Source organism: Jaculus jaculus, chromosome 5, assembly GCF_020740685.1.
Source record: "Jaculus jaculus isolate mJacJac1 chromosome 5, mJacJac1.mat.Y.cur, whole genome shotgun sequence".
Classification (NCBI taxonomy): Eukaryota; Metazoa; Chordata; class Mammalia; order Rodentia; family Dipodidae; genus Jaculus; species Jaculus jaculus.
The window spans coordinates 50,078,530-50,141,184 of record NC_059106.1 but is presented as its reverse complement, the minus strand read 5'-3'; the positions used below and the strand labels follow the sequence as shown (position 1 = coordinate 50,141,184).

At 47.7% G+C, this 62,655-nt stretch overlaps 2 protein-coding genes across 5 annotated transcripts; one reads left to right on the top strand and one right to left on the bottom strand.

Moving 5' to 3' along the window:
• The first annotated feature begins 5,002 nt into the window (after positions 1-5,002).
• On the top strand, positions 5,003-32,718 carry Spata21 (spermatogenesis associated 21). The gene is made up of 13 exons (XM_012948546.2): positions 5,003-5,110; positions 9,421-9,599; positions 14,460-14,646; positions 16,798-16,940; positions 17,283-17,331; positions 21,921-22,351; positions 23,419-23,498; positions 24,513-24,650; positions 26,377-26,448; positions 26,571-26,688; positions 30,929-31,104; positions 32,043-32,205; positions 32,661-32,718. Exons 1-13 carry the CDS (start codon positions 5,003-5,005, stop codon positions 32,716-32,718), a joined length of 1,902 nt encoding a protein of 633 aa, XP_012804000.2.
• Positions 32,719-33,266: 548 nt separating this feature from the next.
• On the bottom strand, positions 33,267-59,775 carry Szrd1 (SUZ RNA binding domain containing 1). Of its 4 annotated transcripts, none has more exons than XM_045150412.1 (4): positions 59,693-59,775; positions 40,188-40,237; positions 38,312-38,566; positions 33,267-36,216 (listed from the first exon to the last, which is right to left on the bottom strand). In XM_045150412.1, exons 1-4 carry the CDS (start codon positions 59,741-59,743, stop codon positions 36,114-36,116), a joined length of 459 nt encoding a protein of 152 aa, XP_045006347.1. In that variant the 5' UTR covers positions 59,744-59,775; the 3' UTR covers positions 33,267-36,113. The 4 variants fall into 4 exon arrangements, with proteins under 4 accessions (XP_045006347.1, XP_012804001.2, XP_045006348.1 ...); XM_012948547.2 differs by having other exon boundaries at positions 38,312-38,563; XM_045150413.1 differs by lacking the exon at positions 40,188-40,237 and having other exon boundaries at positions 59,693-59,763.
• Positions 59,776-62,655: the final 2,880 nt, after the last annotated feature.

The following is a 62,655-nucleotide window of genomic DNA, read 5'->3' as shown; positions in this document are numbered from 1 at the left end:
CCACCCGCTTCTTGAACTTGGGTGCACGCTTGTCCATGTCCTCGCGGGTCCGCTGCGACGAGCTTGGTGAGCTCAGTCAGGCTCTCGCTCACGCTCTCGGTCACCTTGGGGCCCGGGACATGGCCCACAGCCATGGGGCAGCGCAGAGCCAGGGCTGCTGCTCAGCTAGAGCGGCTGAGGCCAAAGCTGTTTTTTATTAATTTTTGTTTTGTTTTGTTTTTCGAGGTAGGGTCTCACTCTGGCCCAGGCTGACCTGGAATTCACTATGGAGTCTCAGGCTGGCCTCGAACTCACAGCGATCCACCTTACCTCTGCACTCGAGTGCTGGGATTAAAGGCGTGCGCCACCACGCCCAGCTATTTTTATTATTATTATTATTAATTTTTGTTTTATCTAAAAGGGATCATTCTCATCTTGGTAGACCAGAGCACCTTGGGGGTGGGGAACCAAGCCCCGAGTTGGGAGCAGCAGGTAAATTACAGCTACTCAGTGTCACTGATGCCAGCAGATGCTGCGGCCCTGAGTGCACTGAGAGCGGCTGCAGGAGCTCAGGGAGAAGGAGGAGCAGCCGGTGGAGTTTGGTGGGAAAAGGAGGAGGGAGCATGTCCCGAGGCCAGCAAGCCCAGCCGAGAGTCGCTCCCCAGGGCTCAGTAGGTCAGAGAGACAGACAGAGTCCCTAGGTGTTGAGAGTGCATTCTCAAGACCTGGGGAGCCCGCAAACGGGCGAGGGGTGCCTACAAGAGGAGAGCAGTCATCCCATGGTGAGGGACAGTTACCGAGGGGAGCAGGCAAGGGAACATTTAGAGAAGAGAAAGAGGGGGCTCTGGGCATGGTGGGTGGCTCACACCTTTAATCCCAGAACTTGGGAGGCAGAGGTAGGAGGATCACTGTGAGTTCGAGGGCACCCTGAGATTACATAGTCAAGTCCAGGTCAGTCTAGGCTAGAGCTAAACACTACCTTGAAAAACCAAAAACAGAGAGAATACCCCTGAGAGCAAGCCAGTCTGTGAGAGACAGGGCAGGGTAGAAGATGAGGGAAGGAGAAGTGAAGCCGAATGGTGGTGACGGAGGAAGCCTGCACCTGGCACATGGTCCAAGGCTGTCAGAGGGTCAGTGGCAGCTCCATGGCCTGGTCAGGAGAAAAGGAGGTCTGGCAGCCTAAGAGGGTAACCAAGTCACAGCACCAGATGTAAGGTTTGTCAACGACCATGTACAACCACTCTGAGGCAGGGAAAAAGCTGTTTATTGGGCCCCAGCTGCAGGGCTGTCTCACAGGAGGAAAGAGAGAGACCAGCGCATGTGACTCTGGATAGTTAGGGTCTTTATCGTTTTTCTTTTTGGGAGGAAGATACAGAAGACAAAATACTGAGGAATTCAGGGAAGAGCAAGGACCAAGCTGAGGAGGTAATCACACAGAGAATGGATAACATCTGAAGAGGAGCTAGGATGAACGGTCAGGAAAACTGGCTGAGGGCATTGTTAGGTAAAGAGTTAGGCAATGCAAGCTGGGCATAGTGGTGCACACCTTTAAATCCCAGCACTGGGGAAGCAGAGGTAGGTGGATTGTTGTGAGGTCGAGGCCACCCTGAGACTACATAGTGAATTCCAGGTCAGCCTGGGCTAGAGTGAAGCCCTACTTCAAAACACCAAAAAAAAAAAAAAAAGTTTAGGCAATTTAACATCAATCAGGTTGCTGTCATTCCTCTCCTTCACCTCAATGCCATCCTGGGACACTTATCCTACCTAACACCTGAAAGATTAGGATCAGCCTCTACTGGGCTTAGAACAGAGCACTTGTGTGTGACACGGCAGTGTAGTCAGGCTACAAGAGAGAGGGAAGGAAAGCCCTAATGAAAGCTTAATAAAGGTTATGTCCAGGGTAGAATGTGTGGATGTTTTGGCAAGCTACAAAATGCCATCGGAAATCTTGAAGTCCCTAAGACAGATGTCCCCAATTTCCTGTGTCTAAACTGTGTCTACAAACATGGAGTTCTCATCTACAGCAGCAGCTGTGACATTCATGGGGTCCCTTTGAAATGCACACTAGTTTTATTTTTGTCTTGTTTGTTTATATATTGTTTTTAAAAATCACAAATTCTTTTTTAAAATTCTTATTTATTTGAGTGTGTGTAGTGGGTGGCAGGGAGCGGGGAGGGTGAACCAGGGTCTCTTGTTAGTTCAAGCAGAACACCTGACACTTATGCCACCTTTTTTAATTTATTTAATTTTTTATTAACAAGTTCTATGACTGTAGACAATATCCCATGGTAATGCCCCCCCACTTTCCCCTTTGAAACTCCATTCTCTATCATATCCCCTCCCCATCTCAATCAGTCTCTCTTTTATTTTGATGTCATGAATCTCCTCTTATGATGGCCTTGTGTAGGTAGTGTCAGGCACTGTGAGGTCATGGATATCCAGGCCATTTTGTGTCTGGAGGAGCACGTTATAAGGAGCTACCCTTCCTTTGGCTCTTACATACTTTCTGCCTCTTCCACAATGGACCCTGAGCCTTGGAAGGTGTGATAGAGATATTTCAGTGCTGAGCACTCCTCTGTCACTTCTTCCCAGCACCATGATGCCTTCTGAGGCATCCCAAGGTCACTGCCTTCTGAAAAGAGAAGGCTCTCTACCAAAAGTGAGAGTAACATTAATATAAGAGTATGGGGCTGGAGAGATGGCTTAGCGGTTAAGCGCTTGCCTGTGAAGCCTAAGAACCCCGGTTCGAGGCTCGGTTCCCCAGGTCCCACGTTAGCCAGATGCACAAGGGGGCGCACGCATCTGGAGTTCCCTGGTGCGCCCATTCTCTCTCTCTCCCTCTATCTGTCTTTCTCTCTGTGTCTGTTGCTCTCAAATAAATAAATAAAAAATGAACAAAAAATATTTTTTAAAAAAAAAAAGAGTATGAACATTAAGTGCTGGAGAGATGGCTTAGTGGTTAAGCGTTTGCCTGTGAAGCCTAAGGACCATGGTTTGAGGCTCAATTCCCCAGGACCCATGTTAGCCAAATGCACAAGGGGGTGATCACGTCTGGAGTTCGTTTGCAGTGGCTGGAGGCCCTGGCACACCCATTTTCTCTCTCACTCTTTCTCTGCCTCTTTCTCTCTCTGTCACTCTCAAATAACTAAATAAAATAAACAAAATTTTAAAAAAGAGTATGAACATTAAGAAAAGTGCTTACTGGGCAGTTTGATAAGCATAGTATATGCATTTAGCCAGACAGCAGCAGACATTACACCCCTAGGGCTCATGACTACCCCTGCTTTAAGTTTTCATTATCAGAGTATTCCCTCCCGTGGCCTCCAGTCCAATTAGAGGGCAGTTGGTTTCCACCATGACATATGTGCCACTATTGCCCCCGTTGGCTCATTTGGCCTGGATGGCCAAATAAAAGGCTTGCAGTATCCACTGTTGGGTATCTTCACTGGTGATTTCTCTCTCTCCCATTGAACTGCATGCAGAATGGCTTCTTCCAGCTTTCTGTCAGCTGGTCTACATGGAGGAGGTTATCAGCTCAGTTCCAGCAGGATTTCTCAGTTTATGCCACCTTTTGAGTCCTGCTTTATATGGGTGCATTAGAATTGAACCCAGACTGGCAGGCTTTGCAAGCAAGCCCCGTTAACTGCTGAGCCATCTCCCCAGACTCTATTATTTTTGTTTGTTTGTTTTATTTGAAGCAGGGTCTCTCACTCCAGCCCAGGCTGACCTAGAAGTCACACTATAGGCCAGATTGGCCTCAACCTCATGGTGATCCTCTTATCCCAGCCTCCCAAGTGCTAGGATTGTAGGCATGAGCCATCACATCCAGCTTTATTGCGAGGGAGAGGATTTCAAGGGAGGGTCTCACTCTAGCCCAGGCCACACTAGTATTTTAAAGGCTCTAAGATGTCCTGCAAGAAAAAGCCTATTTCATTTTTCTTAGACTAATATTCAACTTTTTTTTAAAAAATATATTTTTAGCCAGGTGTGGTGGCACATGCCTTTAATCCCAGCACTTGGGAGGCAGAGTAGGAGTATCATCATGAGTTCAAGGCCGCCCTGAGCCTACATAGGAATTCCAGGTCAGCCTGGGCAGTGAAACCCTACCTTAACCCCCCCAATGTGTGTGTGTGTGTGTGTGTGTATACATGCCCTACCTTAATCCCCCAACATATATATGTATATATATATATATATATATATATGTATATATATGTATATACATATATATATATATATATATATACATGCACATATACATTTTTTTAATTTATTTGCAAGCAGAGAGAGATAGAAAGAAGAGAAACAGACAGAAAGAATGGGCATGCATCCCGGGCGTGGTGGCGCATGCCTTTAATCCCAGCACTCGGGAGGTAGAGGTAGGAGAATTGCCGTGAGTTCCAGGACACCCTGAGACTACATAGTGAATTCCAGGTGAGCCTGGGCTAGAGTGAGACCCTACCTCAAAAAAAAAAAAAAAGAACGGGCATGCATGTGCCCCTTTTTGCATCTGGTTTCATGTTGATACTGGGGAGTCTAACCCAGGTTGTTAAGTTTTCAGGCAAGTGCCTTAATCACTGAGCAATCTCTCCACCCCCTCAATTTACTCTTGAACTTCATGCAGCCATCTGCAGAGCAGAGCACCCTTCAGAAGTGGTGCACCAGGGGGGAAAATTGCATCGATAGGCCATAGTCCACGGCTAGAGTCTTCTCGGGGCCTTAGGCAGGTGCCTTTGCCTCCGAGGGTCTCCTCTTCCTGAGGCTCTTCCTGAGGAGCAGGGAGCTTGGTGTATCTGCTCTTACTGCCCAGGGCTGGCTTGTGCTTTGGTTCCAGACCCCCTCTTGCCAGGCCTGCCTCTCCCCTGAGCTGCCCCCCACCCCAGGCTCCAGGTGCACTGCTGAAGCATGAGATAGTGGGCCTGGTGGGAGCTTGACTGGATTTCTCCTGTGGGAACATAGCAACTGATGCCTCTCACTTGGGACCCTTGTTGGCTTCAGTATGATAAAAAACAGAAACACCCAGATGCGCCTGGAGGACAAGGCGGAGGCTCCAGGTGACCAACCAAGGCCCGGCCTGAGTTCCACCACAGAGAAGGCTGATGCCGAGCCCACCATAGCAGGAGTCATCCAGGTAGGGGACCTTCACCTCACATTTTGACCCTCTACTTCCTGCTGTCCCCTCCCCTTTTTTCTTCCTTCCTTTTTCCCTCTCTCCCTTCAATTTTTATTTTTTGTATATTTTTAACTTTATTTGTTTATTTGCTAGGTTCCCTTGCTGCTGCAAATTAATGCTCATATGGCTTTATATGGGTGGCCTGGAAATTAAACCTGGGTCAGCAGGCTTTGCATCAAGTATCTGTTTTTGGTTTTTGGTTTTTCAAGGTAGGGTCTCACTCTTGCCCAGGTTGACCTGGAATTCACTATGTCGTCTCAGGGTGGCCTCGAACTCACGGCGATCTTCCTACCTCTGCCTCCCGAGTGCTGGGATTAAAGGCCTGTGCCACCACGCCCGGCGAAAGCAAGCATTTTTAACCACTGAGCTATTTCTCCAGTATCCACATTTTTGTTGTTGTTGTTGTTTTGTTTTTAGTTACTGTTTTTGTTTGTTTTTGAGACAGAATCTCATATAGCCTAGGCTAGCCTTAAATTCACTATGTAGCTGAGGGTGAACTTGAACACATGATCCTCTTACTTCCAGCTCCCCAGTCCTTGGACTACAGGTGTGTGCCACCATGTAGGTTTCTCTCTCTCTAGGGGACAGTTCATATTCAGACCATAACAACAGAAGTCATAGAGGAAATCTGGGGGAGCATTCTGAGCGTCCTTCACCCACCCATTATTTTTCTCAACAAGCATAGCCTTGGGGCCACAGTCTTGCCATTAAATTTGCTGTGTGACCTTGGCGTGCCTTTGTACCCTTTGACCCTCCTTTCCTATTTGTCATAGTAAGGACTACTTGGGGTTAGTCCCTGGGAGGCTCTGCCCTCTGGTAGATATCCATAACTATGGGTTCCCATCAGAATCATCCATTATAACAACTTTATTAATTAATGATCCATTTAAAATAAAAATAAATATTAAAAATAGAGGGCTGGAGAGATGGCTTAGCGGTTAAGCGCTTGCCTGTGAAGCCTAAGGACCCCGGTTCGAGGCTCGGTTCCCCAGGTCCCACGTTAGCCAGATGCACAAGGGGGTGCACGCGTCTGGAGTTCGTTTGCAGAGGCTGGAAGCCCTGGCCCGCCCATTCTCTCTCTCCCTCTATCTGTCTTTCTCTCTGTGTCTGTCTCTCTCAAATAAATAAATAAATAATTTAAAAAAATATTTAAAAAAAAATAGAGCTGGCCAGGCCTGGTGGCACATGCCTTTAGTCTCAGAACTCAGGAGGCAGAGGTAGGAGGATTGCTGTGCGTCCAAGGGCACTCTGAGACTACAGAGTGAATTCCAGGTCAGCCTGGACTAGAGTGAGACCCTACCTCAAAAAACAACAAAAAAATAGGGCCAGGAAGCTGGGTATGGTGGCATATGCTTTTAATCCCAGCACTTGGGAGGCAGAGTTAGGAGGATGGCTGGGAGTTCGAGGCCACCCTGAGAATACATAGTGAATTTCAGGTCAGCCTGGGCTAGAACAAGACCTTACCTCAAAGAAAAACAAAACCATGTGGTGGCACATGCCTTTAATCCCAGCACTCAAGAGGCAGAAGTAGGATGATGGCTGTGATTTCAAGGCCACCCTGAAACTGCAGAGTGAATTCCAGGTCCGTCTGGGCTAGATCAATACTCTACATCAAAAAAACAATCAACCTTGGCCATACCTCTTTTGAGTCTTTGCTCTTCTTCTGTGATGTCGACCTCGTGTTTACTACAGAATTTCTGCAACGGTGTCGAGCAAACACAGTTCTAGGTCAACAAATCTATTTCCCAATCATCTTTAGCCAGTATGATCCAAAGATTGTTTATAGTGGGAAAGTTCCCAGTGACAACCATTTTGCCTTTACTCAAAAAACTGGCTTCTGGAGAAACTATGGGTTTGGCATTACTTCTATTTATAAAGGAGATCTTGTCTGAGTGGGTGGCTTTGATGTCTCCATCCAAGGCTGGGGGCTAGAGGATGTGGACCTCTTCAAGAAGGTTGTTCAGGCAGGGTTGAAGACATTTAGGAGCCAGGAAGTAGGAGTTGTCCACGTTCACCACCCTGTCTTCTGTGACCCCAATCTGGATCCCAAACGATACAAAAGTGCCTGGGATCTAAAGCATCAACGTATGGGTCCACACAGCAGTTGGCTGAAATGTGGCTAGAAAAAAATGATCCAAGTTACAGTAAAAGCAGCAATAATAGTGGTTCCACAAGGAGAGCCTGATGTCCAGCACTGCTGGAAATGACATTTTTAATTATCTAATTTATTTTTCAAAAGTTTTTTGAAATCCATATAAGGATATATTTTCCAAGTGGTTTTCTTACACAAGACTCCTTTAAGATTGAGATTTTTGAACAAAAATGCGATCAATGTTTGCCTTTGAACCCATCTTGCTGAACATTTTGTAGCAGACCTGCTTAGTTCTGACTTGAAACATACCTGATGAACAAAAATGTTTTTGTTTTGTTTTGTATTTTTACATTTCTTCCCCATATCCCTTTTCTGAACAGTCCTGTGGCAGAAATCATGAACATTCCTACAAAGTATTATAGTAACAAAAAACACTGTCAACTTTGTTAAACGGTCTCTTGTCACTGTCGACTTTACACAGATTTTACCTTTTTGTGTTTTTTTAAACAGTAGTTTTTAAAGCCATCTTGAGTTCCAGTCATAGAAAAAAGAAACATAACAGTGGCTGGGTCATCACTGACTTGTGGACAGCTTTCCAAAGTGCTCTGCCCCATGGTCAAGCCGGGAGTGAGGAGAGCAGAGCCAGGGCAGTGGACGGTCCTGCGGGACTTCTGGCTTGAGCGAGCCTAGAGTTCCAGTCCAAGGAGGCATTGGCATTCTCTCTCTCTTTATCCTTCTCTCCAGATAATTCAATATTAATAGATAGAATGACAAAGAAGAATGGTTGTAATAAGTTCAGTGAATGCAAGCTAAGCAAACAGAAACCCTAATGAAAACATTGGGAAACATTTTGGGTTTTGTTCACTTCATCCTGTCTTTGTTATGTTGGTGGAGATGGTTACTTCATTTTTTAATTTTTAATTTTTTTGTTTTTTCGAAGTAGGGTCTCACTCTGGCTCAGGCTGACCTGGAATTCACTATGTAGTCTCAGGGTGGCCTTGAATTCTCGGAGATCCTCCTACCTCTGCCTCCCAAGTGCTGGGATTAAAGGCGTGTGCCACCACGCCCGGCTCTGGTTACTTCATTTTTTAATTACTGTTTTGTTTTATCATTTTTATGTGAAATACCTTTAATTTATTTATTACCCATTGTTTAACTCTCTGCCGTTTCTTGAGTACCTGTTAGTTACTAGAATTTATGTGTACCAGGAGTGTAGTTAGGATGTTTTATTTGCAGTAAACTGATCTCTACAGATTTCCTTTTGAAAATACTTTTTCCCTTCCTTCCTTAAGTTTTACATTCCTGTCTTACTAAATATTAAGTGTTCTTGGACAATTTTTGGTGCTCACATGCTTTGGGAACAAAAGTGAAATGAATCTTTCATTACACCAGAATGTTTGTTTTCAACTCACAGATCAAATGTGCCTTAATAATTTTTTTTCATTTAGAATTCAAGCAGTTGATAGACCTACCATTTTAATACACATCATTGGAGATCTGCTTATTTGTAAATAGTCTATTGCTCATTTGAAAAAATAAACAAGTGGACAATATTTTTCTATTGTAAAAAAAAACAAACAACAACAAAAAAATTGGGCTGGATTGATGGCTTAGCAGTTAAGTAGCTTGCCTGTGAAGCCTAAGGACCCAGGTTCAATTCCCCAGTACCCAGATAAACCAGCTGCACAAGTTGACACATGCATCGGGAATTCATTTGAAGTGACTGGAGGCTCTGGTGCACCCGTTTTCTCTCTCTCTCTCTCTTTCTCTGCCTCTCTCTCTCAACTAAATGAATGCATGTGCCACCATGTGCACCTGGCTTACATGGCTACTGAGGAATCAAATTGGGTCCTTGGGCTTCACAGGCAAGCACTTTAACCACTAAGCCCTCTCTCCAGACCATTAAGAAAAAAAATGTTTTTCCAAGTAGGCTCTAGCTGAAGCTGATCTGGAATTCACTATAGAGTCTCAGGGTGGCCTAGATCTCACAGCAATCCTCCTACCTCTGCCTTCCAAGTGCTGGGATTAAAGGTGTGCATCACCACGCCCAGCTAAAAATATTTTATTTTACAAAATAAGTCTATATCCGTGGTGACAGGCGCTGGGCCACCATCTCACCGAGTGACAGTGACCTGCTGTGGCTGGGGGGTGACTGAGGAACTGTGCCGCTGCCTAGGGAGCTGAGGCGAGCCTTGGGCCGCATGTGGAGCGGAGCCTCCACGGGGAACTGGCTCCGGCTCAGCTCAGCGTGCAGCAGACGCGGGGGCAGCTGCTTGGGCTGCTGCGAAGACCCTGGGGCAGCTTTGATGTGCGCAAGACAGCCCAGGACTGCGCCCTCTTCCACTGGGGCTGCATGCAGAGTGCAAATGCTTATTTAAAATAAAGTTATGCCCGGCTGGAGAGATGGCTTAGCGGTTAAGCACTTGCCTGTGAAGCCTAAGGACTCCGGTTGGAGGCCCCACTCCCCAGGACCCACGTTAGCCAGATGCACAAGGGGGCGCACGCGTCTGGAGTTCGTTTGCAGTGGCTGGAAGCCCTGGCGCGCCCATTCTCTCTCTGTCTCTCTATCTGCTTCTCTCTCTCTCTCTCTCCCTCTCTCTCTCTCTCTCTGTCACTCTCAAATAAATAAATAAAAATGAACCAAAAAAAACACATAAAGTTATGCAGGCGTGGTGGCGCACGCCTTTAATCCCAGCACTCGGAAGGCAGAGGTAGGAGGATTGAGGCCACCCTGAGACTACATAGTGAATTCAGGTCAGCCTGGGCTAGGGTGAGACCCTACCTCAAAAAACCAAAATAAATAAATAAAAAGAAAATAAAGTTATATTTATCCCTTGTGAAAAAAAATAAAAATAAAAATAAATAAAACAGGAGCTCTAAATTGAACATGGTGGCACATACCTTCAGTCCCAGCCCTTAGGAAGCAGAGGTAGGAGAATACCATGAGTCTGAGACCACATAGTGAATTCCTGGCCTAGAGTGAGACCCTATCTCTAAAAACCAAATAATAATAATAATAATAATAATAATAAGGCACTTGCTGGCAAAGCCAAAGTACCCAGGTTCAATTCCCCAGTACCCACATAAAGCCATATGCACAAGGTGGTGCATGTGTCTGGAGTTCACTTGTAGTAGTGAGAGGACCTGATGTGCCCATGCTCTTTCTCTCTCTCTCTCTCTCTGGCTCTCTCAAATAAATAAAATAAAATCAAGAAGCCTGGCATGGTGGCACATGTCTTTAATCTCAACATGTAGGAGGATTCCCATGAGTTCAAGCCCATTCTTAGAGTACATAGTGAATTCCAGGTCAGCCTGACCTAGAGTGAGACCCTACCTAAAAAAAAAAACAACAAAAAAAACAAGGGCTCTAATCACTCCTGCCTTCTCATAGGAAGGAGCTCTCTATACTTTCTTCTCTTTCCTTCTCTGAACCTTGAAAAAATGGGGGCCTGGAGAGATGGCTTAGCAGTTAAGGGTATCTGCCTGCAAAGCCAAAGGACCCAGGTTCAATTCCTCAGGACCCACGTGAGCCAGATGCACAAGGGGGTGCAAGCATCTGGAGTTTGTTTTCAGGGCTGGAGGCCCTGGCGCACCCATTCTCTATTCTCTCTCTCTCTTTTTCTGTGAAATAAATAAAAATAATTAAAAAAATAAGCCAGATGCACAAGGTGGCACATGTTTCTGGAGTTCCTTTGCAATGGCTGAAGGCACTGGTGTGTGCCCATTCTTTCTATAGATATCTGCCTTTCTCTTTCTCTCTCTTGCTCTCGCTCTCTCCATCTTTCTCTCTCAAATATAAATTTAAAAAATTTAAAAAGGAACTAAATAAAAAACCACTGGGTATGGTGGTACATGCCTTTAATTGCAGCACTTGGGAGGCAGAGGTAGGAGGATCACCGTGAGTTCAAGGCCACCCTGAGACTACATAGTGAATTCCAGGTCAGCCTGGGCTATCGCGAGACCCTACTTTGAAAATATAAAACCATAAAGCCCCAGTACTTGGGCTCTGCAGTGGTGGAATTGTAATGAACATCACTTGAAGTCCCCTGGTGCTCTCTCTCACAAGTCGTCCTCAGGACAATCAATCCCCTTGGCTTGCATGCTATCTATAGTCTAGGTTTATGCCCAGAATGGGTAATGCTGAGAGCCAGCTAGGGCTTGGCCAGCCCTTGCACCTCTCCTCCCTCTGCTACCTTTCTGGCCCCTTCTCAGCTCAGCTTTCTCCAGCCGTTTCCTTCCTTAGGCATGCGTCTGTTCCAGGTGGCATTGGAAGATGCCTCAGGAATGAGCAATTGGAAGCAGCCTGTAGCTCCAGGAGGATCAGAGAGAGAGCTGAGAAACACAGAAGCATCCCCGAAGCCTGTAGATCCAGGAGTATCAGAGAGAGAGCTGAGACACACAGAAGCACCCCAGGAGGGGCCTGGGGAGCTCCAGAGCCAGGAACAGGCGCTCCCAGCAAGATCGGGGTGAGCTCGGGGGCTTCCCAGAGAAGAGGTCCAGGAGAGAATTGAGAACTACCAGGCTGAGGCAGATCTTGCTGACCATATCGTTTTACCCCCTCCCCTTGTCTTCCTCCCACTTTCCCTGTACTAAAGCTCAAACCGAGGGCCTTGCACATTCTAAGCAAGAGTGCTACCTTAGCTACCCTCAGTCCTGCTTTTAAACACCCATTGCACTAAATAGTTCTGCCCACTTTTTGTCTGAGCCCCAGTCATGACACAAACTTCTTCCACTGTCTTGTTCAAGGGGCATTTATGTCTTCTGTTCAGCCTCAGGTCCCTGGTGTCTGATATTATGCCTAACACATGCATAGTAGATGCTCAGAAAACATTTATTCACTCAATAGAATAGACAGAAAAGAGGCCCAGGCTTAATCCCAGCACTCAGGAGGCAGAAGTAGGAGGATTGCCTTAAATTTGAGGCCAGCCTGGTACTACAGAGAAATTCCAGGTCAGCCTGGGCTAGAATGAGATCTTATGTTGGAAAAACAACAAAACAGAGAGGCTAGGCCAGGTGTGGTGGCGCACAATTTTAATCCTAGCACTTGGGAGGCAGAGGTAGGAGGATCGCCAAGAGTTTGAGGCCACCCTGAGACTACATAGTGAATTCCAGGTCAGCCTGAGCTAGATTGAGACCCTACCTTGAAAAACTAAAAAACAAAACAAAAAGATGAAAGGAAGGAAGGAAAGGAGGGAGGGAGGGAGGAAGGGAGGGAGGAAGGGAGGGAGGGAGGGAGGGAGGGAGGAAGGAAGGAAGGAAAAGAAAGAAAGAAAGAAAGGAAGGAAGGAAGGAAGGAAGAGGCTAATGAGGTAGGCTTGGTGGCACATGTCTATAATTCTAGCACTGGGGAGGAGGCTGAAGCAGGAAGATTGCTAGTCTGAGGCCAGGCTGAGATAAAGTGAGTTTGAGACCAACCTGGGCTACAGAATGAGATCTTATCTCAAAAAAAAAAAAGAGGGGCTGGAGGAATGGCTTAGTGGTGAAGGCATTTGCCTGCAAAGCCAAAGGACCCAGGTTGGATTCCTCAGGACCCATGTTAGCCAGATGCACAAGGTGGTGCAAGCTTCTGGAGTTCGTTTGCAGTGGCTGGAGGGTTTGGCGTGCCCACTCTCCCTCTCTCTCTCTCTCTCTCTCTCTGTTTCTTTCGCTCGCTCGCTCTCTGCCTCTTTCTTGCTCTTAAATAAATAAATAAATAAAATATATTTTTATAAAACAAAAGAAAGAAAGGAAGGAAGGAAGGAAGAGAGAGGAGGGCTGGAGATATGGCTTAGCTGTTAAGGCACTTACCTGCAAAGTCTAAGAACCAAGGTTCAATTTTCCAGGACCCATATAAGCTAGATGCACAAGGGGGCACATGCACCTTGAGTTTGTTTGCAGTGGCTGGAGGCCCTGGCATGCCCAACTCTCTCTCTTGCTCTGTGTCTCTCAAATAAGTAAAGAAATTTAATTTAAAAAAAAAAAAAGAAGAAGGAAGCTGGGCGTGGTTGCCCACGCCTTTAATCCCAGCACTTGGGAGGCAGAGGTAGGAGGATCGCTGTGAGTTCAAGGCCACCCTGAGACTCCATAGTGAATTCCAGGTCAGCCTGGGCTAGAGTAAAACCTTACCTCGAAAACCAAAAAAAAAGGAAAGAGCTGGTCATGGTGGCCCACGTCTTTAATCCCAGCATTTGGGAAGCAGAAGGAGGAGGATTGCTGTGAGTTTGAGGCCACCCTGAAACTACATAATTAATTTCAGGTCAGCCTGAGCTGAAGTGAGACCTTACCTTGAAAAACAGAACAAAACAAAACAAAACAAAAAAAAGAAAAAGACAGAAGAAAAGTGAAAAAAGAGAAACTCCAGATTAAAGAAAGTTCAGAGAGCCACAGATTCAAATCCTGCACTTCCTTGTTTAGCTTTATCAACCTATACTCAAGCCTCCCGACCTCTTTGAGTACCAGTTATCTCATTTTTAAAAAAATTTTTGTTTATTTATTTAAGAATGACAGAGAGAAAGAGGCAGAGAGAGAGAAAGACACGTGAGCCCTCCTGTGCATCTGGCTAACGTGGGTCCTGGGGAATCAAGCCTCGAACCAGGGTCCTTAGGCTTCACAGGCAAGCGCTTAACCACTAAGCCACCTCTCCAGCCCTCATTTTTTTTTTGAGGTAGGGTCTCACTCTAGTCCAGGCTGACCTGCAGACTATGGGGTCTCAGGGTGGCCTCGAACTCACAGTGATCCTTCTATTTCAAGGCGTGTGCCACCACACCCAGCTCTCATTTTTTATGTTTCTTTTTCTTTCCTTCCTTCTTTCTTTCTTCTTCCTTTTATTATTTTTTTTTTTCCAAGGTAGGGTCTCGCTCTAGCCCAGGCCGACCTGGAATTCACTATGTAGTCTCAGGGTGGCCTCAAGCTCATGTGATCCTCCTATCTCTGCCTCCCGAGTGCTGGGATTAAAGATGTGCACCACTACACCTGGCCCCTGTTTCTTTGTTTTTCCTTTTGAAAAATAATAATGCTAAAAGGGCTAAATCTTACCTCCCTTCAACATGAACATCAAAGTGTCTGTGACTTGAGTTTACGTTAGCCCTTGATTCCTGTTCCCAGACATTAAGTCTATACCTGTCTATTCCCCGCCCTGGGCAAGTGGCGCTAGGAGCAGTGGCAGATTAGAAAGCTGAGCTGCAGGCTAAGGGCCTTTTGCCTGTCCCCTCCACACCCCCACCCCACCCCCCACAGATGGAAGCAGTCATCTAGGGCAGCCCAGGAAGGGACTGGGGAGCTGGAAGCTGGCTGGGAGCAGATCCAGCCCAAGCTTGATGAGGACCTTGAAGGATTTCTGCAGCCAAGCATAGAGACCAATGACCAGCAAAAGGGACAGAGGAGCCCAGTCATGGTGGAGGATCAGCCCCCTGAGAGCTGCCAGGTAAACCCCAGCAGATCTGGAATGACTGAACCATAGGAGGCCAAGGAGCACCCCCTACCCTCCTGTCCCCACCACAAGTGGACCTGGGTTAGCCTCTCCCTGTGTCCTGGAGCAGATGGCAAGTCTACGTGGATATTCTGTCTTGAGTCACAGAGGCTGGGTGTCCTGGGGGGAGGCAGGGTGGAGGTGTGGGTTCTGTACACAGCTAATGCTGGGTTTAGTAGGACCGACACATGCTTCTATAGACCAGATGTAGAAGTGTTCTGGGAGCCCCTGAGCCTCTGCAAGGTAGAGTTAGAGCATGCTACCTTTCCAAACTTATCTCTGTGTGTATGTGTGTGTGTGTGTGTGTGTGTGCATGTTCATGTATGTGTATATAGAGGCCATAGGATAACCCTAGGCATCATCTTCAGTAATGACATCTACCTTTTTATTTTTAATTTTAGAGAAAGAATTGGTGCACCAGGGCCTCAGCCACTGTAATCAAACTCAAGATGCTTGTGCCACCTTGTGCATCTGGCCTATGTGGGTCCTGGGGAATCAAACCTGGGTCCTTTGGCTTTGCAGGCAAGCAGCCTAACTGCTAAGTCATCTTTCCAGTTCTCAGCACAGTTTAAAATATTTTTTATTATTTATTTGTATGTAGAAAGAATGAGAGAAGAGAAAGACATAGAGAGAGAGAGAGAGAGGTAGAGAGAGAGAGAATGTGTGCAGAAGGGCCTCTAGTGAGATGCATGCGCCACTTTGTACATCTGGCTTTATGTGGGTACTGGGGAATCTAACCCAGGTCGTCAAGCTTTGTAGGCAAGGACCTTAACCGCTGAGCCATCTCTCTAACCCCTTCTGCCTTATTTTCTTGAAATGGAGTCTCACCGGAGCTACTGTTTTCTGGTTCAACTAGCCCACCAGGGAGCCCCAGTGATTCTTCATTCCCTGCCCTACTAAGCAGTGTGGTTGCAAGTGTGCATGGCCAGGCCCAGCTTTTCACATGAATGCAGGGATGGAACTCAGGTCACACTTGCACAGCGAGTTCACTCCTCAGCTCCTTTTTGAAAAATCAGATATTTGATTTAGCAATGTTTTCTCTCAATCTACCAGTCTTTTTAAAAATATATATATTTTATATTTCTTTATTAGAGAGAGAGAGAGAGAGAGCAATAGGCAGGGAAAGAGAGAAAGAGTTGGTGCATCAGGGCCTCCAGCTGCTGCAAACAAACTCCAGATGCATGTGCCACCTTGTGCATCTGGCTTATATGGGTCCTGTGAAATTGAACCTGAGTCCTTTGGCTTTGCAGTCAAGTGCCTCAACTGCTAAGCCATTTCTCCAGCCCCAATCTACCAGTCTTTAAAAATGTTTATGGGTTGGAGAGATGACTTGGCAGTGAAGGCACTTGCCTGCAAAGACAAAGGACCTAGGTGCTAATCCCCAGGACCTGTGTAAAGCCAGATGCACAAGATGACACATGTATCTGGAGTTCCTTTGCAGTGGCTGGAGGCCCTGGCAAACCCATTCTCTCATTCTCTCTCTCTCTCTCTCTCTTTCTCTCTCTCGTCTCCCTACCCCCATCCCACCTCTGTTCCCATGAGTGCTGGGATTAAAGGCGTATGCCACCATACCCCGCTCAGCCCCCTATTTTGTTGCATCAATTTTTTTTAAATATTTTATTTTTATTTATTATTTGAGAGAGGGAAAGAGGTAGAGGGAGAGAGAGAGGGAGGGAGAATGGGCATGCCAGGGCTTCCAGCCACTGCAATGAACTTGATTCATGTGCCCCCTTGTGCATCTGGCTTACGTGGGTCCTGGGGAATCAAACCAAGGTCTTTTGACTTTGCAAGCAAGCGCTTTAACCGCTACGCCATCTCTCCAGCCCTGTTGCATCAATTTGTTTGTCTACTCCTACTCAAATCCACGTTATCTCAATTATGGTCCCATTATAATAGGTCTGGAGACAGGTTAGTGTAAACTGTCCAGCTGGAGAAGTACGTGGAGGAGGCTTGTCCTTTGACACACCCCTCAGAAGGTAGTTCTTCTTATTTTCCAAGGTTCCTCTTCAGGGAAGCAAAGAGCAAGATTTGGGGAGGCAATGCACTTTGGACAGCTTGGGACAGCCACTCCCGGATGATACCCCCGGCGAGTCAGGTCCTCCACAGGTGGCTTTGTCAGAGTCTGGCCCAGGGGCACATGAAGACAACTCTCAGGAGGCAGTTCTCCCACCACCCATGGTGACTACAGAGAAAGAGACAACCCTTCCCTTCTTGCCACCCATGCCAGGACCTCAAATACCCAAAGCAGGGTAAGCCATCCTCCAGTGCCACCCCCTGTTCTTCTCTCTGACCCCAAGGATGGCTCTTCTAAGTAACAGGAGAGGCAAATTCTAGTCTTGTGTATCCTCTGGCCTGCTATAAATCATGGCCCTTAGGGTCCCAATGTCCCCATCTATATATGGCCTGTAACCCCAGAGCTCATCCTGGGGCCTATGTGCATGTGCTATGAGGGAGTGAGGGAGCAGCCTGGGGTGAATGCCAAGGGGATGAAGCTGGGGTTTTGGGACTGAGTGTGCTCAGGGCAGAGTGGTGGGTGCAAGGGGCACACCTGAGCTGAGGCCTCACCCCCTGGGGGTTTCTCTTCTATTTAGAGGCAAGGTGGTGGAGATCCAGCCATCATCAAGGTCTCTTCCTCTACCAGTAAGTAGGTCCAGAGTGGGTATGATGACGGGATGGTGGGTGTGGCAAGGGATCAAGAGGAGGAAGGAGGGAAGACAGATATAGGAGGATATTGGGACTCAAGCTTGAAAGGTGTGTAAGCCTATGTAGTGACAGTATACATGCATGTGTTGTACATGTGTATGTAATTTTTAATTTTTAATTTCTTCCAATTTTATTAGTTTGCTGAGCCTGGTGGTACATACCTTTAATCCCAGCATTTGGAAGGCAGAGGTAGGAGGATCACTGTGAGTTTGAGGCCACCCTGAGACTACATAGTAAATTCCAAGTCAGCCTGAGTTAGAGCAAGACCCTACCTCAAAACAACAACAACAACAATTTAACTTATTTTTTGAGACTGGGGAGATGGCTTAGCAGTTAGGACACTTGCCTGCAAAGCCAAAGACCTAGGTTCAATTTCCTAGGACCCATGTAAACCAGATGCACAAGGTGGCGCATGTGTGTGGAGTTCATTTGCAATGGCTGGAAGCCTTGGGTGCACCGATTCTCTCTTTATCTCTCTCTCTCTCTCTCTGCTTGTCTTTCTCTTTCTCAAATAAATAATTTTTTTTTAAGTTAAGAAATTTCTGGGCATGGTGACACATGCTTTTAATCCCAGCACTCGGAGGCAGAGGTAGGAGGATTGCCGTGAGTTCACAGCCACCCTGGGAGTGAATGCCAGTCAGCCTGAGCTAGAGTGAGACCCTACCTCAAAAAACAAAAAATAAGATTTTTTAAAAATTAATTTTATTTTTAAAACTATTTAATTTATTTATTTTGAACGAGAGAGAGAGAATGGGCACACCAAGGGCCTTCAGCCACTGCAAATGACCTCCAGATTCATGGGCCACCTTGTGCATCTGGCTTACGTGGGTCCTGGGCAATCAAACCAGGGTCTTTTGGCTTTGCAGGCAAGCATCTTAACCACTAAACCATCTCTCCAGCCCTCTAACTCATTTTAGATAATTGTGTACATTATTTGCATTTACTATTTTATTTATGTGTTTTGCTCTTTAAACTTCATTGACCATTTTATGCATGTTTATATTTATTTATTTATTTATTTATTTATTTATTTATTTATTTTTGGTTTTTCGAAGTAGGGTCTCACTCTAGCCCAGGCTGACCTGGAATTCACTATGGAGTCTCAGGGTTGACCTCGAACTCACAGCATTCCTCCTACCTCTGCCTCCCAAGTGCTGGGATTAAAGGTATGCGCCACCACGCCGGGCACATGTTTATTTTTTATTTTACTCTATATGTGCATATGTGGGGTGTATGCATGTTCATTTGTATACAGGTGCTTGTGCATGTGTGTACATTCATGCATGGAAGCCAGAGGACAACCTTGGGGGTCATCTTCAGGGACACTGTCCACCTCCTTTGAGACAGGGCCTCTCATTGGTCTGGACTAGCTGGCTGACACTCTAGGGAGCCTCTTGTCTCCACCGCCCCAGTGCTGTGACTATAAGCACGTGACACATGCCCAGCATTTTATGTGGGTTCTGGGGATGGAATGCAGGCACTGATGCTTGTGAGCCAAGCACTGGGACTAACTGAGCCATCACCCCAGCCATGCAAAACTTTTTCCTGTTTTGGTTTTTCAAGGTAGGGTCTCACTCTAGCCCAGGCTGACCTGGAACTCACTATGGAGTCTCAGGTTGACCTCGAATTCATGGCAATCCTCCTACCTCTGCCTCCTGAGTGCTGGGATTAAAGGCATGTACCACCATGCCTGGCTCAGTGAGGTTTTTGATATTACTTCCACCCTATTCACTTATTCCACAAACTCATGTGTGGGATGTTGTTTTAGGTGCATAGCTTAGAGTACTAAGTAAAATAGAGTGGCTACCTTTCTATTACACATGTCCTAGATAACAAATAGGCTGACAAATTAGTATGATCATGACAGGTAAGAAAGTTTTAAGCCTGGCGTGGTGGCACAAGCCTTTAATCCCAGCACTTGGGCAGAGGTAGGAGGATCGCCATGAATTCGAGGCCAACCTGAGACTCCATAGTGAGTTCCAGGTCAGCCTGGGCTAGAGTGAGACCCTACCTTGAACAATTAAAAATAAATAAATAAATAAAATAAAGAAAAAAGTTATTCTTGTTTACTTGTGTGTGTATGCATGCACACACGTATGCAGAATCTCTTGCCACGGCAAACAAATGCTAATTCTATGTGGGTGGCTGGGGAACTGAACCCAGGCGTGTAAGCTTTGTAAACAAATATCTTTAACCACTGAGCCATTTGTCCTGCCTCTTCCTTTGTCTTTAATTTTTTTGTTTATTTTTATTTATTTATGTATTTGAGACTGACAGAGAGAGAGAGAGACAGAGGCAGAGAGAGGGCTGGGGAGATGGCTTAGTGGTTAAGGCACTTGCCTGGAAAGCCTGACGACCTAGGTTCAATTCCCTAGTACCCACATAAAGCCAGATGAAAATAAATAAATAAATAAAAATACAAACTATTAAAAAAAAAAAAAAGAGGCAGAGAAAGAGAATGGGCATGCCAGGGCCTCCAGCCACTGCAAACGAACTCCAGACGCATGCACCCCCTTGTGCATCTGGCTAACGTGGGTCCTGGGGAATAGAGCCTCAAACTGGGATCCTTAGGCTTCACAGGCAAGCGCTTAACTGCTAAGCCATTTCTCCAGCCCTCTTTTTTTGTCTTTAGAGAAGGAAGAGAGGGAGCTTGGGGAGATGGCTTAGCAGTTAAAAGCACTTGCTTGCAAAGCTTGCCAACCTAGGTTCAAGGTTCAATTCCTTAGCCATCCACATAATGCAGGACAGACATTTTCACACATACACACACAAATACATACTTTTTTTTTTCTTTTGTTTTCAAGGTAGGGTCTTACTCTAGCTCAGGCTGACCTGGAATTCACTACATAGTCTCAGGGTGGCCTCGAATTTACAGTGGTCCTCCTACCTCTGCCTCCCAAGTACTGGGATTAAAGGTGTGCACCACCACACCCAGAAGTTTCTTTTTTTAAAACAAATTCATGGCAATCTTCTTACCTCAGTCTTCCCATTGTGAGAATTAAAGGCATGTGACACCACACCAGGCTTGACTTACATTTCATTTATTTATTTATTTGATGAGAGAGAGGGAGAGAATGGGAGCACCAGGGCCTCCAGCTACTGCAAGTGAACTCCAGACGCATGTGCCACTATGTGCATATGGCTTATGTGGGTTCTGGGGAGTCAAACCTGGGTTCTTCGGTTTTGTGGGCAAGTGGCTCTCCAGCTCCCCTAAGTTTTTTAAACAAGAGAAAGAGATGGAAGAGAGAGCTGATTGTAGCTCAGTGGTACAAAGTATTCATAGAATGGAAGAGGTACTGGGTTTGACACCCAGCACTAAAACAAGCGATGCTGCCGGGCGTGGTGGCGCACGCCTTTAATCCCAGCACTCAGGAGACAGGGAGGTAGGAGGATCACCATGAGCTCAAGGCCACCCTGAGACTACATAGAGAGTTCCAGGTCAGCCTGGCCTCGAGTGAGACCCTACCTTAAAAAACCAAAATAATAATAATAATAATTAAAAAAATAAATAATTTAATAAAAATAAGCAATGCTGATGGTGACAAGGGGCAGTGCCTTCGATTCAGAGAAAGGATCGAGCTTGGGCCAGGTGTATTGGTACATGCCTTTAATCCCAGCACTCAGGAGACAGAGGTAGGATTATCCCTGTGAGTTCAGGGCCATCCTGAGACTGCATAGTGAATTTCAGGTCAGCCTGGGCTAGAGCAAGATCCTACCTTGGGGCGGGGGAGGGGGGGGAGAGAAAGAAAGAAAGAAAGAAAGAAAGAAAGAAAGAAAGAAAGAAAGAAAGAAAGAGAGGAAAAGAAAAGAAGTGAGCTGGAGCAAGTGGGTTGTTCTGGGGACATCTTATCCCTGTGATAGGCGGGACCACATGCAGGGGTGACTGGGATTTGTAGACTGAATGAGAAGTAACATTTTAAAAAATATTTGTTTATTTATTTACTTATTTGAGAGAGAGAGAATGGGTCCTCCAGGGCTTTTAGCCACTGCAAACAAACTCCAGACTCATGTGCCACCTGTGGATCTGGCATCTGTGCAGCTGGCTTATGTGGGTACTGGGGAGTCAAACCTGGGTCCTTGGGTTTCACAGGCAAGTGCCTGAACAGCGAAGCCATCTCTCCAGCCAGAGAAGTAACGTTTATGAGAAGCAACAGTTTGAATACTTAAGTGCTGGGGACACCTGGGTTAAAGGGCAGCCAAGGCCCCACCTTCATGCTGTGTCAATCACCTGGGCAGGTGCGCAACTGGCAAGACCGACCACTGCCAGCTGTGTGGGCTGTGATGAGGTATATAAGACAAATAAGCAAGACCTGAAATGACTCAACCAAGACCACAGCTCGCTGGTGTCCTGTGGGCCAAAACAACAGCAGGGTGGTTCTGGATGGGCACATATGATATCTGAGGTTCATCCTTCAGGGTCTTGGAATGGAAAAGGCAGTTTGACTATCCTCAAAGACAGAGCGACAAGTTCTATGGGATGATCTGGCTTCACGAGGCTTATCCCAGATGCCTTCCCCTGTCCCCAGGAAAAGGACACTGACAAGAAGAAGGAGTTGGACCAAGCACAGAAGCGGCTGCCGGAGGCCACGGCAGTCGCAGTGGTCCGGAGCCCTCGGAACACTCGACCAGGCTTCATGAAGTGCTTACTGGAGGTGGAGGAGCAGGCCACCCATCACAGGGCTTTGAAGGCTCGGGCCTTGATGTCTTGGAGGGCTCCCAGGACCATGACCTCCGTGCATGCTCCAGGCCCTGTCAGCAGCTCCACCACTCTTCAGAACTCCACTTCAGCCTCTGCAGCCATTCCTCTGTGGGCCCGACCACTGGTCCCTGGATCAGCTCCTGCTCTTGTGGGAACTCCAGCCCCAGTCCTGCCCACCCACAACCAGGACCTGGGCCATAGATGGCCAGAGTTTGGGTCCCAGATCAGCGAGAGGAGTCTGTGCTATGCTAAAGCGCGGTAGGAGTCAGCCCCAGTAGCTTACCAGTCTAACAGGGCTCCGCGCTCAGAACTTGTCTCTCCAGTGTGAGCCCTGCGTCTCCCTTCTGCTCCCTGTCCCCTGTCCCCGTGCCCCCGCTCCCTCCTGCGGGTCTCTCCCTCACTTTTCTTGCTATGCTTCTGATGTCACTCTTGGTCTCCTTTCCCATTATGATTTTCTTTCCCTTTCTTGCCTCTTTTTCCTTTCCTTCCTTTCTTTCTTTCTTTCTTTCTTTCTTTCTTTCTTTCTTTCTTTCTTTCTTTCTTTCTTTCTTTGTTTCTTTCTTTGTTTCTTTCTTTCTTTCTTTCTTTCTTTCTTTCTTTCTTTCTTTCTTTCTTTCTTTCTTTCTTTCTTTCTTTCTTTCTTTTTCAAGATAGGGTCTCACTCCAGCCCAGGCTGACCTGGAATTCTCTACATATTCTCAGGGTAGCCTCGAACTCATAGTGATCCTCCTACCTCTGTCTCCCAAGTGCCTTCCCTTTTCCTCCTTTTCCCTCTTCACCCTTCCTCTGTTCCTTTTAACCCCTTCTCTTCCCTTCCTCTGTTCCTCCTTCCCTCTTTTCCTTCCTTCTGGTGCTGGGAATAGAACCCAGGGCTTTGCACATGCTAGGCAAGTGCTTTACCACTGCACCACACCCCCAGCCTCCTTTCTTCTTTTTTTTTTTTTATTTTTTTTCAAGTCAAGGTTTCATTCTAATCCAGGCTGACCTGGAATTCACTATGTACTCTCAGGGTGGCCTTGAACGCACAGCGATCTACCTACCTGTGCCTCCCGAGTGCTGAGATTAAAGGCGTGCACTGCCACAGGCTCCCTTTCCCCTTTCTAACCTCCCTCACAAGAATCTCCCATCTTCTGTCCCCTCTACCTCACTCACCTGGATCTCCTTTTTCCTATTACTCTTGGCTTCTCCCCACTACAGAGCCTCCTGGGACATTCCCCTGACCTCTGCTGTCAGAGCTTTGCCTTTGGTGGCTGTTGTAGGAACAGCAGAAGGCAGGGAAGACAAAGGATGACTGTATCCTGTCTTAGGTTCACTATGCTCTGCAGGCAGGAGTCAGAAGAGCGTAGCCTCCTCAAAAGCTGGGAGGAATGGCCAGAGGAGCACCTCACCCTGAAGCAGGAGGAAGGTGAGCTCCTCGCATGGCTGTCCTTCTCCCCTACCGTTCCACCACCCAGGCAGGAGCCCAGGTGGTCACTTGTACCCGGGCCCAGAACAGAGCAGGAGGTGGTCTGCAGTCCTCCTGGAGACTCACTGACTGTGTGGGGCGTTCTTGTTTGGCCAGCCTCACACCTGCCATTCTAGAAAGGTACACGGGCCCTGTAGAGCACTGCAGGCTCGGAGACCGTTCACTCTAGAGAAGGGCACGTGCCCTTGGTGAAGTGCTCTCCCTTTGTTCTTGGGACTGGCGTGGAGTAGGGTTCCTTAGCATGGCCACCTTCCTGTCACTCCCTGCACAGATGAGCTCAGCTCCTACCATGCCAGTTGAAGCCCTGGTCTGGCCTGGAAGCTGCAGTGATTCAGGGAGCCCTGCTCCTCACTTCTGCTCTTACTGCCTTGTCTCTCTATCAGAAATGCTGGTAGAGGTCACGCAGCAGAATGGGGGAAACAAGGCATGCCCTCTCATGGGGATATAGCTCAGTGGGTAGAGTACTCGCCTAGCATGCACAAGGAATGGGCTTCAATCCAAGTCAATCCAAACCAATCAAGCCATGCATTCACCAGGCACGGTAGTTTACATCTGTAATCCTGGCACATGGGTGGTGGAGGCAGAATAATCAGGAGTTCAAGAGCATCCTCAGCTATATAGTTGAGTTAGAGGCCAGCCTGGGATACATAAGACTCTGTCTCAAAATGGAAGAGAGGGGTTGGAGAGGTGGTTTAGCGGTTAAAGCACTTGCCTGTGAAGCCTAAAGACCCAGATTTGATTCCCCAGGATCCATGTAAGCCAGATGCACAAGGAGTTATCTGCTGTGGCTGGAGGCCCTGACACGCCCATTCTCTCTCTTTATATCTGCTTCTCTCGCTCTCAACTAAGAAAATAAATAAATGAAATTGAAAAAAACAAAAACAAAAACAAAAACAGAAGAAGCTGAAGGAGGAAGCTTGTCCCACCCTGGGTGATCCTATTTCTTCCCCACAGCCTTCCACTGCTACTTTGAGGTCTTCAATGGCCCTGGCGAGATAGACGCACCAAGCCTGAGCAAAGTCCTGCACATCATCAACTTCCCCCTGTCAGCAGCCCAGGTAGAGGAAGCCCTGAGAAGTGCTGATATCAATGGTGAGTCCCAAGCCCCGTGTGCCAGTTTCCTTTGCATTGCCGGGACAAAACAGCGGAGGGAGGAAAGGGTTTACTTTGGCTTACAGTCTCTAGGGGAAGTTTCATGATGGCAGGGAAAGGATGGTAGATCAGAGGCTGGACATCACTTCTTGCCACAGCAGCTGGCAGAAAGCAAGTGAGCGGGGCTCCTGCAAGGAGCCCCCAGCACGGTTCTGCCTCCTCCTAACTTGCTATCAGCTGGGGAGCAAGCACTGAAAACACGTGAATCTACAGGAAGCATCTGATTCAAACTGCCACACCTTGGGGCTGTACCTGCCTGGGCTCTGTATCACAGGGACCCCCGCTTGGTTTAAGCTCTGTAGCCACAGACTAGAAATTCTCTGTAACTTTTTTCTTTTTCTTTTTTTTGAGGTGGGGTCTCACTCTAGCTCAGGCTGACCTGGAAATCACTCTAGTCTCAAGGTGGCCTCGAACTCATGCCAATCCTCCTACCTCTGGCTCCCAAGTGCTGGGTTTAAAGGCATGCATCACCACACCTGGCTAGACTCTCTCTCTCTCTTTTTTTTTTTTTAATTTCATGATCTTTTCCTCCTATTATGATGGTCTTGTGTAGGTAGTATCAGGCACTGTGAGGTTAAAAATCATTTATTTATTTATGAGAGAGAGAGAGAATGGGTGCACCAGGGCCTCTAGCCACTGCAAACAAACTCCAGATGCATGTGCTACTCTGTACCTCTGGCATTATGTGGGTACTGGAGAATCGAGGCAAGCATCTTAATGGTTGAGCCATTTTTCCAGCCCCTCTATAATAGTCAAACAAAGGACCCACCCACATTTTCTTTCTGTACTGGGTCCTGCAAATTATGTAGCAGGCCCTGGTTCTCTCCCCAGGCTAATACTCCCATGCAACTTTTTTTTTTTTTTTTTTTTAGGTAGGATCTCACTCTGGCTCAGGCTAACTTGGAATTCAGTATGTGGTCTCAGGGTGGCCTCAAACTCTTGATCCTCCTACCTCTGCCTCCCGAGTGCTGGGATTAAAGGTGTATATATGTGTAATGAGTGTGCCAGGGCCTCTAGCCACTGCAAATGAACTCCAAACGCATGCACCACCATGTGCATCTGGCTTACGTGGGACCTGGAGAATTGAACCTGGCTCTTTAGGCTCCGCAGGCATGCGCCTTGACCACTAAGTCATCTCTTCAGCCCCCAAGCAACTTTTCAGTGCCAGTTTGAGTACCAGAGATGGTTGACGCAATAGGTGACCTCAGGGCCCCACCCCTCACATTCATGTGTAGCCTCATCAGCCATCCTCCATGAGGCTTTCACTCATGATACCAGCTGTATGGCCTTGGACATGTCACTGAAACGTGCTAAGCCTCAGTATCTCCATCTGTCAAATGGAGCTGATAGCAGTCCCAGGGCTGGGGAAATGGCTTAGTTGGTTAAGTGCTTGCCTTGTGAATGTGAGGACTGAGTTTGAATTTAAAAAAAAAAAGAAAAAAGGCATGAATTTGAGGTCAGCCTGGGACTACAGAGTGAGTTCCAGGTCAGCCTGGAGTGAGACCCTAACTTGAAAAACAATAACAACAAAAAAGTAGGTGGGTGAAAGCTGGTTAGATATATTTCATGGGCAAGCATGAGGGTTGGAAACTACCCGAGTTAGAATCTCCAGATACCTGTGTAAACAACTGGGGTGGCCACCCTGTTACTCCTCTGCTCCCCACAGGAGATGGTCATGTGGACTTCAGGGACTTCTTGGCTGTGATGACGGACAGTGCGCGCTTCTTCTGCTCTGTGGGTGAGTCGGTGGGGCAGGGAGGGAGCCCAGGACAGTCAGAGCAGAAGGAGGGGCCAGAAGCTTGATAGGGGTGGTATCTAGGGCATCCAAGGTTAATGGTAGCCACCATTCCATGACCCCAGAACAGAACGTCCTATTGGATATGTCCTGCGTGAATCCCTCCACACTGTTCTTTGATATCCTGTCTTTGTTGGTGGAGATGCTGGCCTTGCCAGAAACAGCCTTGGAGGAGATCACGAGGTAAGAGCGACTGGTTTGTTGTGTGTTTGGTGGTGGGGCGGGGGGAACGTGCAGACACAGAAGTGACATCTAGTGTTTTGACAGATGATGATTTATTTATTTATTTATTTATTTTTTGCCTACTTGAGATAGGGTCTCACTCTAGCCCAGGCTGAAATTCACTATGTAGTCTCAGGGTGGCCTCAAATTCATGGTGATTCTCCTACCTCTGCACCACTATGCCCAGCATGAAGATTTTAAAAAACTATTTTATTTATTTATTTATGAAAGAGAGAATGAGAAGGCATGCAGGGCCTCTAGCCACTGCAAACGAATTTGAGATGCATGTGCCACCTTGTGCATCTCACTTTACCTGGGTACTGGGGAATCAAACTTGGGTCCTTTGGCTTTGCCTGTAAGTGCCTTAACTACTAAGCCATCTCTCTAGGCCCCAGCTGAAGATTTTTGAGGGTAAGAATGCTTAGTTACAACTGCAAGAGATCCAAATAAAACTGGTCTAGCTGTGCATGGTGGCACATGCCTTTAATCCCAGCACTTGGGAGGCTGAGGTAGGAGGACAGCCTGGGCTAGAATGTGACCCTGTCTTAACAAAAAAAAATTTTTTTTGGTTTATGCAAAAGGGAACTATTTTGGGTCAAGTAACTGATGAAGGCTTCAGGAGTGGCTGGAACCAGGAGATGAAATATTACAAAGACTTTTCCTTTTTTAAAAAATTCTTATTTATTTGAGAAAGAGAAGGAGAGAAAGAATGGGCGTTCCAAGGCCTCCAGCCACTGCAAATGAACTCCAGACACATGTGCCCCCTTGTGCATCTGGCTTATGTGGGTCCTGGGGAATTGAACTGAGGTCCTTTGGCTTTGCAGGCAAATGCCTTAATCACTAAGCCATCTCTCCAGCCCATGGATCTTTCTATCTGTTCACCTCTGGGCCCTGGCTTCCAGCTCAGCTAGGCTCTCCAAGTGGGAAGGAGAGAGGAGGGCAACCTAACACTCAAGTCTTCCTGGCTCAGTAGCTTTAGCAGGAAGAGAAACAAGCAATTTCAGAAAAGGAATCCGAGGCCAAGGACTCTCTCCTTGCAAGCCTGCAGGGAGTGTGCTGGGCAGGTAGTGTGCAGCGCAGGACAAGATGGCCACAGGTAAAAGGAACATGACCATTCCAAGGCTAGAAGAAAAGGGCAGAGGTAGAAAGTCCAAATGATCTCACACAGCAATGTTAGAGCCTTAGCGATTAGAGGACCCAGATCCCCACTTCCTCTCATAAAATGATCAGATTCATTCTTTTTCTTTCTTTGTCTCTCTTCTTTCTTTCTGTTTGTTTTTATGACACAGCATCTTGCTCTAGCCCAGGCTGACCTGGAATTCAGTATGTAGTCTGAGGGTGGCCTTGAACTCACATTCTCCTACTTCCCACGCTCTGGATCTAAAGGTGTGTGCCACCACATCTGGCAAATGATCAGATTTTAATACTTACAGCTTAGTGAATACTAGAGTTGGTGATGGGTCACTGGAGGGCAAGATTTGAAGCACTTAGTTGATTGCTTTTACAAAGTCTGCAACTGTCTTAGAGGAAGCCCTAGGATCCAGCAGGAGGAAAGAAGGCTTGGCGCTCTGCTATGCCTCTCACTATTTCCCTAGCTTTATGAATGTCACTTTCTCTCTGGGCTTCAGTTTCTTTGACTGTAGAATGGGCAACATTTCTCCTCTCTTCTTTTAAATGTTTTATTAATTTGCAAACAGAGAAAGAGAATGGACATGCCAGAGCCTGTTGCCATTGCAAACAAACTCCAGATGAAGGCACCACTTTGTGCATCTGGCTTTATGTGGGTACAGGGGAATTAAGCCTGGGCCATTAGGCTTTGCAAACAAGCACCTTAACTGCTGAGCCATCTTTCTAGTCCAACAATCTTACTTATTAAAAATATATTAATTATTTGAGAGAGAATGGGCATGCCAGGGCTTCTAGCCATTGCAAACCAACTCCAGATGCATGTGTCACCTTGTGCATCTGGCTTACATGCGTACTGGGGAATGGAGCCTCGAACCGGGGTCCTTAGGCTTCACAGACAAGCGCTTAACCACTAAGCCATCTCTCCAGCCCTTTCAAATATTTTCTACATATTTGTACTTAACACTAAGAAACTGAAAGATACTTATGAACTTATTAACCTAAATAACATTTTCAGTGAAAAAATAACTTTCTTTAGAGGTTAGTGAGATAAAAAAAATTTTTTTTTTTACAAGTAGGGTTTCTTTCTGGCCCAGGCTGACCTGGAACTCACTCTAGTTCCAGGCTGGCCTCAAACTCATGGTGATCCTCCTACCTCTGCCTCCCCAGTACTGGGATTAAAGGTGTGCACCACCACGCCCAGCTGTTTTATTTGTTTGTTTTTCAAGGTAGGGTCTTGCTGTAGCCCAGATTGACCTGGAATTCTGTATGTAGTCTTAGGCTGGCCTCGAACTCACAGCAATCCTCCTACCTCTGCCTCCCAAGTACTGGGATTAAAGGTGTACATTATCATGCCTGGCTGAAAAGGCATTTAAAAAATTATTCTTGGGCATGCCAAGTCCTTTAGCTATTGCAAATGAACTCCAGATGCACATGCCACTTTATGCATCTGGCTTACGTGAGTACTGGTGAATTGAACCTGGGTCCTTTGGCTTTACCCGCAAGTGACTTAACCTCTAAGCCATCTCTCCAGCACCAACCCCCCCCCACCCCCACCGCCCTTTTATTGGTTTCTCAAGGTAGTGTCTTGCTCTAGCCTAAGCTGACCTGGAATTCACTATGTAGTCTCAGGCTGGCCTCAAAACTCATGGTGATGCTCCTACCTCACGAGTGCTGGGATTAAAGGCATGCACCACCACACAAGGCCAGATGTGGCATTTTTGTTTGGATTATGGTCTTGTTATGCCACTCGATCTGTGTCCAGGTGGCTGGTTTGGGAAGAGACTCCAGGGAGCAATCGGAAGGTAAGGGATGGGACCATGAAGGAGGGAGACTACAAGGATGGCTCCTCTGAGGCATGACAGTGGTGGCTTGAGAAGGGAAACATCTTCAACTTCAGCCACAAAAGCCTTTGGCCAAGGTGGCCCATGGGTGTTAACTCCCTCACATCCCTGGGTTACACATGTCAAGAGCCTGGGGCTGGCCTCAGGTGGGTTATTGGGGCTTCCTATGCCACGAGTTTGAGGCTGTCCACTTGGGTATATAGTGAGGCTCTGCCTCAAGAAAAAAAAATAGGCCTGGAGAGCTGGCTCAGTAGTTAAAGGCGCTTGTTTGCAAAGCCTGTTGACCTAGGTTCAATTTCTCAGTACCCATGTAAAACCAAACATGCATGCATGTGCACGTGAGCACGTGCGCGCACACACAATTAAAAATAAAGGGGCTGGAGGGATGGCTTAGCGGTTAAGGCACTTGCCTGCAAAGCCAAAGGACCCAGGTTTGATTCCCCAGGACCCATGTAAGCCAGATGCAGAAGGTGTTGTGTATGTGCGGAACTCGTTTGCAGGGGCTGGAAGCCATGGTGCACCCATCCTCTTCTCTCTCTTTCTCTCTCTCATAAATAAATAAATAAAGGGGCTGGAGGGATGGCTTAGCAGTTAAGGTGCTTGCCTGCAAAGCTAAAGGACCCAGTTTTCATTCCCCAGGACCCACATAAGCCGGAAGCACAAGGTGGCATATGCATCTGGAGTTTGTCTGCAATGGTTAAGAGGCCCTGGCATGGCCAGTCTCTCTCTAATAAATAAATAACAAAATGGGCATGGTTCTGACAGCCAAGTAGAATCTCCTAGTGGGAGCCTGACTGGCATAAAGGGAGAGGACACAGTCACCAGGCTGAGGTCTGGCCGGGGTGGAGTGAGCTGTATGGCTGGTTTATAAGCAGATGCACATGCAAGTGAAATGTCATCGATGTCAAAGTTCACAGGTAACCTGCAGCTATCTCTCCACGTGCAGATGGTGCCGAGTGCTCCATGGGTCTTTCTTATGTAACCCTATGGCATGCAACATTCCACCTCATCTTAACAGGGGAAACATGAGATCAACTTTCAGTGACAGGGTGGACACAACCATTTCTTTTTTTTTTTTTTACATAAGGGGACCGAGCTGGGACTAGAACCCAGGTCTCCCAACTCTTGGGCTTGAGTTCCTGCAGCAGAACTAGCCAGGCCGAACAGGGGCTCAGGAGGAGGGAGCTAATTAACCACAGCTAGGCTAAGGTGGTAAGCATTGCCCTCCTTAGCTACTACCAGAAGATGATGAAGGAAGGCTTCTCCAGGACCCGAGAGATGGAATTGGCTATGGCTGGGCTGCGGTCCCGGAAGAAGCTTCTCTACAACCTCCAGCAGATGGACAGCCTGGAAGTCCCAGAACGAAGGGTCCTCAGGATCCCGGGCCGTTTGAAGCAGCAAAACTATGGTGAGGCCCAGTGAGTGGGCAGGACTGGGCAAATAACATCCCACTCACAAGGTCTGCTTCTCCTACACCTGTGAGAGAACCATTACCCAATGGGCTAATCCCTAGTACCCAACATCCAGCCCTTTGTGTCAGATCCTCCTCTCCTGCCTCAGCCCTGAGCCAAGACTGTACCAAAAAACTGCTGTGTGGCAACCCACTGCTCAGTCACAGTACAAAGCCCTTTGCAGACACACCTGAATTTAATCCCCATAACCACGTCATCACTCTTGTTACAGAAGAAACAGGCACTGAGGAATTTAAGGCTACCTATTCGGCTCCTGCAGCTAGCAGGCTGGAGAGGGGAGTTTACGTGCAGGTCAAACCCCTAACCCAGACACAATTTGTTAGACTCCTGCTGTGTACAGTGACAAGGTAGGAGTTTGCGTTCATGGTCAGGAACGAACACACAGACATCACTCCTTTGTAAGCTGTGATCGTCTTCAGCTGAGGAGTGCTTGGTATCTATCGTCCCTTTTACTTGTCACCACCTACTCTGAGGCGGGTACCACTAGCCTCTTCATCTTAGTGGCTCAGAGAGGTTAAGAGACTTGCCCAGGGCTGGAGAGATCCCTTACCAGTTGAGGCGCTTGCATGGGAAGCCTAAGGACTCCCCAGAGCCCATAAGAAGCCAAATGCACAAGGCGAAGCATGTCCAAGGTTACACATGCCTGCTAGGTGATGGACATTATCTGGAGATTACTGTGGCTGGAGGCCCTGGAGTGCCAATTCTCACACACATGCACGCACACTTGCCAATCTGTTGAGCTTGCCTCAAAAACAAAGACTTGCCCAAACCCATCCAGCTTATGTGGCAAAGCCAGGATTCCATCTGGGTTGAGCAGCCTGGCAAAGCTGGCCATGCCTGTCCTCCATGCTTCCTCCTCCTCTTCCTCCTCCAGCTGCCAACCTGCAGAGCCCCTATGCCCAGGTGCCCTGCATCCCACTCTACCCACGGCTGGAGAAGACAGCCCGCCGGAAGCATGGTAGCCGCTCCACAGTGGATCACTGCACCTCTACTGGCCTGAGCCCTGACCCCTTCGAGTCAGGACCTCCAGGAAGCAGGTGGGTACTGAGGACTGAGACCGCTCATGTTCATTGACTTCCATGAGCCCCCTGACCTAATAAGTAGAGAATCCATCCTTCCCAAGAGGCTGCTTGCTGGGAGACTGCTTTTCCAGGGAGGAGACGGAAGGGGAAGAAATGAACCTTTGCTGAAAGCTGTGTTCCATGAGGACCATTTTGCTGAAGCCTTCCCGGGCCCCACAACTCAGTGATCCCTGTCCTGCCAGCCCTCCCGCGTGCAGGAACCTCTGCCTGGTTCCACTGAATGAGCAGCAGTCTTAGCAAATGGGCAGAGGGAAGGGCTCCTTGCAGAGTCCCCTAAGCCCACCTTCTGGTTCCAATGTTACCGGAAGACTCTCCTCCCCTGGGCATACAGCAGATGGCTTTCAAACAAGGCACAATTATGGAGAGAGGGCCAAATGCCTCCCGTTTATCTGCCCCATTCTTCTCCACAGGGAACACGCCTCTGACAGCAAAAAGTGGCTCAGCTCTGTGCCAGCTCGAACTCACTGACCCTCAGGAATGCTGGCACCGGGTAGCTCAAGGCCTGCTGAGAGCTGGGCCAACAGGCAGGGGGGTGGCTGTTGGAGTTTGCTGGTTTGGCCTGATAAGCCAATAAACACCAAGAACCTCAATCTTTGTGCTTGATGCCAAGGGACTCTCCCATTCTACCACTTTGCTCCAACACATCCCTCAGGTCTGAAGAGTCCCCAAAGGAAAACTCATCTAAGCCTGGCCCAGGATTGGGGTTCCTACTGCAGCCACTCCAAGTCCAGAGCCTTGACCCTATGTCCTCCTGAAATACAGATGAATTTCCCACCTAGGGGTGGGATCCCTACAAAGAGTGGTGAGCATCCATTAAGTACCCAGGGGAGAGAGATGAGCATCCATCAAGTCCCCAGGGGAGAGAGGTGAGCATCCACTAAGTCCCCAGGGGAAGGGTTGGCCTCTGAAAGCAGCAGCCTCCTGAGAGAGCAGGAGCCTCCCCGCCCCCCACCCAGGGCTTAATAGCAACCACAGCAAGAGGCAGGAGGCCAGAGACAGAAATAAGGACAAAGATCTGACAAGTTTAAACCATGTATTTAAAATACAATTTATAAAATGCTTAATCTGCCGACTCAGGAGCCCGCAGTGCGGGGCAGGGTGGGGGTGGGGAGCTGCCCGCTATACCAGCAGAGCAAAACTGCAGGGTGCAGACCTCCCTCCCATTCCCTTCTGTTCAGATGCCCAAGGGTGCACCCCTGGGGTCACATGACCAGAAGCAGGACCCCAGAGGTTTAGGTCTCTGCCTGCCAGGGAGGCTAGGTACAGCCCTGCCAGCCCATCCCTGAGCAGAGCACCCCCAGATGGGGCAGAGCAGGGCAAGGCGGGGCAAGTGGGCTCTGGAAGGGACTGATGGCAGCAGATAGGGTGTTGCCTCCTGCCTGCAGGTGGGGAGCACCCTGATTGAGGGGGCTGAAAAGGGCTGGTCACCAGGCCCAAACCCCCAGCTCCTTTGGTTACAGGCTGACATCAGAGCAGTGGCTCATGGGAAGCGGTTAGCTGGAAGGACTGAGGCCTGGCTTGTGGGGTTCAGGAAGAGCTAGATGAGGAGCAGTACCTTGAAGGCAAACAAAGGGGCCTCAGGTTCCTGCCCCTCATACCCCTGGGGATTTCCAAGCCAAAGCCTGCAACTTACTTTGAAGAAAAGAAAAAAAAGAGAAAAAAAAGCACTTAGGGAAAGTTACAGACAACTAAAAACAATGCACACACACACATACACACACACATACACACAAAATCCAAACCGTTTTCCCATTCCCCACCCACTCCCAACACAAGTTTCCTGTTTTCTTTCATTTTACCTGCCACCTCTCTATCTAGGAGGTCAAGGACATGACTGCTGGTGGTTGGATACAGGCACGCTGTGGGCAGAGCCCTTCTTTGGCCAGATCAAGGTGCATCCTTTCAATGCAGACAACCAACTGCCAGCCAGCCTGCCTCTGATCCCACCAGATGGGAGGGGCAAGTACAGATGGTCCCAAGGGCTGAGCAGCTGTCACTTCCGGCCTTTCAACCTGGACTACTCTGCACCCTTCTTTGATTGGGACAGTTTTTTCTCAGGCCAAAAAGCACTGTAACTGGAAGGTGGGCCCTAGACATTTACAATGTGGACACTTGGTCAGGGTAGTGGACTAAGATAGTAGCCATCTTCCTGCCTGCCTGCTCCTAGAGGTGACAGCCTTGGACTGACTAAAACTGTTCCAGCTCACACACAGATGACTCCTGGCTGAATTCACAGTCTAGGGCTGGGCAGTAGACCGACTTCTGATTCAGTTGGCAGCTAGCCCATCTTCCTAGGGGGAAGATGTCATGTCATGGGTCATGGCAAGGGCATGGCCTACCAGTGCCAAAGGGTATGGCTAAGAACCAGCAAACCCAAAGTGGATGGTCCTACAAAACCAAGCTTGCCACCTTGGCCATCACTACAGCTGCCCTAATTCAAAACCATTCCACCTACTCCAAAACCCATCTGCTGGTTAGCAGTGGAATGGCCATCAGGCTGGCTGAGGGATAAGGCGCAGTGCATCAGAGACTAGAGTCTGAGAGCAGCTGACTAAGCTCAGCTGCCCTCTTTACCTCTTCAAGTAGGCAAAGCAAACCTCCAGGCTCAGAAATGGAGTAATGCCAGCCTTGCTCTGGGAAGAGGGGAAAGGGCAGCCCTAGCCTCTGAGGAGCTAGCTGGCCAACCACCTTTGCAACACAAAGCTTTTCTTTTCCCACCTTCATTCGGACTGTTCTGCTCCTCAGGTACTTATTCCATATGGGAAATGTACCAGGTGGAGTTTCTGAGCTGGAGCACCACAGATCCTTAAGAATTCCAGCCTTGCTGGAAGGGGCAGGCCTCTATGCCTACTGACCACACCAAGCACAGGACCTGAGTACTGGAGCCTGACTCTCTCCCCTAGTCCTGTGCTGCCAGCAAACACTGAACAAATATCTCACCCGCTTGTCGGCGGGCAGCCGGAAGCGCAGTTTCCCTGCCTGAAGCTCCCTGCTGGCCTCTAGGAGCAGCTGGCCTGGCAGGTAGGGAACTGCCCTGAGGGATGGGGAAAGGGGAAGCCTGTCACTTTCCCCATCTCCCGAAATAGAGGTGGGATTGGCACCCTCCCCTAGGCTCTTGGAGCCATCTCCAGGCAGGGCCAAGGCACCGGGACTGGAGGAAGGTGGTATAGGCACAGGTGTTCATCTAGCAGGGGCCACAGAGCCTCGCCCCCTTCTGGGCGGCAGGAGGAATCCAGAAGCTAAGCTCACCAAAATCTTATTGGTTAATGTTTCTAGCGACTCTCCCAGAAACATTGTTTAAGTAGACTACCAAACTATCCTTTCTCAATTAAAAATTCATTAAACTGCTAAAACCCCTTCCATGCACTTTTTCTTGCAAATTAGATATTTGTATAAACAAACAAAAATAGGAAGAAAAAAAGGAAAGGCTATTTCAAAAGGAACTTACTCTTTAAGTGATGAAGACATGCACCTGGGGGTGGGTGGGAGTCTCATTTGTGTTTTGAAATCCCAAATTAATGAGCATGATAAACTGTGATTGCTGGCACTGGCTTTACCCCAAGTGGCACTGTCTGACCCTCTATTCTGAGTCCTTGGTGGGTCCCTCCAACCATCCCCTAGTCCCCACCCTTTCCCTTTCTACTGACTTGGGACAGCCCTTGTCGACATGCCGATCACAGTGGGAAGGAGGGAGGTCACAGTGCATGGGGTTCAAGGTCACAGTGGGCAGAACAAGGGGGATCACAGTGCAAGTAAATCAGGTCGTTCCCCCTGCTCAAGTCCAGATGTCTGCCTCGGCAGTGCGACCCATGGCAGACAATCCAGGAGGCGGTGGCGGTGGCAGCATCCTTTCTTGCCTCCATTTATCTGCGCTGTTTGAAGCCTTGTGAGCCATCAGGACCCAAAGGCTGTCTGATCACATTGCTGGGCGGCCTACTGTCTTCAGGCTGAGAGATCCTGGTTGGCCTGAAAGGAAAAATCAGAGAGAAAGGCCTGATGGAGGTGAAATCTTAAAATCACCCATGCTTACAGATGGGTAGATGGCAAAGTAGCTATGAGCCTATTTCCTTGACAAACAGACCAGGGGCATTTCCAAGTTGACAGTCCCCCGCAGGTGGAAGGGGGAACCAGTCAGTCCCTGTTGGCTTGCAATTACTCATCTATAGGCAAGGGGCTGCACACATACGGTCCTGTGGGGGTGGGGGTGTGAGGGGCGGTGGCCACAGGCAGCATATCCTCCACAGAACCAAGTGTTACAGTATTGGGCCAGGCAAAGACCACTGGCTATGAACTCAGGAGCCACCTGGTCCTCTCCAGTCTGCCTCCTGCTTCCCTCCATCCACAGCTAACAACTAACAACATTTAAGAACAGCGAGAGAACAGGACCTTTCAACTCCAGAAAGGTACAAACTAAGAGGAACTAACAGAGAATGGATATTCCTTCTATGCAAGGAAGGCATTGGTAGTACACTCTTGCAATCTCAGCACTTGGAGACCAATGCACAAGGATCATGGTGAGTAGTTCAAGGCTGGCCTTTGCTGCATAGTGAGTTCCAGGCCAGCTGGGCTACCATGTGAGACCCTGTCTCAAACAAACAAATCAAAGAAAAAGCTGGGAAAAAAAAAAGGGGGGGGAGACAAAGTATACTGACTAGTTCTCTAGTGCCAGAATTCCAAGTCAAAGAAGCCACTCAAAATTGGAAAGAGGTGCTGGGTAGGGATGGAACTCAGTGGAAGATGGCCTGCCTAGTTTGCTGAGGCCCAAAGGCTTGATCCCTAGCACACAGAAAAGTAAAGTTGGACGGCTTACGCCTGTAATCTCAACACTCAAGAGGCTAAGGCAGGTCAACTGCCATGAGTTCAAAACCAGCCAGGGCTAAATAGTAAATTCCAGGCCAGACTAGGTTACAGAGACCCTATCTTACCATTAGTAAGAGGCTATATAGAAAATACTATCTTACCAGAAAGCAACATATTTACAAAATACAAATATAAATATTTTTAAAAAGTGAAAAAGAATTTAGAAAATCCATTAAAATAGATGAATCACAGAGCCAGGCATGGTGGCGCACACCTTTAATCCCAGCACTCAGGAGGCAGAGGTAGGAGAATTGCCGTGAGTTCAAGGCCACCCTGAGACTACATAGTTAATTCCAGGACAGCCTGATGAGCTACAGTGAAACCCTACCTCAAAAAAAACAAAACGGGCTGGAGAGATGGCTTAGCGGTTAAGCGCTTGCCTGTGAAGCCTAAGGACCCCGGTTCGAGGCTCGGTTCCCCAGGTCCCACGTTAGCCAGATGCACAAGGGGCGCACGCATCTGGAGTTCGTTTGCAGAGGCTGGAAGCCCTGGCACGCCCACTCTCTCTCTCTCCCTCTATCTGTCTTTCTCTCTGTGTCTGTCGCTCTCAAATAAATAAAAATAAAAATAATTAAAAAAAAAAACAAACAAAAATCACAGTAGGTTACTGGAGACCCAGAAGAGAGAGATGGCATGGGTCCTTTCCAGGGTGCCAGGCAGGTCTCAGCACCCTACATCCACTTACTCCCTGGTAAGTGGGCACTCAGTGACTGGCTGGCAAGGCTGGTATGACCACAAACCCATTTCTCAGATTAGGCACCAGGTTAAGTGGTTCTAAATTAAGAGGAGGCGCTGAGGCTGGAGAGATGGCTCAGTGGTTTAGGTGCTTGCCTGCAAAGCCTGAGGACCTGGGTGTGATTTCCCAGTACCCACATAAAGCCAGGTGTGCAAAGTAGTGCATGCAACTAGAGTTTGTTTGCAGTGGCTAGAGACCCTGGCGTATCCATTCTCTATCTGCTTCTTCCTTCTCTCTCTGTCAAATAAGTAAAGTATTTTTTTTAAAAAGAAGAGGTGCTGGCAGAGCCTAGCCCAAAGGCATGCATTCACCTCTGTGCAGGACTGCCTCCTGGTGGCCGTAAGTGCCCCACGGCAGCATTCGGGCTTTTCCAGGCCCTGATTCCACACATGACTCTACTGGCTGCTTACTCCTCCACAGGAAGCCAGGCCCTGTTCTCCCTCCTGAGCTACACTCGCCACTCACCTGTCGAGGATGGGTTTCTCCTGTTCCTCCTCAGGGCTGGCACTGCCCAGGATCCGCCTCCGGGCCTCGGCGTACTCAGCCTCTCGCTGTGCTAGGGACTTGACGGGAAGAGCTGGCCTGCTGGTGGAGTTGGGGCTGCTGAGCACACCGTTGCTGGTGGGCCGCTTGAGGATGCGGATCTGGGGAGGGGGCCCCGTGGGAAGGCTATCGTCTTCAATCACAATGGGCACTTTGGGAGGGGATTTGGACTGCCTGCTGACAAAGCAAACACAGCTTCACAGATCCCACCTGTTCATGAGCAGCTCCATACCCCACACCCCACCATTGTCTTCCCTTCCCCCTAAGTATTCAATAGGCACCCCAATGCCCACCCCTCAAGCAGGGTCTCTCATGAGTCAGCTTTGCCACCACCAGCTTCCTAGGCACACAGAAGCTGCTGTACAGACCTAAGCCTGCAGGGGCCAGCTCACCGCCTGCTCCTGGCATCTCCGCCAGGAAAGCACCACTTGGCCCCTGAGGACTAAACATTCCACATCCAGAATCCAAAGACGGACTAAAAGCCCAGCTTTCCTGTCGGAAGCTGGTGAGCAGGAAGCCCCTCGGCCAGGTCTCCAGCAACACGTGCTTGAACCAGGTAACCACTACACAGGCGCCGCTGTACTATCCCTACCTGGCAACAACCAAGACATGATTTACCAAACTGTCTCTGTCTTCTGCAAGTGACCTCTCAGAGGCAAGCTGTGCCAGACAAGCAAGTCGCCTCTTACAAGAGCCTTTGAGCAGAGAAATCTCCCTCAGCGGGCTCTCTGCTTGGCAGGACAGCGGCGGGGCTGGGGGCAAAGGCTGATTCTTGGAACAGTGCTTAACAATGCTCAAGAGAAGCATTGTCCAAAGCTGGAGGATATGCACATCAAGGCCACATGTCCTTAAGAGGTAGACCTCCCCACACTGAGAGAGAAAATGACACAGCAAGGGATGGAAACACAGCAAGTTTAGAAAGGAAACAAGGCAGTAATGCCCAGCCATTCACCCTGACCACCGGAACCCTCCAGAGCCGTCAACCAGCAGCCTATGCAGAACCAGAGACTTTTTCCAGAACCTGGGATGTCAGCAGGGCTAGGGACTAGGAGGCAGCTGTTCCAGATGAACTGGAGGGGTCCTGGGTGGGTGAGGAACAGGAAAAGGAGCCTGTGACCAGAGCAATAACAGCGCCTGAGATGAGCAGACAAGGAGCTAGCACCCTGATAACAGCAGCAGGGAGCCAGGAAAGCCAGGGGAGAGGGCCAGCACCCACTGCAGCCTGCTAAGCAAATCCAGCATTCTACCCTTCTTCCCATCACTTGTCCCTGCAACCAACAGGCTACCTGAACCCAAGGTCAGTTTCCTCTGCTCTGAAACCCAGCTCCCCCGCTGCACGATGGGAAACAAAGCTAGTATCAGATGTCTTGCAAGAATTTTCCCCAAGATACGCTCACAAGATCCTAAACTGCCGAGTCACCAAGGTCCCAAAGAACCACCTGTCCAAACTGTCAGAGAGGAAGATAATGTGTGTGTTGGGGGAGGAGGGAGACGGGACAACTTGTCCTACATCTCAGAGCCACTGGGACACAGTGAAACCTAACACCCAAATCTTGCAACTTGTTACCTCCCCACTTTCCATCAGGTGACCTCACACAGGAGGCCCACTGAGGCAAGTGCAACTCCCAGCCTTATCCCAAAGCCTCAGGCCACCTCATCCTGGTCTCCAACTGGGAGGAAGGGCTGGCTGCTCAGGAGGAGCCGGACCTGCTAATCCTACCAGCCAGCTGGAGAACACTGCCTACCCAGATCTCCAGTGGCAGAGAACACGAGCCCTCACGCCAGACAGCAGCCTTACCTCTCCTTTTGTGTGATCTTCAGTTTTTTTTCCAATCGTCTGTCTATTTCCTAGAGGAAAAAAATGTATATAAAAGTGGAAAAAAATCTCTCTCAAATAAAAGCTTACATTTTTATTTTCAGAGCTAAGGGCAGTCCTCTCTCTAGCCAGGGACATGACTATGTCCTTCAACTAAACCTGGGGCATGGGACTTGGTCCTCTCTGGTGGGTCTGTCTCCCTCTTAGCCCCATGGCCACAGCAATTATTTTGGACCTCATCTTACAGCTAGGTCCTTTGCATGGCTTCCAGACAGCCTTCTGGCCTATCCTTCAAAGAGCCACTCTAATCAACTTTCTCAGCATCTATCTCATATGTCACTCCCCCACCCAACTGCTCACAGAACCACCTCTGGGCTTTGAAGCATTGCTCACCCGTAACTCTCCTGTCTTCTGTCCCTATTGCACTATAGCAGGGCTGAGTTATCCGACCCCTGGGCACAGCTCCACGTGCCGGCAACATCCTTGACCCTTGCATGCCTCCATTTACTCTGCACAACCTGATGCCTCCTCTTCTGTGCAGTTTTCTCTGATCCTACCAGAGTAATTCAGCACTTGCTCCCTGGAGGCACACTGTCCCTTTTATATCCCTTCAAGAACACATGTATCAAACATTTCATAATCTATGCTATACTGGCATGCACTTGAACTTTCTGTGACTAGCATGCACCTAGCAAAAGACATAGAGGAAAACAAAAGCCTGCTATTTATGGAACTAAAGTTCCTAAATTTCCAAAGTGGACCGAGGGATCTAAAGAAGAGACAGACAATGGATCTCCTCACAGAAACGGAGCCTGGCAAGTGCTGTCACAGAGCCACCATTTTAGAAAAAAGGCGAGGAGGAGATGACACGGATAAGGTGAGACTATCACCCAACACTCTCTGGCCCTCAACTCCCACCATGGCAGGGCGTCAGTGCTCTCTGTCCCCAGCACCAGGCACTCTGGGTGACTCCATGTGGGAAGAGTGTATACACAGAACAAGGCACAACCTCCACGCTCCATAGGAGTCTCACTGCTCTTCTCAGGACAAGTGCCACTAGCTGAGGACTAGACCATTGCTACTTGGCAAGGTTAAGACATTTTTTTTGGTTGACACTACCAGGGGAATTCCAGTGCTTTGGGACAGAGGCCAAGGAAGCTGTTGAATATCTTACAACGAACAGGACATCCCACAACAAATAATTAGACCCTCTCCCCAAATCAATAGTCTCTAGGTTAGGAAACCCTTTATAAGGTAAAAGGGAGTCATGTGTCATGGTGTATTCCTGTAATCCCAGCACTTGGGAGGTGGAGGTAGGAGAATCAGAAGTTCAAGCTCATCCTCAGCTAGAGTTCCAGGCCAACTTGGGCTCATAAGACCCTGCCTGTCTCAAAACAACTAACCAAAACAAAAGTTTTTTTGTTTTTATTCATTTATTTGTTTGAGAGAAAGACAGAGGGAGAGAGGAGAGATTGGGCACGCCAGGGCAACCAGCCACTGCAAACAAATTCCAGAAGCATACACTACCTTGTGTATCTAGCTTATGTGGGTCCTGGGGAATTAAACCTGGGTCCTTTGGCTTTGCAAGCAAGTGCCTTAACTGCTAAGTCATCTCTTCAGCTCTCATGTCTTTATTTCTGTGTCTCTTATAAATGATACAAGGTTAGATTAATGATATGAAACTGAATTTAAATACAGTATAACACTGGCATGCATTCTGACCCATACCCCATTGGTCAGGACGTATATGGCCAGCACAACCCATTGTATTTAGAAGGCTCCATCAGTCTCTGGAGAGGTTAGGAAGGCGTGCACAGATTTCACTCCAGTTTGGAACACAGTGGTACCGAATGAAACATTCAATGAGTTCTAATTCCCAGTAAACTTAAGAGAACTGACAGACCAACCCAGATTTTACAACCACTGTGTAGTTTGTGTCAAAACTGGATTAATTCTAATACCACTGTTATTTCTCTTCTTTTTTTCAGGTTTTTTTTTTTTTTTTTTTGAGGTACTGTCTCACTCTAGCCCAGGCTGACCTGGAATTCACTATTCAGTCTCAGGCTGGCCCTGAATTCATGGCAATCCTTCTACCTCTGCCTCTCGAGTGCTGGAATAAAAGGCATGTGCCACTACCCCCAGCTATTATTTTTTTTCTAGCTAAGAAAATGAGCCAATTTTTCACTTGTTCATTTATTACATCTGAAGTACTCTTCCATGACATTTTTAGCAGGAGATTCATTGCCACAGTCCCCAACTCACTATACAACGCAACCAACTACTGTACGGGTTTCTTCTCTCCATCAGCTCTGCAGGGGCCTACTCACTACACTAGCTTCTTGCTGCTGTCAACCTTAATTAGAGTGACCTGGTGCTCAGCAAAGGGCCCCCACCAACTGGACATACATTGGCTCATTATGACCAGATGCAAGCACAAAAAAGATGGGCTTGTCCACTAATCTAAGGCTTTCGGCAACTCCCTAGATTCCATGTGCCAGCCCCTTGTGTGAAGCAATGTTAGCATCTATCACACCTCAAGGCAGCCTTCCCAGACTGCAGCGGTAGTGAAGATGAATCTTGAACACATCTGAGCTTGCCCTCCAAAAACCCACCTCGGCAGTGTCAGCAAAAAGCCAGTGTTTTTTTTTTTATGTTTTATTTTTGATTTCTGTGGGGGAGGGATGGGCATACCAGGTGTGGTGGTTTGATTCAGGTATCCCCCATAAACTTAGGCGTTCTGAATGCTAGGTTCCCAGCTGATGGAGATTTGGGAATTAACGCCTCCTGGAGGGAGTGTATTGTTGGGGGCAGGCTTACGGGCTTTATAGCCAGTTTCCCCATGCCAGTGTTTGGCACACCTGACTGTTGCTGTGTCCCACCTTATGTTGGCCAGGGGGTGATGTCCACCCTCTGCTCATGCCATTGTTTTCCCCTGCCATCATGGAGCTTCCCTTCGAGCCTGTAAGCCAAAATAAATCTCTTTTTCCCAGAAGCTGCTCTTGGTTGGGTGATTTCTACCAGCAATGTGAACCGGACTGCAACACCAGGGCTTCTTGCCACTGCAAACAAACTCCAGATACATGCACCACTTTGTGCATCTGGCCTTTTGTGGGCACTGAGAAATGGAATCCGGCCATTTAGGCTTTACAGGCAAACACTTTTAACTGCTGAGCCATCTCTTCAGCCTCTAGTCCTGTTTTCTGAGTAAATATAATGTGCTAAGTCTTCTAAGGTTTTCCACAAGCATCCTTTATTGAAGCTCTGCACTGCACCATTTAGATCTGACCTGGAAAGATGGCCTATTCAAGCCTCTCCATATAAATACATGGTTTAACATTGACAATGCTTTCAAAGGGGTGGAAACCAAGGGTCTGCCCAGGCCAACAAAAGCCACATTTTACATACAGGGGCACCTGGAAGCTACAGACTACCAAAGAGCACTGGCCTTGCCTAAAAACAGGAGAAAGCAACTTTTAAGCCTTTGTTGATAAGACCACGCCTGCTATTTTAGGAAACTCTGAATTCAAGATTTTTTTGTTGTTTTGAGGTAGGGTCTCACTCTCGCCCAACTCATTCTGTAGTCCCAGGCTGGCCTCAAACCCACAGTGATCCTGCTACCTCTGCCTCCCAAGTGATGGGATTAAAGGTGTGTGCCACCACAGCTGGCTAAATTTTTATTTATTTGCACATGTGTATGTATGGATATGCCAGGGTCTCTTACTGAAAACCAATTCCTGATGCTTGTGGCACTTTGCATCTGGTTTTGTTAGTGCTGAGGACTTGAACCTGGGCTGGCAGGCTTTGTGAGTACCTTTAATCGCTAAGTCATCTCAGCTCCCAAAATTGCTTTATATTTTATTTATTTATTTGAGAGAAAGGGGGGGAAGAGAGAAAGAAAATGGGTGCGCCAGGGCATCCAGCCACTGCAAACTAACTCCAGATGCAAGCACTCCCTTGTGCATCTGGCTTACATGGGTCCTGGAGAATCGAACCAGGGTCCTTTGGCTTTGCAGGCAAACACCTTCACTGCCAAGCCATCTCTCCAATTCCCCCAAAATTGTTTTACAAAACAAACTATATTAAGAAGTGGATGAGGACTGGAGAGATGGCTTAGCAGTGAAGGTGCTTGCCTGCAGAGCCTAAGGACCCAAATTTGATTACTCAGGACTCACGTAAGGCACATGCACAAAGCTGTACATGCCTCTGGAGTTTGTTTGCAGTGGCTGGAGGCTCTGGTGTGTCCATATTCTTCATATGCCTCTTTCTCCCTCTCTAATAAATAAATATCAAAAAAGAAGTGGATGCGAAAGGAAGTGAGGTGTGGTGGTACACGCCTTTAATCCCAGCACTTGGGAGGGAAGGCAGAGATCAGAGGATCGCTGTGAGTTCGAGGCCACCCTGAGACTACATAGTGAATTCCAGGCCAGCCTGGACTAGAGTGAATGAAACCCTGCCTGGAAAAAAACAAAAAAAAAAAAAAAAAAAAAGAGGGCTAGAGAAATGGCTTAGCGGTTAAGGTGCTTGCCTGTGGAGCCTAAGGACATAGGTTCGATTTTCCAGATCCCACGTAAGACAGATGCACATAGTGGTGCATGCATCTGGAGTTCGTTTGCAGTGGCCAGAGGCCCTGGTGTGCCCATTCTCTCCCTCCCTCTCTCTCTCCCCCCAACCCATCTCTCTGTCTCTAATAAATAAATAAAAATCTTTTTGAAAAAGAACAAAGAAAGAAAATCATCAAAGTGAGAGGAAGAGAGTCAAGAGAAGGGAGGAAAGGCCAGGGGGAGAAACACCAGGCTATTCCGGGCTGGGTGTAAAGAGTGCAGGTATAACTGGCGGCCCTGGAGCTGTACTCAGATGTGAAAGCTCAGGGAGATTTTACTGGCTAACCTAGAGGTAGCTGAAGCCCCTGAGGGCTGATTCAAGCCAGCCGGAGGAGCAAGCCCAAACCCTCCAGTAACTGTGCGGGCGTGGGGCAGAGTAGATCCTTTCTGGAGCTTGGTTGCTACTGCCTGCTCCCAGGACCCTGCCTGGTGCCATGGTACCCAGGGTGCCAAGCCAAGGGGGTGAGCTCCCCCACTTCTTCAAAGCATCTAACAGGATTCCTCTGGTCACCAGTGCAACAGACTCAGCCCCTGGGAAGCCTGGTGAGCTTGCTTGACTCTGCATTCAGAAATGGCTTTAATTGGGCAACAAAACTATTAAGCAAGCAACTGTTCCCAGATAACTTGCATTTATCTTTGTCAGTTTCTAATTCTTCTCTCACATCAAGGAAGGGCAACTGATCTTGAGTTCCTCATAGGACAATATGACTGTCCCACAGGGGCAGCTGGGTGGATACTGGACCTGGGTTGGGGCAGCAGAGAGATGAGGGAGGTAGTCTGAAGAAGAGACAATGGGTTTCTCAGAACCAGAGCCTGGCAGGACCTGATTATCACAAAGCCAGCATTCTCAACAGAGAGAAAGAGAAGAGGGGGAGAGGAAGGATGATAGGAGAAGGTGGGCCTTCTGAACCCTCACCGTGACAGCAGAGCACACACTGGACGCTGGCACCCACGGCCACTGGTGCAGAGTGGCTGACATAATCTCCTGGGCAAGGTGCCTCATGTTTCCCATACACAACCTGGACAGGATCCTGGCTCTGCTGAGAACCAGTTTCCTTAAGTAAGCTGAGTGTGGTGATTCATGCCTGTAATCCCAGCACTTATGAACCTGAGGCAGGAGGACTGCTATAAATTCAAGTCAGTCTGGGCTACACAGTATAAGACCCTGTCTCAAAAAACCAAAAACAAGGAGGCAGAGGTAGGAGGATCACTGTGAGTTCAAGGCCAACCTGAGACTACATAGTAAATTCCAGGTCAGCCTGGGCTAAAGTAACACCATACCTCAAAAAACAAAACAAAAACAACAAAAATCTTTTAAAATCTTATTTTAGAGTGAGAGAAAGAGACAGACAATGGGCGTGCCAGAGCCTCCACCTACTGCAAACTCATGTGCCACCTTGTGAATCTGGATTACATGAGTTCTGGGGAACCAAACCCAGATCATTAGGCTTTGCAAGCAAGCGCCTTAACCACTGAGCCACCTCTCCAGTCCACCCTCCCCCATTTTTGGTTTTTCAAGGTAAGTGCCGCATGTGTCTGGAGCTCATTTGCAGCTGCTGAAGGTCCTAGCATGCCCATTCTCTTTCTCTCCTCGCTCAAATAATTAAAATAAATAAAAGTATGTATAAAATGCCACCCCTACCATAGTTACTCAATTCATTTTACCTTTCATTGCATGCATGTATAAAACAATTACTATCTGCCAATCTTCTGCATAGAATATAAGCTTTGAGAGCAGGCCTTTCATATGCTGCACCCGTCCAAAGTGCCCCAAATAGCTCCCAGAGCATGGATTATGGAACACTTCTGGCAGTGAGACGCATCCTAGTTTCGCAAATGAAGAATCACATGAGAGAGCTTCAGAATGAACTGGGATGACTCAAGCCATAACCTGAGGCCAGTCTGTCTGGGTCCAACAGTGATCCTACTCTTATTCAAACCGGAGGAGGAAAACTCAGTGGGCGAAGCACAAGCTCAGCCTGCGTGAGGCTCTGCTTCTCCCAACCCTCCTGCCCCTTCCAAAACATTAAGCTCCAACTACCTTAGGTGTTGCTGGATGGGGCATCAGGCACTGCATTACTCAAGCAAGCGCCACAGGTATATGTAACACTCATTCTCTGGTCACCCCATCTCTAATCTTCACTCCCTCCCCACATTTGCTTTGCCAAAAGACATACAGCCAGTAAGTGACAGCACTGACCCTTAAGCCTCAAGAGGAAGCAGAGGCACCAAGGACAGATCAGATCAGGGCTGGCAGGTGGCCTGCCAGGCTCACAGGAGCTCAGGTTTCCTAAGGATGGGCTGCAGTGCAGCACATCATGACAGTGGACTTCAAGGCCAGCCCAGCAAGCTAAGGAGAACCCAAAAGGAAACAAACAGCTTTCAGCCCAAATCAGACAATTTAGGTGGATCCTAGCCCAAAGGGTTCAGAAGCTGCATATGACCAGTGTGGCACAGTGGACTGTCTGGCTTTGGATGCTTCTCCACAGGGTCTCCACGTGGGATAGACAAGGGAGGAAGCCCTACCCAGCAAAGTTGGACAGAACTCCACTTGGGTTTGCTCTTTTTTAATTACTTCTGCATTTTGGTTTTCACACAATGTTAATACAATACTTAGTAAAAACAGCATATTAGTTTTCAGAGTTGGCAAGAAATAGGCACCTCAGCCAGATAGGACCCATGAGCCCTCACTGTCTAGAGGCTACAGGATTGGGAGCAGGAAACCAGGCTCTCACACTAGCACCCTGCTCCAAAACCCTACGAGCTGTACTGAACTCTCCATCAGGCAGGGTGAATCACCTAACTCTATAGAATAAAGCTCAGGGAAGGGCAAGGAGTGGTCTGCATTTAAGCCCCAGGATCCTGCCTGCTCTGACCACAGAAAAAAAGAGGGATAGCCTGGCATTGTGGTGCATGCCTTTAATCCCAGCACTTGAGAGACAGAGATAGGAGGATGGCTGTGAGTTCGTGGCCACCCTGAGACTACATAGTGAATTCTGAGCTACAGTGAGACCCTATCACGAAAAACCAAAAAATAAAAAGAAGGACATTAAGTGGCAGAGGGGCCTGTTATAGGGGGGCCTGTTATAGGTCTACCAAGGAAAGCAGCAGGCACACTGACTAGAAGGTGGAACAGAGTCACTGTTATTTCACCTCAGAGTTTACTGGAATATCCAAGGGTGCTCTCAATGAAGTCCAGCTAGAATCCCCTGATGGCACTCAGCAGAGGCACTGAACACAATGCCTCCACAGTGAATAAGTAACACTACCAGGTAGAAGAAAACAAAAATGGGTGACATGACAGGTGAAGAAAGGACTACAGAGGAGAGAGCAACCAGGACCCCAGGTGAAGGCATTCAAATTCAATAATAAAATCCAGAGCAAAAAATAGTTTTTACTAAGCTGGGCATGGTGGTGCACACCTTTAATCCCAGCTTTCGGGAGGCACAGGTAAGAGGATCCCCATGAGTTCAAGGCTACCCTGAGACTACATAGTGAATTCCTGGTCAGCATGAGCTACAGTGAAACCCTACCTTGAAAAAATATGTAAATAAATAAACAAAACCAGAAACAATTGCCGGGCGTGGTGGCACACGCCTTTAATCTCAGCACTCATGAGGCAGAGGTAGGAGGATCGCCGTGAGTTCGAGACCACCTTGAGACTTCATAGTGAATTCCAGGTCAGCCTGGACAGCTGGGTGTGGTGGCACATGCCTTTAATCCCTGCACTTGAGAGGCAGAGGATCGCTGAGTATGAGGCCATCCTGAGACTATATAGTTTGAAACTACATAATTAATTCCAGGTCAGCCTGGTCTAGAGTAAAACCCTACCTAGAAAAACCCAAAACAGGGCTGGAGATGGCTTAGCGATTAAAATGCTTGCCTGTGAAACCTAATAACCCAGGTACAAGTTCCTAGTACCCACATAAGCCAGAGGCACAAGGTGGTATTTGTTTGCAATGGCTAGAGGCCCTGCTTCACCCATTCATATTTTCTCTCTCTCAAGTAAATAAATACCAAAAGAAGGCTTCATAAGGTAGAAGCATTTTGCAATGGCAGTCTGGCCTACAACAGCACGACCATCTACTAAGAAGTCTCTGTACCTTTAAAGTGCCACCAGACATTTCTAGCCCAGATGTGCAACCTACAGAGATTTCTCCTTCACCTGCCAAGTTGAATTACATGCCTCTGCTTTACTCCTGCTGCTTTCAGCTCATCCTCTCTCTCCTGGCAGCCCGAGAGAAGGGCCCAAAATGAAACACAACAAAGGCAGAACTCTGAAGTTGAGAGCAAGCCAGCCAGGCCACAAATTCAGATTTGTCTGTTTTCTTCAGTTCCACTTCCCACACAACACCCCTCCTTCCTCAGTTACTCCCACATCAAGGGAAAACATTCCACTTTAAGTGGTCATCTAATCAAGTCTAGGCTTTGTTGGTATGTCTTAAAAGTCCATTGTCCTTTTGTTCCACTAGGAGGGGAAAAAGTTGGAAACAAGCGTTCACGGAAAACCTACAGCAGAAGCAGATGCTCTCAGCTCTGGGGCTGGAGAAGAACAGAGGCCAGACAGGGAGAAACGATTTACTAACCCTAAGAGCTCTGCAGGAGTATGAAGTGTTTTGGGAAGATCTGTCTGAGCTGGTAATCCTGCCACTGAGGGCAGGAAAGGTGGTGGGGATTTAAAGCAAGAAGAGAAAGGACACAAGAAAAAGCTAGGGAGAAAGACTAACTAAAATATGAATGGAACAAAGAAGAAAAAAAAGACCCTCCTGGATCAGGCAGTTCACATCTAGAAAGAAGGAAGATACCCTAGCATTCAGAAGGCTGAGAGGTATAGTCATGGCTGTGAGTTTGAGGCAAGTTTAGGACTACAGAGTGAGATCCAGGTCAATCTGGGCTAGAGTGAGACCCTACCTTGAAAACAAACAAAAACAAAACAGAAAGAAGAAAGATACCCTCCTGAATCAGATGGTTCAAATCTAGAAAGGTATCTTTTAATTCAGTCCTGGGCTGACACCCGAGATTCCTTTATCTGCAGAGCATTAGTTCTAGTTCCCAGGGAGAAAGGACTATAAGGAACCACGAGTGCAGGAAAGCCACACAAGACTTGGGGTGAAGGAGCGCTGCCACACAGTCATTCTTGCTGCCTTCAGGAAAAGCCACCCACTTTCCCATTTAGCTCTCAGGGGCTCTTTGCTGGCCAGTGACAGGAAGCCCCTAGGCACTGTTCTTGGCTCTAGCTCTAGCTATATGCCTCCTGGTAGCATGGCTATAGCCACCTGAGGCCATTAACACACAGCTCCCATTGTACCTTTTGCTGGACAACTGGACTCTAGAGTTTAACCTGAGAAGACGACATCCTCCTGTACCTTTAGTCTCAAGGACTCAAGGCCATGCTGTTTACTATGTAAAAACAACCTGAAGGGGCAATACTTACCACATTGGCCTAACAGCAATTAGCTCTCACCTAGGGCCCAAGGAGGCGCAGTGCTGACACAGATGGTGCTACGAATGACATTCACCGCCCTTGCTTCAACTGGCTGTCCACTCATCCGAATTTTGCCAGAGTTGCCAAGCAGCCCAACCACTGCCATATTCCACAACAGATTGCAAACCCTTGTTTCCCTCAAGTTCTCAGCAACACTGAGAGTACTCAAGGCTTCTTCCTTAAAAGCATTTCTTAGCTGGGTGTGGTGGCACACACCCTTAATCTAAAGAGCTAGAGTGAGATTCTACCTAAAAAAAAAAAAAAAACTAATAATTTATATCATCTTTTTCCACTTGGTCAAATGTTTAAAAAATTCATTCCAGCCATGTGTGATTGATGGCACACATGGTTTGCTGAGGCAGGCCAGCCTGGATTTCATGAGACCCTGTCTCAAAATAATTTTTAAAGGTATTTATTTATTATTTATTTAAGAGAAAGAGGCAGATAGAAAGAGAATGGGCATGGCAGGGCCTCTAATCACTGCAAATGAATTCCAGATGTGTGCGCCCCCTTGTGCATCTGGCTTATGTGGGTCCTAGGGAATCGAACCATGGTCCTTAGGCTTCACAGACAAAACACCTTAACCACTAAGCCATTTCCCCAGCCCCTCAAAATAATTTTCAATTTCAACCAGCATCTCACTTTGGGGTTACTGGGCTTAGCATTAAAACTGACAGCAGCTGCATGTGCTGGCATGCTCAGGAGGCAGAGGTAGAAGGATTGCCATGAGTTTGAGGCCACTCTGAGACTACAGTGTGAATCCCGGGGTCAGCCTAGGCTACAGCAAGACCCTAACTCAAAAAAAACCAAAACAAACCAATACAAAAAAACTGACAGCAGCACTGTTCTTGTGGCTCTTTAGTACAGAGGTTAAGATTCCAAGACACGAAAATGATGAGCTTATCCAGGTAATGGAAGCAGGTCAACCACAGGTGAGAACACAGGAAGGACTTCAAAGGAGCCAGCAACTAAGCTCTCAAAAGCATTTGACTAGTAAATGATCTGGCGACAAGCAAACAACTGTTACAAGAAGGTCCCCAGAGTGTGGACTCAGGATGAAGGAGGGCTGGCACTGACCTCACAGATTTCCTTTCCAGGACTAGAGATCAGAGCACTTCCACCCCACGAAGTCACTGATAAGGAACATTCAAGTGCACTGGGATTGAAGGCAGTGAGCAGCACTGCAATGGCCCCAGAAGCCCTTCCACAACAGCCTGGACCTGGGCCTCACAGCCTGTGCACAGTGCCTGTCAACATTGAGACAGACAGAGGAGGAACAAACAGAATGGACAGCTGGAGGAGGGTCACCAAAGATTTACAAGCCAGAAGAGCTGGGGATTTAGTTCTCAAGGTCAAAGAGTGGTGGGTGACACAATCCTGATCTCTCCAGGCTGGCATCATTGGAAGTGTCCTACACAACTCATCTAGGTATCTGCTGTGGTAATTTTAATTGTTTACGGAGGTCATTATTTTATTTATTTATTTATTTATTTATTTGAGAGCGACAGACACAGAGAGAAAGACAGATAGAGGAAGAGAGAGAGAATGGGCGCGCCAGGGCTTCCAGCCTCTGCAAACGAACTCCAGACGCGTGCGCCCCCTTGTGCATCTGGCTAACGTGGGACCTGGGGAACCGAGCCTCGAACCGGGGTCCTTAGGCTTCACAGGCAAGTGCTTAACCACTAAGCCATCTCTCCAGCCCAAGGTCATTGTTTTAGGAGTGGAATGACTTATTCTGTGTGGCTGTGTGGGAAGGGGATGGCTTTTAACGAGGAACATCTCTAAATGTCTCCGCACGGGGATGGGAAGGATGCTTTGTCTACACAGAGACTACTGATGGTATTTGTTCCTAATTTCTGAGGTGTTTAGTTTTAACCTAATGTTCCTACTAGTATCCTACATAAAGATGTCAGCAACATTGTATTTCAAAGAATAACAGAATTTTTTAAAAAATGACAATTCCACAGAAAAATCTCTATGGTTGCTACCAACCATGTGGTTGGTATAAACCCAGGCCCCCACAGTCTAATAGTCAATATTTAAAAATAAGATGGGGCTGGTGCACGCCTTTCATCCCAGCACTCGGGAGGAAGCTGGGCATGGTGGCTCATGCCTTTCATCCCAGCACTCCGGAGGCAGAGGTAGGAGGATCGCTGTGAGTTCGAGGCCACCCTGAGACTATATAGTGAAGTCCAGGTCCTCCTGGATGAAGAGTGAGACCCTACCTCGAAAAAAAAACAAAAAATAATTAAAAAAAAAAAGATGGGGCAAGGGGGTCACTTAGAGATATATCAGTGCCTAGCCAGTGCCAGACTCTAGGTTCAATCCCCAGCAGAGCAAATAAGTAAATCTGTACTTTGACCATAGGGTAAGGCATCTAAACTCGACCTTCTCCTGGGAAACCAACAAGTCAGTAGCTGTCCTGACAGGAGAAGTACAGGAGGCTACTTGCTACTTGGCACAGCCAAAGTCTGATGCTCAGGGTGGAGGAAGGGACTGGAAAGAGGGCTGGCCCCAAGAATGTGCCTGGGTCATTAGAGCTCCACAACAGCGACTTTCTCTTGTGGAAAGATACACAAAATTCTTCTGCAGTGGAAGGAAAAGCAGGGCCTGTGGTGGCCTGCATTTCTAGCCCACAGTCCAAGGAAACCATGGCAGCTCCCTCTGTGCCCAGAGCACGCTGGCACTGGTCCCCATGTGGCCTGGGGAAAAGGGCTGGGAAGCTCCTACTGAAAAGCTCATTATCCTTTCTTTGAAGCCACAGAAGCCAATCTTTTTCCAGAGTTCAGGGGCGCTTGGCTCAGTCTCACCATTCCTAAATTGACCAAATGCTTTGCAGAAAACCCCTGAGAACACTGCAGTTCCCAGAACTCAGCCTTTCAAAAAAGACCAGTAAGAACAGAGAAGTGGCTGCTCCCTCAAGACTTGGTAGACCTGGATCTGTGCAGTCTGATTCTACAAACCTTACCTGCCTGTTTCACTATGGACAGAAACCTTTAAACCCAGCACTTACAGGGTTAGGCAGGAGGACAGTTAAGTTCCAAGCCAGCCTTGGGCTCCAGAGTGAGTTCCAAATCAGTCTGGGATAGAGTGAGAGCTTACCTTGAAAGCCCCTTAGCCCCTCCCCAATAAAAAGACAGAAGGAGGGCTCAGTGGTTAAGGCATTTGCCTGCAAAGCCTAACAATCTGAGTTTGACTCACCAGTACCCATGTAAAGCCAGATACAAAGTGGCACATGCTTCTGGAGGTTGTAGTGGCTGGAGGCCCTGGCGCACCCATTCTCTCCCTCCATTTCTTCTTTCTCTGCTTGCAAAGAAAAGAAGCTGGGCATGGCACATGCCTTTAATCCCAGCACTCAGGAGGCAGAGGTAGGAGGATCACTGTGAGTTCAAGGGTAGCCTGAGACTACATAGTGAATTCCATAGTGAATACCTGAACTAAAAATAAATAAATAAATAAAATAAAATAACCAAACAAACAAAGAGAGAAAAGACAAGACAGAAGGAAATCAGTGCTAGGGGATCTCCAAACCAAGTGATCTGTTTTTGTGCCTGACACCCAATCAACTGCACACACTGCATGGCACCCACAGGAAGCACTAGCACTAGACTTTCAAGAGAAGTGAAAGTTATTAACTCTAAAGTGAAAATCCAACTAAAACTGCAAAAGGAGGAGGGAGCATGGGGCACTGGAAGCCCTCTGCTGCTTTAAGGACAAAGTTCAAAGTACCAGGACCAGGCGTCAAAGCTCTTCCTTCCTAATCTGGCCCCAGCAAATTTCTCTGACCTCATCTCTTTCCATTAGGCCCTGCCAACCTTAGTGTCTCCAGCCAGAGGAAACACTTGTAGCTGTCCCAAGGATGCACTAGCCTCTCACAGCCTCGCCCATGCATATGTTGGTCCACCACCCACCCCTACCAGATCAGCACTGCTTCATTCAGGATGTCAAGTAATCTTTGTCTCTGAGAAGGGTCTCCCTAGATCCTCCAGGATGGCCTCAAACTCATGGCCTGCTGGGGATTAGAGGGACACTACTACATTTGGTTTCTTCACATCTTAGGTGGACATCTTCTCCTACATAAGACCTTCTCTCATGCCTGTCAGTCATGGCACCCCTGATGCTTCTGCTACATAAAGTGATACTGCTCTGTTTGACTCTTCTACTGTAGGGGCCTCAAATGCAAGTGCCCAGTACACAATTGATATACAGTGTTTACCACCACCTTCCTATAAGCATGCAGCATCACTGATGGAGCAATGTCTGGAGACTGGCTCACATGGGTTGAAGCTAAACACAATTTTGAATTCTCAATCCAGAAGAATATCTTCTTTTTTTTTTTTTTTTTTTTTGGTTTTACAAGGTAGGGGTCTCACTCTGGCCCATGCTGACCTGGAATTAACTATGTAGTCTCAGGGTGGCCTCAAACTCACAGGAATCTTCCTACCTCTTAAAGGAGTACACCACCTGCCTAGCTAGAGTGAGATCCTACCTCAAAAAAACCAAAAGAGTCCCTGTCTCAAAAAGGAAAAGAAAAAGAGAAGAGAAAGGGGGGGGGATCAAGAAGAAAAAGATATTTTCTTCCCATTAGCTACGTGGCTATATGACTTAACTTGGAGAAAAAGAAAAGGCCCTTTGGAACACAAGGGAAATGAGAGGTGGGCACTGTGTCAGAACCATCAGTCCAGTTTCATCTATATACATGCCCTCTACCTTCCCCTGGTTAAGATGGCTCATTTCCAAGAAGATGGGCCAGGCTCCATCTTCTATATTTACATTTTGTCTAAACAACTGGTGAATAGAAATGGCTTCAAGCCATCAGAAAGAGCTAGATGCTGACCTGATTCCGGAGGCACAAAGATGTCTCCCATCTACAAACTGCTGTCTCTTGAGATTTACTCAAGATGAAGGTGATTTAAAGTTTGAAACAGGAATGGGAAATGGCTTAGTGGTTAAGACACTTGGCTGCAAAGCTAACAACCTGGGTTCGATTCCCCAGTACCCACATAAGGCCAGAAGCAAAAAGTGACAAATACAAGCCAGGTGTGGTGGCACATGCCTTTAATCCCAGCACTGGAGAGGCAGAGGCAGGACGATCATTGTGAGTTTCAGGTCAGCCTGAACTAGAGTGAGACCCTACCTCGGAAAAACAAAAACAACAACAACAAAAAAAAAAGGGGTGACACACGTATCTGGAGTTTTTTTGCAGCTGCTAGAGGCCCTGGTATATCCATTCTCTGTATATGCTCTCTCTCTCTCTGCAAATAAGTAAAATATTTAGGGCTGGAGAGATGGCTTAGTGGTTAAGGCATGTGCCTGCAAAGCCAAAGGATCTTGGTTCAATTCACCAGGATCCATGTAATCCAGATGCATAAGGGATCGCATGCATCTGGAGTTCGTTTGCAGTGGCTGGAGGCTCTGGTGCACCCATTTTCTCCCTCTCTGCCTTTTTCTCTCTCTCAAATAAATAAATGAATTATATTAAAAATATATACACATATTATGTGTGTATGTATGTATATATATAAAATGCCAGGCGTGGTGGTGCATGCCTTTAATCCTGGCACTTAGGAGGCAGAGGTAGGTAGTTCAAGGCCACCCTGAGACTACATAGTGAATTTCAGGTCAGCCTGAGCTAGAGTTAGACCCTACCTCAGAAAACAAAACAAAACAAAAATATTCAAGGTGGGCGTGGTAGTGCACGCCTTTAATCCCAGCACTCAGGAGGCAGAGGTAGGAGGATTGCTGTAGGTTTGAGGCCACCCTGAGACTACATAGTGAATTTCAGGTCAGCCTGGGCTACAGTGAGACTCTACCTTGAAAAGCAAAAAAAATTAAACCAATTGTGGTGACGCACACCTTTAATCCCAGCACTCGGAAGCAGAGGTAGAAGGATTGTTATGAGTTCAAGGCCACCCTAAGACTACAGAATGAATTCCAGGTCAGCCTAAGCTAGAGTGAGACCCTACCTCAAAAAAACAACAAAATGTGTGTATGTGTGTATGTATATATGTGTATGTGTGTGTATGTATATATACATATATATACATACATATATACATGTGTGTGGATACATATATACATATGTATATATATATTTAAAGTTCAAAGCGGGTGCTGAAGGTATACTTCAGTAAAAAGTATGTACTTAGCATACATAAGACCCTGGGTGGTTTACTCTTCAACAATATCTAACTTACATGAAGTTTACATCAACACTGATTCGTTTACTTTTGGGGGGGGGATTTTCAAAGTAGGGTCGTGCTCTAGCCCAGGTTTACCTGGAATTCACTACTTAGTTTCAGGATGGCTTTGAACTCACAGTAATCCTCCAACCTCAGCCTCCTGAGTGATTGGATTAAAGGCTTGTCTTACTGGTTTTTCTGTTTGCTCGTTTTTTGTTTCTTCCAGGTAGGGTCTCACTGTAGCCCAGGCTGACCTTGAACTCATAGCAAGCCTCCTGCCTCTGTTTCCCAAGTGCTGGGATTAAAGCCAGACCACAAACGGCTTTTACCTTTTAATTGTTTAAATTATGTATCGGTTTACTTGAGAGGGGGATTGACTATGAATGGGTGCACCAAGGCCTCTCGCCAGTGCAAATGCACTCCAGATGCAATGTGCTACTTTGTGCATCTGGCTTTTACATGGGTACTGGACAGCTTAACAGCAGACTTTGCATCAACAACCCTTGAGCCATCTCCCCAGATTTTATTATGTGTACATCTCGTGTGTGTGTGTGTGTGTGTGTGTGTGTGTGTGTGTGTGTGTATGGGTGCACCAGGGTCTCTTGCCACCGGCAAAGGAATTCCAGTTCAGCTTTATATGGGTAAATTGAACACAGGCACGTCCAAGCACTTTAACTGCTTGCTGAGCCATCTCAGCTGAGTTGCTTCTTTTAGTCTTCCCAGAAGGGACAATAGACTCCATATCAAGTATTCTGAAGATCCAGAGGAAAGGAAACAGTGACTTCGGAGGCTGACACAGGAGAAGGAAACTTTAGCAGGACCAAACCTATTGTGGTGATGGAGGGTAGGGATAACGATGGCAGATTACTCAAATCCCATCTGCTAGTTTCTCCACCCCAGTCAGCTTTCATGGGTTTTCTGAGAAGAGCATTCAAAATTCATTACTATAACAGGAATCATTGCTGTCTGTCACTTCAGATGTCAATAAGCAGACAGAAATTTATTTTTTTTGAGACAGGGTCTCACTTTAGCCCAAACTGACCTAGAACTCACTCAGTAACCTTAGCTGGCCACAAACTCACTACCTTAGCCTGAGATGAAAGGCAAGGAGTGAGCCACCAAGCCCCATGAATTGAATTTTTTTTTTTTTGGAGTAGTGTCTCAGTCTAGTCCAGGCTGACCTGGAATTCACTGCATAGCATAACTGTGCTTTATTCAGAGCCTAGCCAGGTGTGGCAGCACACACCTTTAATCCCAACATTTGAGATTAAAGGCTGAGGTAGGAAGAGCACCCTGAGTTTGAGGCCAGTCTGGATTACAGAATGAGTTCCACATCAACCAAGAGTGAAACTTTGCCTCAAAACCACAAAAATAAAGGCCAGGTTTGGCACAAGCCTTTAATCCCAGCACTTGAGACCCAGAGGTAGGAGGATCACCATAAATTCAAGGCCAGCCTGAGACTACAGAGGGAATTCCAGGTTAGTCTAGGACCCAGGTTCAATTCCCCAGAACCCACGTAAGCCATATGTGGCACATGCATTTGGAGTTCGTTTGCAGTGGCTGTCTGGTGTGCCCATATTTTTTCTCTCTCTCTCAAATTAAAAAAGAAAACAAAACAAAACAGGTAAGGGAACTTGGGCATGGTGGCACATGCTTTAATCCCAGGAGGCAGAGGTAGGAGGATCATGGCTCGGCAGACCATCCTGAGACTACACAGTGAACTCCAAGTCAGCCTGGGCTAGAGCGAGACCCTATCTCCAAGGGGAAAAAAAAAAAAGCTAAGGAAAAACCAAAGACGCAGGCGCCCAAGTAACATCATAAGCCACACTAGCCAAACTTTTGCAAGGGGTGATATGAGGGGGGTCAGCATGATTCACTGTTATTGGTAGGTAATAAATACCTCTCCAGGAAACTGTGCATCCTCTAGCGCAAAGCACACTGCCTTAGCACACAGCTCACACTCAGAAGTATTGGTGGAAAGAATAAACACCCAAATGACACCTGTTGCTTCCTATAAAATCTTCCAACTTGCCCTCTTGATTCAAGCCTTAATTCAACAAACCGAATAGATTTTCATCTAAAAACACTACCAAATAACCGTCAAATACTCGGCTATACTATGTGGGAAGACATCAATCCTGGGAGAAATGCTCAACCACTGAGAGGGGGGAAAAAAACCCTTCGAAGCCAAGTTTCAGCATTCCCATAGAAATACACCCACTGCAACACGGGTCAAAAGATCCTGGTGCATTTGTCTCCCCCAGCCACAAGCCTTGTAAGGTGGATGTCACCCAAGCACTGCAAGGCACAGATACGAACACATGGGCATCAAAAAAGCATCACCCCTGTCTTCACGAGGATCACCGTTGAACCACAAAGTCTGAGAAGACCACATAAATCAAGAGCCTAAATAGAACTGGCAGGTTCTACTGGGGATCAACTATTTTCCTATAGCTTTCCGAATCAGGAGGATTGGTCATCGCTCCCCTCCCCTTCCAGGAATGCAGGTATCTAACAATGCCCGCTCCCAAACTCAGATCCGAAACCCTCCCGACTCTGCAGATTTGGGGTGGGGGACGTAGGGGACTGGAGAGAGCGGCGGTGTGCCGAGCTTCCCCCAACTCCGCTGAAGTCCCCAGGAGACCTGTTTGCCCTCGGGCTCAGGAAAAAAAAAAAAAAAAAACTAAAAGAAGAAAGGAAAGAAAAAAAAAAGTCCCCAAGCTTGTTCACCGAGGCGGAAGGCGTAAAGCGACGGGGAATTTTAGCATACGATGGGGTGGCCCCCAGAGGATGCAATGCACCCTCGGGGCCCTCAGCGACCTCCTCCCGCTCTGTCCCGCAAGCCCTCCAAGCCACCGAGAGGCCCTCCCTCATCAGAGCACATGAACTTTATAAAATGGTCCCTGAGGTGCGGAGGTTTCAGGGAAAAGACGCCAAGGGTGGCGGATGGGAAGCTCCGAGTGACGCGCATACCGGGGGTGGCGGGGGGAGAGGGGCGGAGGGAAGTGCACCGGGCAAAGGTGGAAGGAGAAAAAAAAATGGAACGCGGTCCCTTTAAGAGGCCTTCGCGGCGCTCTGGGGCCGGGGGCCTCTCCTACTCCTCCGGCCCGGTGTGTGGAGACCTTCCTGGGGGAAAACTATCTCCAGACCCGCTCCCTGGGCACTCGCCTCACGCCTGTTCCTGCCCGGCCCTGCCGCGGAGTGGCGGCTCCTCCTTACCCCGCTGTCTGCCGCCTCCTCCCAGCTCTCAGCGACCTCCTCATCTTCCATCTTACTCGCCGCTTTCCCTCCTCCCCCAACCCCTCCCCGCGCCTGCGCCCTGATGCGCGCCGCGGTCGCGGGCAGAAGCACGCTGGGCTTTACTCTATGGACCACGCCCCCTGCCGAACCCGGAAGCGGCCTCAGGCCAGGGCCCGGGCTAACCTGGGGTTGCCATCTTGGAAGAGGGCACAGAAACCAGGTAGCTGCCATCATTTTTAAGGTCAACTTTTTCATTCTCCTACAGGATGGGAGTTCCAGTGAAGTAAGCGTCTAGAGGTTGGGAATTGTGTTCTGTGAAACCATATTTTCTAAGGGCGGGAAATTACTGAACCTCAAGAAAAGTCCATTTTTTAAAAATTTTTATTAGCATTTTCCATGATTATAAAAAAATAGAAGAAAAGTCCCTTTTTATAAATTACAGATTATAATTTTCCCCCCAGAATTCTAAAAATCCAATTATACTTCAACCAAGCATGAAAATGATCTTTGATGCCATGTGTGTGTATATGTGTGTTACTTGGGATCAGACCCACCTTATTTATTATTTCTGGTAGAGCAGAATGGTTACTGTATTGGAGCCTGACCAGGTGGCACAATTTTGATGCCAGCACACAGGAGGCTGAGGCAAGAGGATCAGAGTGAGTTCAAGGTCAACCTGGACTACAGAATGAGTAGCAGGTCAGCCTGGGCTAGAGCAAGATCTTATCTCAAAAAACAAAAGAGAAAAGAATGAATAAATAAATAAGAGGAAAGAGAGCCGGGCATGGTAGCACACATCTTTAATCCCAGCACTCAGCAAATTTGAGGTCAGCCTGAGACTAGAGTGAATTCCAGATTAGCCTGGGCTAGAGCAACATCCTACTTTGTAAAAACCAAACCAAAACCAAACAAAAAACAGTGGGCATAATGGTTTACATCTTTAATCCCAGCAGAGGTAGGAGGAGCACTATTGTTAGGTCAGGAGAAGATGGAGTCACCAAGGACAGCAGGAAGGCAACAGAGACATAAGGAAGTGGGTCATTCACATTCCTCAGGGAACCACCCAGCCATTATCCCTTCCTTGCCTAACAATGCCCCAGGTCTAAGTTTCCTGCCCCCTTATCTCCCACCTAGTTGCTTCTGGTCTCACACCCTATGGCTACTGTAAAGAATAAAGGAGTTCTGCCTGGACCAGAGTGAGACCCTACCTCGAAAGAAAAAAAAAAAAAAAAAGAAAGAAAAAGAATAAAGGAGTTCCTTCCCTACCTTACCTTCCCCCAACAGAAGAGCTCTACATAGCTGCACTATCTGTAATCTCAAAGTTGACTGCTCTGCTCTTGAAAGTCAGTCCTGGTAGCTTGTGTTTTCACTGAATAAAAGCTTCTTCTTTGCCTCAGAGTGGTCTCTGTGATCTTGGTCACTCCTGAGCCTTACATCTGGTGCCATGACTCAGATAGGAAGGCTTCTGATTGCCCGCTTGGGCAGCCAGACCACCTTTCCCCTGACCAGACCAACAAGCTTCCATTTGACCCTCTAAAGGCCCTGGTCCATCTCTATCTGATACAGGCTCTCACATCCACCACTACTTGGCCTCACTGTTCTTCCCTTCTCCATCTCTCCTCCCTCCTTCTTGGTAAGTGTCCCTCTCAGGTTGGTACACCTCTCGGATGATAGGCCCCAACCCCAGGTCTTGAGAAAGACACACTCTCAAAACATCAGGTCTTTTGCTCTCTGGTCTAGTGTACCCTAAGGAGCACCTTTTGGTTTGGTTGTACCATCTCAGGACACCCCCTCTCATGCCCTCCTCTCCTTCCTGAGCTCTTATCTTTAACTGTCAGCCACTTTCATCTTCCACATAAAGCTGCTTTCGCCAGCAGGAGCACAGTCACCCTCCTTGTCCACTAACAGGCTAAAAAGCTGACAGTTGTGACCTGTATAACCACGTGGGAGGTGCAGGCCCTATTCATCCTAACAGGCCATGAGGTCATATTGGTGTTCTGTGTAAACCCAATTTAAGCTCTGGTTGGTTTTTCTCTCTCCCTTGTTTTGCTCTTTCTCTGTCTCCTTAAGAACTTAAAGCCTCTACAACTCTTGGATGATATCTTATCTTTCTCTGCAACTCTGCTTGGCCACATCCATAAGCTGGACAATGGGTCCAGATGGCTTGAGAATGATAATTTTGATTTCCTAATTCTCACTGATTAAAAAAAAAAAAACTGCCAACATACAGGCAAATGGTCCAAAATACCCTATTTTTTACTCTGTATGCACGGCCTTCTCTCTGCTCTACCTGCTTTTCTCATCAGGTCCTTTCAGCCAATTTGCCACAACAGCTCTTCCAGCTCCTCCAGTTCCCTTTAGTTTCCAGAGTTGTAAATAGAATAGAAATTTTAAATGGAAATGCATAAGTTCTGAATAAATGAATGAATAAATGTGTGAAGGAGAAATGGTTGTCTAGAGTCTATATGAAAAGTGCACTTTTAATGAATATTCATGTATGAGTATGTACGTGGTTTACATCCCTAAGGTGGCAGAATGATTTCTGTTCTGAGCAGTGCCACTTAATTGTGGGGATATTTTCCACTAAGCCTACTGTACAAGATGGCATAGCCAATTTTTACTGTTGAGTGTCCCCCAGAAGGAACACTAAAAGTAATTAATATCATAGGCAAAAAAAAAATTGCAAGATTCTCCTACTTTAAAAAATTATTTTTGTTTATTTTTATTTATTTGAGAGCAACAGAGAGAGAAAGAGTGAGAGAGAGAGAGAGAGAGAGAGAGAGAGAGAGAGAGAGAGAGGGAGAGAATGGGTGTGCCAGGGCTTCCAGCCTCTGCAAACGAACTCCAGACGCGTGCGTCCCCTTGTGCATCTGGCTAACGTGGATCCTGGGGAATCAAGCCTCGAACAGGGGTCCTTAGGCTTCACAGGCGAGCACATAGCT

What these genes read in the sequence shown, in the direction of transcription:
- Spata21 (XM_012948546.2), top strand. Translation starts at nt 5,003, where the DNA reads ATGCGCCTGGAGGACAAGGCGGAGGCTCCAGGTGACCAACCAAGGCCC. An exon ending in CCATAGCAGGAGTCATCCAG is followed by an intron (nt 5,111 to 9,420) that starts GTAGGGGACCTT and finishes GCCGCTGCCTAG; the next exon opens with GGAGCTGAGGCGAGCCTTGG. An exon ending in CTGTGCTATGCTAAAGCGCG is followed by an intron (nt 22,352 to 23,418) that starts GTAGGAGTCAGC and finishes TATGCTCTGCAG; the next exon opens with GCAGGAGTCAGAAGAGCGTA.
- Szrd1 (XM_045150412.1), bottom strand. Translation starts at nt 59,743, where the DNA reads ATGGAAGATGAGGAGGTCGCTGAGAGCTGGGAGGAGGCGGCAGACAGC. An exon ending in AAGATCACACAAAAGGAGAG is followed by an intron (nt 38,567 to 40,187) that starts GTAAGGCTGCTG and finishes TTGCTTTGTCAG; the next exon opens with CAGGCAGTCCAAATCCCCTC. An exon ending in GAGAAACCCATCCTCGACAG is followed by an intron (nt 36,217 to 38,311) that starts GTGAGTGGCGAG and finishes TTTTCCTTTCAG; the next exon opens with GCCAACCAGGATCTCTCAGC.